At 45.2% G+C, this 71339-nt stretch overlaps 2 protein-coding genes across 2 annotated transcripts; one reads left to right on the forward strand and one right to left on the reverse strand.

Annotated features, from left to right (window-relative positions):
- Positions 1 to 21535: 21535 nt before the first annotated feature.
- KCNK18 (potassium two pore domain channel subfamily K member 18) lies at positions 21536 to 26815 on the reverse strand. The gene is made up of 3 exons (XM_051616717.1): positions 26599 to 26815; positions 25497 to 25643; positions 21536 to 22347 (listed from the first exon to the last, which is right to left on the reverse strand). The coding sequence occupies exons 1-3, from the start codon at positions 26813 to 26815 to the stop codon at positions 21536 to 21538; spliced, it is 1176 nt and encodes a 391-aa protein (XP_051472677.1).
- Positions 26816 to 62790: 35975 nt separating this feature from the next.
- Positions 62791 to 67282, forward strand: VAX1 (ventral anterior homeobox 1). The gene is made up of 3 exons (XM_051618506.1): positions 62791 to 63028; positions 64919 to 65106; positions 66752 to 67282. The coding sequence occupies exons 1-3, from the start codon at positions 62791 to 62793 to the stop codon at positions 67280 to 67282; spliced, it is 957 nt and encodes a 318-aa protein (XP_051474466.1).
- Positions 67283 to 71339: the final 4057 nt, after the last annotated feature.

Here is a 71339-nt window from a genome sequence, read left to right on the forward strand (position 1 = left end):
AGGCACAAATGTTGGGGTTCTCACACATCCTCCCTTCAGTGTTAACTTCAGGAAACCTAAGCAGGACAAACCATTTTAGTAGTAGTAAGTAGATAGTAAAGATCAGAATAACTTTCGTGTTTAAAAGTGTAATGAGCTGTTCAAGCCTGTGATACTTTTCCTGTTCCTACGCTGAAAAATACTGAATGGAGACAAAAAGAATGAACAGGAATTTTGATTTTCTGAGGTTTTTCAGGAAGAAATCTGCAAGGGATTGAGCAGGAATTTCAGAGGGACTAATTAAGAGAATTGTAAGAGAATAATCTCTGCCAAGCTTAGACTGTGCTGAATTGCACTGTGCTGTTTCACAGACTAATGACCCCCAAAACACTGAGCAAATGATTCTTTCATGATCTGTGCCCAAAACTGATTCCATGCATTCAAATTCAAAATTGCATTTCCCTTACCATAAAGCCTGCTTGGCTTCTTATTCCATTTTGCTTTACAGAACCCCCCCAAAATGAAAAGAGAATAAGACTGTGCTGCTAGTGTATATATTTCCATGAGCTATAGCAGGGTTTGCCCATACTCATGAGATCTGACCTGTGCTGACCCAACTGAAAAACAAAGGCTGCCATTTCATGTCCGAAGCCACTAAACTGGCTGTGCTACTTCCTATTTTCTGTTGGATTCTATGATTCTATGTTGGTGTTTTGACCTTTTGTAAGCCTTGTGCAGCCTTAATGTGATAGGTAAATTTGCATAGTATGGGCAGGGGTCCATGACCATGGATGTATAATGTGTGTGTGGGCACATTATATGTAAATTGTGCCCTCTATTTTTATTTTCAACCCTACTTAAAAAGAAATGTGAAGCCTCACACAACATATGCATTGCAACCTCACATTTATGCTGCAGAATATTTGACTGAGCTTTCCCTGATGTCTTTATTGATATTCTCCATGGGGACACAAAGAGCAAAAGTATTAATGAACTCCCTGGTTGTAATTGAGTAGAAGTGATGTTAAATGCATCCAGTAAAGGAGGAAGTAAATACAAGCCAGGAGGCTCCAAGCAGTCAAGAAATTTCAGGCCATTGGCAAGCTTGCTACACATTTTCATGTGGGATTCCTCTTTTCAGGACCAAGTCTTTCCTAGGGTGTTAGATCTGCTGCCAGTGGCACCTCCTCAGGAGTCCCAAGATGAGCTCTCATGGGCAAGAAGGTTTCCATGGATCTTTCAGAGGAAAGCAGTTCAATAAAATTCTTCCTTACAGTTATACTTTTATGCCCTTGTATTCAAATATTGATACTAATGGAACAGAGGAGTGAACCTTACATGGTGTCAGATGGTTAACAAACCGATAATTAACAGTAATAATGGCAAGAAATCTTAATTAGTTGTGTCTGGCAGGTAGGAAAGGGGGTGGGGGGTGTAGGTGTGAAGCAGGTGGTATCAGTGAGCAAAATGCTATCAGCCTCAAGGCAGGTGAGAAAAGAGCTGAGCAAGGGCACTCAGAGCTTTCTCTCAGGGAGTCTGCAGCATCTCAGATGAGAATCCACTAGGTCATTGGAAGCCAATGAGCAGTATCCAGCTTCTTCACAGATCCAGGGAAAGGAACAATTCAGCCCCTTCGTGTTGGAAAGAAAAGTATATATCATGAAGCTTTGGCTGAGTCAAAAGATGCATTTGTTCAAACTGAGAAGCCATGAACTGTAAAAACTCAGCTGAGCCCAGAGCTTTCCCTGAAACCCTGAAGAGGGCTTAGTTTGGCAACTGGAGCTTTTTTCTTTAATGTAGCAGAATGCAACATGATGGGTAAGAGTACAGAAGCCATAAAATGGAAAAATATTAATTACTGAACACTGTATTTAATAACCTGCAGTACATCCACCTTTTTCCAGGGATAAGCCTGTGAGTAGGACACTGCTTCTACAAAGAGAATGAAGGGATTCCTCTGTGCATGACATCAAGGGTATTAAACTTCTACTATATAGCATTTCTAGACTTCTGGAAAGGAAAGAGAGAAGTTCTGTACAATCAGGATTCTTCATCATACAATCCTGGCTTTATATAACTTTATGTAACCTACATAGTTTTATATAGTTTCCCCTTCAGTTTTCTGTGTGAACAAAGCCAATCACCAAGGAAGTATTTGGGACCAGCTCTTTCATGGTCATACATCATTGTAGTTCCTCTGCTTTCCATGGCATCTCACCACAATTGCAGTTTTGTGCCAATGCAGATTAGTTAATCACCAGAAAGTTGAAGTTTGGTGGTTCTTTTCTGGGGGAAAACTCCACAGTTTGATATTTAGGTCTGACAAATGTTTAGCATCCTGATACATGAGATGTGAGTAGAGATGACACACCTTCCCACCTCTGAGCACCATAGGAGGTCCCACCTGCTTCAGTGCCTGCCTGCTGCACGTTTCTAGAGGCATGGGGCAGCATCGTGGTCCCTCTTCTCTTCCAGATCTCACGTGCCAGGTACTGCAGGTCAACCTGCAGCCCCTCTGTGGCTGACCTGGGGGTGCTGGGGCACAACCCAGGCAGCAGCAGCTTTCTGCAGAGGTGTGGGACACAGGCACCGTGGCTCCATCTCGCACCTGGCACATGACGCTGGCTGGGCTGTGTATTAAATTAAGCATCCAGATTTTCCAGTCACCAGATTTTCCCTGCAGGAAGAGTCAGTCATTGTCAATATTTATAAAGCCTGATGAAACCTTCTCACTGAAAGGCAGAAGGAGAGAAGAGTGTTTCATCATTATGAGTGTCCAGCTCTTCAGTGACATTTGATGAAATCATATTAAGCATAATTATATTTGAGAGGAGCACGTCTAAGTTCTAATGAGCCTTTATAGTTATTCATTATCTGATTTCCTCATTTTCATTTTCCAAAGGTTTGTTTGCTTCATCTGGTTAAATTAAAGGAGAGGCATTTTCATAACCTCTTCCTTTCAACTTTCAGGTTCTTTCCTGAGCTTTATGGCTCTGTGCCAGGGAATATTAGCACACACTTGTGTGATTTTTAGCTGCTAGGGGGGTCCCATCATTTCCTTGAAGTTATGGACAAGAATAGCTTTATGGATAAACACTTGCAGGTTTACAGGCTACATTGGTTTGGTTTGGTGGTTTTTTTTAATCAAAGGAAATTTGTGGGTTCTGCATTTTCAGAAATGACTACAGATAGTGGGATGAGATCCAGGCTATACAGGTGCTTCCCACAATAACTATGTGCAGATTTAAAACATAAATCCCATTTTGTCCATTTTGAGGGAATACTGTGGATGTAAATGGAAGTGGACAGAGCAGCACACTGGCTTGTACTAAAGATTAGTATCTTCTCTGCCAGTCTGGTTTAGTTCAGTACTTAAGTCCCTGACATGGGGAAAAAGGGTTCTGGACTTTAACAGGAGTTAATATTTTTGTGTTTTTGTTCTCTTTCTGTGCCATTTTAATGAGAAATCCAGGTTAGCTATATCCACTGAAAGCTGCAAAGTACATCTACAACTGTAATTACAATGAACTATCTAGTTCACCTACAGTACAGAAGGTGAAAAACTGATGAAGGTGCTAATTGACTTCTGTGTAATGATGTGTTTTTTCCTGGTAGTTTCTTGAACATCCTCATTTTGAACAATCATGGGAAGAAAAAGCTTCTGGTAAAAATATGAAGCAACACAATATTAACATAATGCGGTTGTTAAATAGTGTATAAATGTAACTGATACATTTCAAATCTACACATTGATTTTTAGAATGTGGCTTACGTTTTGCCCCCATCTTTGTTTACACCTCCAGAATACTCCTATCCATTTTTCTACCTACTGGACATCACTGATTGTCTACTACAGACCTACAGCAGATGAAAGCTGAGGTAGCATCATTTCCAAGGAGGCTTTCCGATCTTCCTAGAGGACCATAGATCAGGCCCAGGGTGAACAGTGGAATTTGCTTCTCTCTTTGTAACTGCAAGAGCCCTCACATCCTTCTGTTATATTTTGTGTTAAATATTAAAGAAGACACTGTCAGCCACCTGGCTATAGGGAAATAATATTTTGTTTGGGTTGCAGTCATTCAAATGCAGGCCTGGAAAAATTATCTCATGGATCACTGCATCTTCTATTAACCTGCCAACTAACCTCTGTTATTCTAGAAACTTTCTTTTCTTTCTGAATCATCTCCGATTGTCAGAGGAGAACTAAGCCAAGAATCTGAGAACCAAGCTCCTGTAAACTTCAGGAGTGCTGGAAATTCAAAGCTCACATCTAGCTATTTGAAAATATCCCTTGTTTTTGTTATGAGTTGGACATCTTCTGTTCCCAGTCCCACTCTGAATCCAAATGTATCTTGAACATCTAACTTCATCTGTGTTTAAAGACTATATGTTTTGCTTCCCATGTGCTTTCTCTTTGTCAAAAATAATCAGGTACTTCAGCTTCCACTTTCTGCAAAAAAATTACTGATAATTTTATATTATTTAAAAAAATAATTTTGTTCTTCTGGAGCCTACATGAAAGGAGCTTTCAATAGGCTGCCTCTATCACCTATATTTTCAAATCACAGTATTTGCATAGCCCCTCTCTTCAGAAGAATAAAACAAAAAGAGAGAAAATAAAGTAATAAAGGGGGAAACCAAGGATAAAAGAAAGAATTTGCAATTATGGTTAAGGCAAAGCATCATGCTTCATCTTTGTTTTTCAGATAACCCAAAACAACTTCAAAGTTAGACTCTGAAGGCAGGCTCTATATCCATAGCAACTAATTGCATTCACTGCACCTGCTGGAAAGGGCAATGGCTGTGTCCATGACTAGCAAAGTAAACCAGGCTGCTAGAAACAGTCCCAGAGCCTGGCTGAAGGTGTGTCCTTGGGCACTTCTGTGCTGCCAGGATGCTTCCACTCTGCTGTTGGTGCCAAGGCCTTGTTATGTTTTTAAGAAACATCTTGTGCTTTCTCTCCTGCTACTCTCGACACCAACAGAATTCTCCAAAGAAGGATTAAAGAAACTTTGTTGTCCTCCTTCAGCCCATGATGGGTACAAAATTCTTGGCAAGCAGATGGACAGCTGGCAGGTAGAAATTGCTGCCTGCTTGAGCTCTAGATGATGCCATTTTCCTCTTGTGCTCCTTAATGCAGCTTTCCCTGCTTCTCTTCTAAAGGGTGTGGATTACAGGCTGCTCCAGGCAGGCATTACCTTTGTATTATTTAGTAATGCAGTGCAGAGCATAAAGGGCTTCTACTCCTGGGCTGGGACTACAAGCTACCTTCATACAGGTACTAGTACATCAATAGGGTTTTATCATCACTGTTAGCAAGACCCCTCTGCCAGACAGCACCCGACTGAGCAGTTTGTTCCATCACAGACTGAATGTGACAACTTAAGTCCAAACAGCACTTCTATTAAGCATTTAGTAGGGCTGTATTTAAAATGTGTACCAAAGTAATGTTCTGTAGTTGGAACATGCACTTGTGGATGTTGCCTAAGCAGAGCACACCTTCTTGGTATTTAACAAATATTAGAATTAATTTGAATTTCTTTTTAAGCCAACCAGCCATTCAGTGTAAATGGCTGATAATATTAGGAACTCTTTTCTATGTGATGTAGTTCTATTTGATTACACAGATAACATGCTTCTGTTTCTATTTGTTAGCTCTATATACAGAACTTGTAGAGAACCAGGTCCGAAGTCTATTGGGAAAAATCAATAAACAGAAGTGAAGTAATTTTTTAAATATTAAACTTTTCCCTTCTGGATCATGTAAGCCTTGCCAGGAATTGTCTATGATACTATTGATACTATTTAAAGCACGATGCTTTGAAAACAGGTGTTCAGAAGGGACCTTTATGGAACAGATCTTGCTCTTTTTAAAATCCGTGTGTGTCCAAAACAAAGTCGTTGACAAATGTTAACGAATACTCACGTAAATAATTTGCTTGCTCCGGTAATAACTCTTGGGCGTTTTGTTATTCCATTTCCAGAAATTTCTTTCTAATAAAAGAAGCAGCATTCACTGGGCAGATAACAAAATTAATAGTTGGGCTCCTTTGCTGTACACGTACAGCCACCATCTCCCTCTACGTATGAGCTGCGCTTCTGTTTTCTCTTACTCTTATCTGACAGCAGCCACCGCTGGGGAAAACACGGCCTGCTGCAGCTCCAAGTCACGGAGTCACAGACACAGCTTGTGCAAACCTCCGTGAGGACGTTGATGAAGCCCAGAGCCATAGATCTGTGTCAAAGGGGTGAATTTGGGTCAGTGTTCACCCTCCTGTGCAGCCCCGCGCAGGCCTGGATCTGCACGGCAGGCTGGTGGGCACACTGCTCTGATGCCTCCGTCTCCATCTCTCCCTTTCTCTCTCCAAAGCCTCCTTTGGCAGGTTCAGGCTGCTCTCAGCAACGTTAATTTCCGCCTGAATTTCTGTCTGAGCTCAGGGGGAGGTGGGGGCAGGGCAGGGTGGCTGCTGTGTTTGCTCTGCACACTCAGCACCTGCCCCGGCCCCCCCTTCCAAAGCAAACACAGAGAAACCCCTAGAAACGTGCAGGGCTGCGGGGAAGGCAGAGGAGGTAGCGTGGGGCCATCGGCAGGGATCTGCCCCTATTCCCCCCTGCCACCTCCTAGCAAAGTACCCCAAGGTCACACGCTGCACTCCATGGCCCGGGAATGACACTTGGAAACACGTCACCCCTGGTCAGCATCTCCTTTCCCTTCCCAACTACAGCGGAGTCACCCACAGTATATTCGTTGTCATTGCTGGCAGCCCTCGTACTTCCCCGTGCATTATGTTTTCTCCTGCACTCAGGGCAGGGAAAGTTCAGTGGTTGGAGGAGCATTGAAAGGGGTGGTGAGGTCAGAGGTACGGGGCTGTGGTGCAGGAGCTGACATTTCAGGTATTTACATCAGGTCTGCCTCCTGCCGTTATCATCAGCCCCGCTGTCAGGACCGTAAGCTGGAATGATCCAGGCCCCGTGGCCTCTACCACTGCAACTTAAATTTCACTAAAAAGAGTAATAATAAGAGAAACTGGCGACATTTAAGCAGAAGTCGGGGCTGAGTATGAGCAAGGTTGGAAGAGAACAAACAAAAGATTATCTGTCCTTTGAAACACCCACCTTCTCACCAATTCAAATATTGACCAGCTACAGAACAGGAAAATCGCTGCTTGCAGTGGGATGGAAATGGCTGAGTTTGCTTCAGAGAGAACCTGTGAAGCAAAAAAGGATGTTTGGAGGCTTCCAACAAAGGCCAGGACTCCAAAGCAGAAAAAAAAAGGCATTATGTGCATAGAGGGGGCTACTTCAAGGAAGCTATTTGGGTGTGAAGTCTGAGTGGAGCTGTAGATTTCACCCCCAGGCTGCTAAGTGACATCTAGAAGTTCTCATTGGTGACACCAGTTTAAGGGGTTGTTGTGAGAACATCCTCCCTTTGCAGCTGTTTTCATGGGCGTGGTGTGAAACGGGGTTGGGGAATTTTTCTGCCAAAACAGGAGACTTCCTCATTCAGGGCATTGTTCAACTGGCTTTGGTCACTAACCTGGCTCCCAGTTTGGCTGTGCAAGCAGAAGTGCTGTGACAAGGGGTAGAGTTGGGCATGGATAGGCTGGAAGGGCCGTGGGATGGGAGGAAAAGGGAGAAAAAGGCAAGGCAGGGGCAAGACCTTAGGTGCCGTGGTACCAGTGCTTACCCCTGCACAACATCAAATCATGGTCTTAGCAGAGCTGGTTGCTGGAATGCAACAGAAATGTCTCAGGTGGTTTCATCCCTGAAGAAGGAAGACATCTGGGCTTCATCCCCCACCAGTGCTGATAGGTGGCTTGGAAATGCCTGTTGCTCCCCTCTGCCCACAGAGGAGGTCTTGACACAACTCTGCATGCCTCTCTCTTCCTCCAGTCACTCCAGTTAGGTAGGGTGCACCATTTATAATCATCTCCAGAGGACAGTTTCCTGGACTTTGCCTCCAACAGTACTGAATGATTTATTTCTTCTTTCTGGCTCTGCTCCTGATCCTGAAATTATTACAAACACCTTTCATTGAGCTCCTAAGTGATTACCCATCTTCCACCACCAGTTGTACACAGGGTATGCGTGTTGACATGACTTCCAAGAGTTCCCTTCTCTTCCTGTAGTCAGCCTGTAGTCAACATCCTTCTGACTGTGTGAGGGTTTATTCTGACCACTGTTTTAATTTTTGTGTAATGAGTGTGGTTTGGTTTGCCTTTTTTTTTTTCTTCTCAGTTAAGACAGAAAAACATCAAAATAAGTCTTTCTGATACGTTTTGTACATTCATTTTATAATTCTAGGAAGGCCTGTAGAGATCAATTCTGAGAGTATTTCTCTTCCTCAATTCACTCATTCATATGGCCATGGTTAAGAAATTGGAGATGTTTTGATACAACTTCTATATTTTTTGTCTAAAAGAAAGGTTAAAATAAGGACAGATTGGGGAGCATTCTAAAAGATCTTTTCTCTCTATGTAGGTAAATGTCTTCCACTAAAATGCTTTACACAAAATTTTCTTTGTGGTCCCACTTTAAAACTAATAACACATGGACTTTTCTATGTAAAGTTTAAGTATTTTGCAGTTCTTTCCTTCCTAAACTTCATTCACCTGCTACTCCTTCTGAAGTCTCCACCTACAAATGCCACTTATTCCGACTCAAAGAAACTCATTCCAAACATTGCATAATATTATTGAAGTCATTGTCTGGTTCCCCAAGCAGATGAACATCAGCAGTGCAGGATCAGGTCCTAGGGAGGTGTCGAGGGGCTGTCAGTACCAGATTAAATGCAAAGAATGACTGAAGCCACCTTCCTGCAGCTCCTGAGCCCTCAACCGTGCCATCTGGTGGTGGCTGGCCTCCCGAAGGAAGGAGGTCTGGTGTCACCATCTAGTGGCTTCAAGTAATCGAGCTCAAGGGATTTTCTGTTAGCAGCCCAAACAACCAACAAGCCTGAATAATAAAAATGGAGACAAGGCATTTGCAACTACAGGTGGCTCTAAGAGGACGTGGAAAATACAAGAAGCAAACTTATCTACAGGAATACAATGAGAATTTTAAAATGACAATTTTAAAATAATAAATTCCTTTCCCCCCCAGTTTTAATTTCATATGCTCACTATTAAAAGGACAAAAAGCAGAATCCAAAATAAATACAATTAGATGGAATGTTCTTCCACAATAATACCGAAAAAGGCATCAGTCCAACCTCACTTCCCAGTGCCAAGATTATGGAAGTCAAACTGTAATTGTTATAACACATCCTTCATTTTGCAGTTGCTGTAAGAACAGCTTTGCTTTCCCCCTGAGAGAAACAGAGCTGAGAAAGGGATGCTAGAGAGGGAATATCCCATCACTCTTACTGAGTGAAGAACAAAAAGGAAGGGACATTTCTAGGCAGAAATGTTAAAGAAAAAGATCATTTCCCATAAATATATTTCTACTACTTTCCAGTGGCAACAATAATGCTGAAAAGCACAGTCCAAAACCAGGATGAATTCTGTTGGGATCAAATAACTTTTTTTTCTTTTCTTTTCTTTTTTTTTTTTCTAAGTATTCCCAGGATTAAATACCTCCAGGACTTTGACTTTTATTTCTGCAAGCTCCATAGGACAGGGTCTAGATCTTCAACTGTGTTCAGATCAGGAGAGCATGACCTGGCACGTGGCAAAGCATCACAATGCCACAATGTTCAGCAGCTCCTGGACCAGCCCGACGCCAGTGAGAGGAGCCTTTGTGTGGTGGGAAGAAGCACCCCATGCACCCCTTCAGTGTTTAACCCCCACCATGCATTTGGCTGAAAATCTGACCAGTAGGAGAGATGCTCTGGCTGGCGAAGCTCTTTCCATGGGCTCCTCAAGGCATTCTAGAAATTCCCCTCTCTGCTCCTTTAAAGTCTGTTGCTGTGTTGGGAGCCTGAGCAGTGCTCCTTTGTGTCAGCTCAGCTTGTCTTGTAGCACCACATAAAAAGCAAGTCCCTTAGCACAATGCTGGGGCATTTGCTAATCCCAAGTGTGCTGTCACAGTGTGAAAATTCCTGTATTTACTGATGTCAGTGCTTGCTGCACCCTCTGCTTCTGCCAGTGCTACCAAAGAGAAGCAGTGAAGAGGTAGATTTGGTAATGGCACAAGCCCTGAGAGATGCAGACAGCCAAAGCCAAAAATATCAAAACCAGTCTTGGGCAGCAAGAGACAACTTAGTCTCTGACCCAAAGTTGCAGAGTAAACTTTGGTATGGATAACTCTGCTCTGTTTCTCCTCTCACTTTCCTTTGAATCATCCCTGTTGCCCAGAGAGGACCAGCCAGGGAGCAAGCTGTCCTGCTCATGGTGGGTGGCTCTGTGACACCCAAACCCAGACACAAGTGTGCTCAGGTCTTCTCTTTTGAAGACGAGGAAGAAAGTCTGGAGCAGTGCTCTCATCTCAGGAGACCAGCCTAATTCTCAACATCCCACAACTCTCTAGGTTGTTCTTAAGTCAACTCAATGAGTGATGACTTCTTATTCCCCTACTTTCTTCTAACATTGCCTAGGGCAGGAACAGAAATTTTATCTAAGACCATATATTATATATAATTATTTGTATACTCTGTGTTAAATACCTAGTATTGTTGTTACATGTTATTTTCCAGTTAATGACTTTCCATATTAATGTTGTAGTGGACACTGAGGCATATATGGGGAGTGCCCACAGCTGGGAATCACCAGGAATCTTCTGCACACACCATTACAGAGAAGAGGCAATTAAAGGCCTTGACTCCATAGGCTTTACTGAGTCAATATCTCCCTTGGCTTGGATGACAGTATTGTCTTTGAAATGCACTGAGCCATCTCCAGCAGCTAAAGTGTCAGGAGCTGCATTACTCAGGGATAGGGTCACATACAAGGTCTTTGTTTTTCCTTTAAAAGAAATAAGAGTTTTGCAACTGGTGTCAGTCACCTGACTCTGAGAGTTTCCCTGAGCTATGCAAGCAGAGCCTTGTCCTCTCACCCTGGAGATCCATCTGAATCATTCCAGAGGATATAAAGCATCCAGGAAACATTGAGAGAAGTGTTTGACTGTGAAGTTTCAGGTTATATTTTATGGATGCTTATAGACTTCCTTAAATACAAATGATTGATTCACCAAGAGAATATGGTATACAAAGTAGAGCTTCACCCATTAGGGAACAACTGATGTCCCTCAGGACAATTAGAAATGTAAAACTTTTCATTTTTGGGGGGGGGAGGGGGCAGATATAATAGTTGAGATTTGCATCTTGATGATGACCACATGTAGATGGGTTTCTAAGAACCAGCCATCAAAGCAGAAGGGCTGTCTGTAAACACCAGCACACCAGTGTTTATAGTCAGTGTGTCAGGGTCCCTGGAACCCCAAAGAGCCTTGCTGCCCATCCTAGTTGACTACTTCCACCACAGCCCTCTGGTTCCAGGAAAAAAAAACAAACCTCAAAAAAATGCTTCCTAGCACAGAGTAGCTGCGTGAGGACTTGGGATACTTATTAATATTTATGACTCCATTTTTTTTGCAAGCCAAGCACGTGGCCTGGTAAACCACCTGGGCTGAGTGCTTTGCAAATTATATCCTTCACTTGTAACAGCCTTTGATCATTTTGGAGCATGAGTGCTCATGACTCAAAGCCTTTCTAGGAACATAAGCACTTGCTATTTGCCACAACCTATTTGTTTTGACTGTCCTTCTGAAGTTTTTCCTACACCCAGCAGAGGCAGCAGGTTGTATGTGTGTTAAGAATTCTCCACTGAAAGAATAATGAATGTGACATTGCTGAAATGTTTTTGGTAGATCAACAGCACATTATGTCACCTCAGCTTTTATTGCTGTGGGACAAGCAGCTAAACTCTGCCTGTCCAGATGCAGGAGGAGTCACAGAGTACATGGAGATGAGCCTGGGGGCAAAGCATGGTAGCAATTCACCTGCAGGGCCAGTAGCATCCTCCTGTAATCAAAGGCTCCAGCTCCAGAAGCAGATACTTGTGTGAGGTTTTTACCCATGTAGGTTTCTCTTCTCAGAAGAAGGACATCACAAGGAAAAAGCCCACAATTAGGTTCCAACCACAAGCAAGATCATTTAGTCTCTCCACTCCTCTGCTTCCTCTCTGTGGAACAGTGACAGGGGCTCCTGCAGCCATTGGGACAGTGTGCTGATAAATACCTGGAGGACACTTCCAATATTATAGTGACTGAAACTCTACACGAGTGTAGAATTCATGCTTAATAGGTTGATACAGAAATTGCTGAGATTGTGAGCACTTGAGGCCAGGCTGGGATGTCAGTCTGTGAGTGAGCCCAGCTCAACAGGTCCATGGTTGGACAGAGCAGAGTGTGGGGAGCTGGAGACCAGCATCATAGGCCACCACTGTGGCAGGGACTGCTGGCCGCTGGCCCTGGGCTGGTCCCGGGCAGGGTGGGGGGAGCCCCAGGGGGCTGGGCAGGAATGTTATGGCCTGTTAGTGCTCTCAGGACCCAGACAGATGGAGACTGTGACCAGCTGCTCTGCATTGTTCTTCTGTTGGCATTTTGGCTTCTCCTTTACCTTGCACAAGTAGGAGGCAGTGAGGAGCTTATTTGATTTAAAAGGCTCTGGGGCTTCCTGTGAAGGTCTCCCCCATTTAAGCATTTTCCTGCCCAATTTTGACCTATGTACCAGAGAATGAGCCAGGTGGGCTTCAAATTGAAATATATCTTCTCCCCTGAGGATCTGTCAGTCTCTCTGAAGCTCTTTGCACCAACTAACAAGAGTTCAAGTGTGGTTGCTCTCCTGACTGGTCTCTTTTCTGCACTGGTTTCACCTTGGTTCGAAGGCAAACCTTGTCTGTGCACAAATGATGCTCATGGACTCTTGATCCTCTTATAATAAAACACATAAGCTTAATTATATAATAACACAGCTATAAACACTTCTATATAAGAACTTCTCATATATATGCCTGCTAGCCCAGTTTTGTAAAAGGTACTTGAAGATTTGGGATTTTGCAAGTTTATCATGTTTCTCTTTTCCAACTCTGGACAGAGATGTGCTTTACTTGCTCTGTGCTTGTCAAATTTGTGCTGTTGGATCACCCCTCTGTTCCAGTTTTCCAGGCAGCTGCAAGCACCTTAAACAAGAGCCATCCAGGTTATTGGGGATTGCTGAGTTAACAACTGAAGGCTGACAAACTCATGCTCTGCCCAGAGGAGTGATCCAAGAGGTTTATGCAGAGATCACAACAGGTATTTATAAATAATAGCACCTCAAACTAATGCATTGGTCAGGCATTTATTGGTGGATTGGTTGGGTCAAGTGCCCATGAGCTGGAGTGAGGTGACACAGCTGGAACAGGATAACCAGGCACTGCACATACTCTCCTTGTCATGAGATTTCTTTGTGGTGCATGAGGCTTCTGTGCTCACGGCTCCTATTTCACTAGGTTTCCTCCTTTTTGAAATATACTGCAGCTGCTTCACAGACCTACTCAATCACCCAGTGACACATATTTGTGCACTTGCCATAAAGATTTCTTCTTTCTTGCTTAGCCAGCACAGGCAGGAAGCGATAAGGTCTGCTCTGGTTCCAAGGAGAGCTGCGTGCTGCAGCAGGCATGTGGCTAGAGACTCTCCAATAAAGGATGGTTACTTGAGGTCCTTGTCTGAGATGCTCCAAGGAACTGCCATAATAAAAATAATAAACACCAGCAATAGTAATTAATAACAGAATTCAAAGAGTCTGACCCTAATCCCATGCTGGGTTGATAATTTAATGATTTTCCTGGCTTTGACAGAGCAGTTTCCCTCTGAAACTGCTGAAAATTAAAAAAGAATCTTATTTGTAACTTAGCCACTCTGAAAGGTTGTATAGCTCCTCAGTGAAGCTATTCAGACTGAAAAACAGGTGAGATTTTTAGATCAAAGAAGCTTTTACCAACATCAACCACTTCAAATCTTTCTGTCTGAAGTGGTAGGCTGGAGAGTTTTACAGGAACAGACTCCCTAATGTTTTTATTGCCCCTTTTTCCAAACAGCAGAAATACTGAGAACACTCTCTTACTTGGTTTCCTGTTTTCATCAGTCAAATCTTATAAATGAAAAAATAAAATGCCTGATTTTAAAAGCAGCGGGCTTTGATCAAGCTCAAGGGTTGGTCAAGGTGTTTATTTGTACATCAACCCTAAAATCTATTTTAAACTTATCTGGAGACTCAGTTACATTACTTTTTTTGGCTGTTGTGTTTGAAGCATTGTTAATATAGGTGTTTCCATTTCCCTGTTCCATTTTAAGAGAAAACAAGGTCAACAGAGGAAATCTTTGTGTTTCTCCAAGGAAGCCCACCATGGAGTGAGCCTTGGTCTCCCAGGGAGTACGTCACACATCTCAGGTTCTGTCTGAGGACCCAAGGACTTGCTGTTAATGGCAACTGAGATGGGGACCTCTGCCCAAAAACAATGACAAGCCATGGCCACAGGAAAAATAATTAATAACCACAAGAGTGCTTGATGTAGATATAAGACACATGGTAATGTTTTTCTATTCTTGACCAAGAAAAACTAGGGTTTGTTTAATTGAGAAGCTTCTGTGGCTCCAGAGTCTGCATCAGTGCTGAGAGCAAAAAAATAGACACCCCTTGAATGAGAAAAAGGCAGGACATGCAACAACCATCAGGAATGTAGCCAGTTTGTGTGTAGAAAAAACCTTTCCATGAGATGGCAGTTTAGGAATGAAACAGCCCTTCTAAAACCAGGATCAAAGGGATTAATGGCAACACATAGTCTATGTGTAACTGGTTTCCAAAGCTGATTTTGCTAAAGGCACTCTGAGTTTTGCCATGGATTTCACGAAGATCAGAATTAGACCCTCTGCTTCTTAGCATTTAGAAGTGTTTTTTCTATCAAGTGAAAACAGCTATCCATGCCAGTCCTTCATCTTTTTGGGTACAAAACCTATCTGTCTCATTGGCTTGGCAAATTGCTGTAAAAATCGTTTGGCAGCATAACTTCCCTTGCAGAGCAGATAGGAAAGCAGTGCTGCTGGCTGTCAAATGCTACCCCGAGCATGCACTTCTTATTTACAGACCCAGACTGTAAATCTTCATGCAGCAAATCATGTCCTGCTCTTAAACTCCAAGCAACGTTCATGAGACTTCGTTTGCATTTCTTTTTTTCTTCCCAGTAACTACACAGCTATCTGAACACAAGGCCATTTAAACTGTTTGAGAAACATCTTTTAACAGGAACACCACATATTGCTTTGTCTGAAGTAGATCATACCAGAGTTTGCTCTTCTCCTGGAACATATGGAAAAACTTGGAACCAACCAGTGCTCTTTCATCAGCAGCATGAGCTGACACATTACCATCTCTGTGTGAGGAGCTGGAGCTATAGAAGCAGCATGGGGGGATCACAAAGAGATTTATCTTTCAGGTTCTTCCCTTCTTACGTGAATGGTTTCACTCAGGGAGATAAAATTGCTAACATTTTTTTACAAGTCCTCTTTGACCATGAACTTACTACAGTTCAATTAAAAATCCTCCCAAAAATTCAGGTTTGCTTGTGAAAACCTCTTGTGAAAATGATGCTATGATATATTCAGAGCTTCTGTTTTCTTCAATCTCTCTTTAAGTGTCATCAGAAGTTTTCTCCCAGACACCAGCCAGCTCTGTTGTCCAGGAAGCACAGCAGCCCTGTGCTTTTGACTGCCAAGTGTATGTGGAAAACCATCCATTAAGCACGGGTGAAATGTAGGCAGCCAATATTCTCCTGAGACTTAGGCTGGTGTGAGAGAAAAACAGCTTAAACCCCAGTGTAACACCAAGCTGGTGAGCAGAAGGCTTCATCTACACAATGAATTCCCCAAATTCCTTTAACAGCAACAACTTCTATTACTTTCTGTAAGAAAAGTGGAAAGTGGGGAAATCATAGGATGTATCTTACACCCACAGCCAGAGCCCCAACCTCCAACTCTGACATTGCTCCTCAAACCTTTTTGTCACATGTGACAAAAAACAAAAGACAGTAAAGGGGTGGCCTTCCCCTGCAGGGCACTGATCAGAGTGTGATGACAATCTGCATCCCAGGGCAGATCAAATAGCTCCCTTCCAGCAGAGCATCAAGTACATTGGCAACTTTATATGCTGATTTTGTGGTGTCCTCTCTCGCAGTTTTCCTATTCACTCAGGACTTTGTGGAAGCAGATAATGCAATCAGTGACTGATAGCACTTTGATGGCCTTTATGCTTTCTCAGCTGTGACTGACAACACTGTTACTCTGATTTCTCACCAGTAGATGTTTAAAAGAGCAATTCATTTTTCAGTCAGATCTCTACTCTTTTTTTCTTTCTTTGCTTTCCCTTCTTGCCCATTTCCTTCCACTTCCTCTGGATTTTGGTACATCCTGAAAACACAGAGACATAGAGTCCTATGCACAAATTCAGTGCCAGGAGGATTCTGGCAGTGCCAAGGCATTGAGAGCTTCAACAGCTTGAAAAAGTCTGAACTAACCTCAAAAGAACTAGATTTTATCTCCTGAGAGACTGAATTTTTAACTCAGAGAACAAAAAATAAAATAAAAAATAAAGCTCAGCTTCACGTGCAAAACCATGAGCACACAAACCAACAAACATTCATCCAAGCACTTCCTAAAACTCTTTAACGAGCACCACATGCAGACAACCAGCTTTTGGCACGCACAGGGGTGCTTTCATGGACTTCGTTGACCCTTAAACTTTGCACTTAGACCTCGGGCTGCTTTCCTAAAACTATTGGCCTCATATATGAGAGATCTGCTGTCTTCATGCAGCTCTTACTTGCTGTGAATGATGAAGCAAATTCCGAGTATTTCTGTCACCATCTGTACTTCAACAAAGATAATTGAAATTTATCCTGAGCTACTTGATCTCCCTTGCTCTGTGTGTAATGCAGGATATTGTTTTGGATGGCTTGAGAAATCTTTTTTCTACCATACTTGTGGAGCATGGATAAGGGAGAAAGGGAAAGGCAGCCTAACTTCATATTTTAGGTTGCTCTTAGGATATAATGTATCCTGGTAGAACAGCTGAGTACAACCTGTGAGGATGCTTTTTAATAATTATTAATTATTATTATAAGAGAGAATAATTATTAAGAATAATGAGTAAGAATCATAAATGACAATAAAAGTGTTCTGTTTGTGACAGGGAAAATAATAAGACACAACATTCTGGGCTCACAAAACACTCATGTTGCATGCAACAGCCACACATCCTACATTTGATGCACCCTGTGGTCTGGAAATTAGGACCACAAGGTATGCTGGGAACCTGGAAGCAAAGGGGACTGCAGGGACTGCTCTCAGCTGGAGTCTCAGCCTTTGCTGACCCTGCCACCACCCCTGCTATTAGCATTCATTATATGAGCGTGTTTTTGTGATGTGGGTGCGTCTCCACCTGGAACGAGTTGAGAAAGCATAAAGGCCATCAAAGTGCTATCAGATGTTATTAGTGTTGAGCCTGCTAAAATCTGGACTACATCTGAACTACTGGCACGCAGATGACAAGTCCTACATCCCAGTAAGAATTTCCTGAGTCCTCAGATATACTACTCGTGTAAAAGATACTCCTGCACGGGTTGTCATTCTTTAAATGACAAAGCAGGAAATATTTCTGGAGTAAGAGGAATATTTCTGATGGTTTCATTAATGGCTTTTCAGTCCAGTCCCTGTATCTTCTTCTGTCACTTTCATTTCTCAAGAGGCTTCCTTGCACAGATTCTTCTGTCCTCCCCAAGGCTGCTGATGAGACCTACTCTGGAGTGCACCGACCATGACCACCATGCTAAAGGGCTCTTCAACCATGGACTGGCTGCACAAACCCTCCCTGGGCCAGAAGTACCAACCCTCACCATATTTTTTATTATATCTCATCCATCTCTTCACCGTATTTATGTCTATACGTAGAACAGCTTCTTCCTCTACCATTGCAGCCATTTTCTCCCTCTAACCTTTTTTGCCCAGAGATTATTTTCTGCCCCTTCCATTCTCTATCCCTCCCTCTGTAATTCCCACACCAGGAATTCCCTCAGTGCTCGTGACAGCTGCCATCTTGGCCCAATCAGGAGTGATTGATCCAGCATCCTTCAGCGCCAAGTGCATTTGATCTGTAAAGCTCTCCAGCTGGGTCTGTAATAACTCATATCCTTTGTGGGTTACACATCAAGCAACTCTTTCCCCATCAGCCACATCTTTCCTGATAGAGAAGTTCTTCCAGAGAGCCCTTGATGGCTAATCCACCATCTCATGCAGCATGTGATGGAAAAAGTTATGAAAAGCAGTATTTTGTACTGCTTTCATGCAAACAAAGCTCATTTCCATGGTAATTGTGTTGAATAAAAACTTCTGGGGGCAGAGGCTGTGAATTCTTCTAGGATTTAGACCATTATAAGAGCAGTCAACTCATAAATATTTATGCCTGAGGCTCACAAAATGATCGCTGCTCACTACTTTGTTTCATTGTCATTAAGTCTGTTGCTGTATTTACTGAGCTATGGTCAGATCCTGCCACACAGACCCACTGCTGCCTCCTTCTCTGTCACCTGGGAAACTGATAGTTCCAACTTTGATAATAAGAAAATGAGGGCCAGATATTCCTGGTTGGCTGGGAGCAATGTTTCAGTGCACTTGAGAAAACACAAATACCTTTTTATAGCTGACACTTGGAGGCATGTCCAGCTCTCCACCCACCTTCAGGTCCACAACACAGGACAAATGACCACGTTATATTTGCTGCAGGTTGGTTGTGTTGCCTATAGCACTGTTTTTGTCTGTGTGACTGTGATAAATTCTGCAGAATCAGAGTGGGATGGTTTATCCACCTAGGATGCAAATATGAAACTAAATATGACTTTAGAAATCAGACTTGCTGAATATTTTGTTAGCTATACACCAGTCTGTTTCAATGCATTATAGACACTGAAACCAGGTCAGAACAAAACCTTGCAGACCAATGTTCTGTCTCAGAGATATTGGTTTGCAAAGGAAGAACACAAGGACAGGAAAGTCTGTAGAGATGCTGCCTCCTCATCTGCCAACTTGGAACTCAGTGAGTATTGAGCCAGAAGTGCTGTCTTTGTATTTAATTGTTTTTCTCATTTTTCTTTCATGATTTTGTCCAATCTCCCATTGATCTAATGTGAACATTTGATCGTCACATCCTCCCATGCCAAGGAGTATCTACAGCATAATTATATGTTGTGTGAAGTACCATTTTCTCTTCTTTTTGTTTCTTAAACATGCCACATTCTAGTTTCATTCGACAGCCCCAGCTCTCGTAACAAAAGACTTTTAACAATCATTCCATCATTCCCTGTCTCCCTCCTCCATGCCCTCACAATGTTATTCATCTCTCATCTTTCACCTCTTTCCAGATGCAAGAGCTACTCTATGTCTCATGTGGAAGCTGTTCCCTATCTTTGTTCATCCTTTTCTCTGGCCTATACAAATTTTCCAATTTTACAAATCCTTTTGAGGTGAAGGGCCAGAGCTGTGCACTATGTTCCAGAGGCAGGTGCACTGCCACTGTATGGAGGGTCATAGTGATATGATTTGTTCTGTCTCCTTCTATAAAATACATTTTTATCCCCCTTAACTGACCCATTCTATAAGAAGGAAGGCTGTTCACTGACATCCCTTGGCCACAACTAGAATGATTTGGTGCAGAATCCTTACTGCAAGTCCAGCCAAAATTCCCTAAGTCTGTAAAGTAAATGTGAAGATATCAAGGGACCACATCAATGGGACATCTATAGGGGATGAATTCAGGATCAATCCCTCAGCACAAAGGAGATCCCACTGATATGAGATAAAGTAGTCTAATTATATAAAGACCGGGTCTTACAAACGCTGGCAGAGTTGGACATATCATAAGGAAAAATCCTGAGGAGCAGGAAGTGCTGTTCTCTGATCCAAAGCCCGTTAAACCGTTCAAGTCTTTTCACTGATTTCTGAGAACTTTAGCATGGCTTCAAACCTCTACAGTGATTTTAATTCAAAGACATAAAAAAAAGTAACATGAGAGCAGCCTGAGCAGAGGGAATTTGTATGTGAAGGCAAAGGCACGGCAAACATGAAGAAGTTAACCAGAGCTCCTTCCAATTGCTGTATTTTTTATTGTTACTCTTATAAAGCACCTGTCTATATGTCATCATTCATTATCTGTTTTGCATATCATCGGTGCCTAATAGCAACTAATTATTAATAAGGACTGAATACACATTACCATGTACATTGCGTGGAAGAGAGATAAGATGCCATGTAAATACTCTGAAAATTTCAGCTTCAAAAGGCAAATTTACTATGGAGAACAAAGTACTTTTTGCCATTATCAAGCACTCTTTAATATCTAGAGATGTCATTCACATTCCACAGGCATGCATGTAATTTGCAAAGTTAAGAGGTGATTAATTAAAGTCACTGGTTTCTCTTCTATAGTGGGTATTATTTTTTAATTTTTTTTACCAAAAAAAAAATAAAATCTATCATGGATAGTTTGATCCAGGTTATAAATAATAAAAGCAAAATATTGAAGAAACTGCACTATTCACACATGAATGTGTTCCACAGCTACAGAACTACAGGATCCTCACCACATCCCAGTAAAACAGGTAGGCTTTTCTTTCTATGAGTGGGTTGAGGAAGTCCCAGAAGTCAAGCAGCCTGTGCAGAGCAAAACCTGGATGAAGAGTGAGGACTGACTTCTAGCATTGGTGTTGCCAGCCCATCATGCGTCTTCAACAGCAAAGAGATGGAGCTCCGTTCCACAGATGTAGTCACCTCCAGGTTGTCTGCATGCCCTCCCCCCCTCTCAAGAGCAGCACTTCTGTAGCTGGCCACCATGGGACACATATCAACTCTGGACTGAGTACACATGCCATAAATCATAGAGGAAAAGGAGTGGTTTCAGCCCTGAACAGACCATCAGTGTTCTGATTGATTTCTGGACAGGGGATAATGTGAAAATTTGGTGTCCTTCCTTTCATGTTACAGTTCTTCTGGCCTGCATAAAGGTGCAGCATATGCAGGCATGACAGAAAAGCAGCTGGGTTCATGCTTCTTCTGCCCAGGTCTCTGCTGATGGGTCATATCACAGCAGCCTGCTGTCACAGTTCAGTACTGACAGCCACAACCAAGCTGTCCCTGGCTGCAGACAAGGATGAGACAGTGACCTGGGCCTTGCTTGGACAAGTGCTGAAAAACAATATTCTAAACTGGCTCAGTGGAGGAAAGGACAGAAAAGCTGCTGACAGTCAGAGCTTTGCAAAAGGTGCTCAGGAGCAGTGGCAGGGAGAGCCTTCTGCCTTTTCATCATGTGTCACCTCCTTTTATTATTTAGGAGGTGGGACCCTGTTGGGAAGTACTCCCTGGAGATGCCTTCACCAAGTGTCTCCTGAGGTGTTCAGCCATTTTACAGCAGCTTCTCAGAGGAAATCAGAATAAAATATGTCTCCTGGCCAGCCCAGGGCAGAAATGCCCAGGGACAATTTCATCTCATTGCAGTGGCCAATGTTCACAAGTGAAGGAGAAGCTACTGCTCTTATTTTGGATATACTTTCTTTGATGGCTTCTTTTTCTCCCCACAAAATGAAATCACCTTTTTATACAAACCAATTAAACGGTCCTGGCCTAGCTTAAACGCAATGAAGACAATTTCCATGCCAATAATAAGATAGAGGGAAAAAAACAAGAAAAATTTGGGGTGTTCCAGTTGTGTATCTCCAAATCCAATAGTTGTCAAGGTGATAAAGCAGAAATAAAAGGCTTCCTGAAAATCCATCCTGGTTTCCCACTTTGGAAGAATAGCAGCTGCACAGGAGATGTACACAAAGATAACCAGCACCATTAATACAATGGGCACATCCAATTTTTCTAACTCTTTCCCAATTTTGTCAAAATTCTCAATGACCCTGGACATTGTCTTTCCCCTGGTTAGCTCAGGACACGAGCTCCATCTCTCAATGCTTTTATTTCTTGCCAGTCTTGTGTGTTCATTTTCTCTGGCAATTAACATTTCAAAAATTTCAGCATTGCGGTATTTGATTGGTTTCCCTTTAACACTTGTCTGACTTTTCAGCACCTCCATAATAGTCAAGGGCTCGTTGATGACTACTTTAGACTGTGCTCTGGATTTCAGTTCATCCCCTTTTTTACATGTGAATCCAGAGCAGAGTTTAGAGGCTAGAATTTTAGACTGTAGTTTTCTGAATTCATTGTAAGACTTGGATAAGACAGTCGCCAGGATGTCTCCCATGTCAGTCAGGACTAGGAACATCAGAGGGATGCCAAATAAAGCATACAGCATACAGAGGTATTTTCCAATCCGTGTCACAGGATAGGTATTACCATAACCTTGAACAAAAAACAAAGAGAAGGGAAAGGGAGAGAGAGAAAATTGTGATTTATCAGGTATTCATATCCTCTGAGCTTTTCCTTGTTGTCAATTTTAAAAATCAAGTTTTAGTTCATACCATACCATTCTTTTTGGATCTATTTGAAGCTGTTCATATTTCTGACCCTGGTTACTAATGCAGACATTCTGCTTCTTCAAGCACTTGGAGATTTGAACTTTACCAGTTCTGTTGAATTAACTCTGCCTACCTTACCCACACTTTATTGGCTGTTTAATTTGACTGCCTGACAACAGGAGGCCATTTAGGGAGGAGAAGCAAAAGGTTTGGGTCAGTCCAAGACCTGTGTGCAGCTTCTGTCCTGCTGGAAACCATTACCAGGAAGATTTCCTGACCTGGGCATCTGGGTTAAGAAGGATCCAGAAGACAAGACAGTAAGAAAGGTCTCAGTCCCATGGGTCCCCCTACAGGGAAGCCGAGCTGAGGGTTGAGCTCAGAGAGACAACAGCTGACTTTGGAGATGCTGGGGGATTTCTCACTGGCCTCCAGGGTCTCACAGGATGACTGAGTGACTTCTGGGGATGAAACTTCCTCAGCACTGAGAAGATTCAAATCTGGATAATGGTCTGAATGTTGGAACTGGGACAGCACTATGGATCAGATTGGAACAACGAGACCCTTACTTCAAACTTCGTTTCTTGGCCAAAACTACTTGTGACAAATGGTAAGTCAATAGAAGACTTTGAAATTGTCCCTAGTCCATCAGCTCTATCTCTAATGGCATGTGTTGTATTGACATTGTCTTGGTACTGGCTTCATAGTTGTCACAGTCTCTTCAATGTACTCAGAAAAACAAAGGACCAGGTGAGGAAGCCTACTTTCATCACATGAGGAAATGCATGTTTATCTAGAGCACTAAAGCTGACAAATATCAATTACAGCAAATAGGGAAGAACTACCAGACACACAGACTTTATGGTACATTAAATGGTAGCAGAAGATGTGTCCTTTCCCTAAATTCAATTTGCGTGCTTATATTTCCTTCCTCTAAAATACTGGATGTGAAACTTAAATTGTAGACTAGTGCTTTTCCATTACAGGGGGAGAAAACATCAGCATTATAGTAATTGTATTACATTTTAACTGCAATTTTTCTTCTCATTCTTCCAGAAGACATAAAGCATTTATTCTCTGCCTTCAAAAATATTATTCTCTTCTAGATGACCTTCCAAGGCAGGTATTTAGCCTGTAGGAATATTGGTTCATTTGCTGAGATTTCCTTCATGTTCTTCAGCCATTCATGTTTGCTTTCACTAATGGCTGCCATAGCCTTTGGTCTGATTCCAGCCATGGTTCCTCATTTGCTGTGAGACACTGAAAAACAATTTATTCCCACTGGCTAACTGGGAATGCTCATCCTTACTACTGAAGGACTTGAGGAAGATTAACTATTTATTGTAGTTATTGCACAATTTTTCTTTTTTTCCCCCCTCATTTTCCAAGCATTAAAAATACCTTGTGTGGTTTCAAGAGTTAAAACTTATCTTGAGCTTAAATCTAGCTATCCAGAAATCCAGCCTAGCTGAGACCCATTAGACAACTTCCCTGGGCAGTGCAGAGGTGGCTGTTCAGACCATCAGTCTTCAGACTAGATGCCTTGTTTCTCCTAAATAATTACAGGAAGCTGAGTTGACTCTCACCTGAAGTGATTTGTCAGTCCCTGATACTTCAAATAACAAATCCACCACAATGGGAATAGCCACCTATTGGCAACAAATATTCCAGGCTTCCTACTGATCCCAAACCTCACCTCAAAGCCTGAGGATGCTGTGTTAATGTTCAGTGCCATGAAGGCCAAAAATAATAGCAGTTTAGAAATAACTGTGCTGGATCAGTGTGTGGGGGGACATTTCCAAATTCCCATATCAATGAAATTGGGTAAGTATACCCAGGCAAGAAGGTTTCAACAAGATAGTTTTCCATCAGTTTGCTGAAGTCACAGCTTTCGGTTGAAGTTACCACTTTGAAACCTTCCTAGCTGTTGTGTTCGTAATAAGAAATACTTGCTGGGTTGAGGATTTCAGTCTGCATCTCCAAGATGAGTTTCTGATGACCTAGATGACAGTCTTCAAGCTCAAGAGCTGCAAGGAGCTGCGTTTAAACAGTCGTTTGAGACATCAGAGCTGAGGTTCAAGCCTCTGCTGTGACTTACACACCTGCAAGAGTCTCCGACGTGCTGCAAGTGAACAAATTAACTCTCACACTCCCCTTTGTATAAGCTAAACTCTTTGTCAAGGTTCATTTTTTCTTTGGCATTAAGATGCACACCCTGGCTGGGTTCTTGAGTATATCCTACTGCCATGGAAAGAATGCCTTTGCAATTTGATATAACGCTGTCAGAATCAAAGCTGGGTGGGAAATAATCCCATAGCAGTGCCTGTACCACCAGCATTTGAGAGACAGCAGCAAAGGGATAAAAGTAACTTTGGGAACAAGCATGAGGAGTTGTATTTAGCAGTGCAGAGGGAGTCAAAACCAGAGCAGATGTTTCTATTTGATCTAGGTCCTCCTTTGAAATATGAAGTCAGAATGAAAAATTTCAGGGGTGTCACTTAAACATCTCCGTGTGCTGTTAAGCCAGAGAAGTGTGAACAGCAACAGCATGGCTGAGTACAGACCCAGAGCCTGACAAAGCTGTGTTAAACCTAAATAACAATTAAATAGCAATTAAAAAGCAATATATGCATAATAAATTACCTCTTCCAGTGAAGAAAACATTACTCAGTACAATACATGATAGCAGGAAGAATAAAGTCTGATTGGAAAATGGAGCTTTCTTTTTACTTTGATATAATGTCTGTGTACATGTCACATGTGAGTATGTGTAATAGCATGCATGTAATGATGCAAATAATTAGCATGTGCCATCACTAGTAACTAAATTCGGACTAGTCACTGGGAGTCAGCCACATCTCTGCAATCAGTGTTTGTAGAACCCCCCTCAAACTCATTGTCAATGCTCAGAAGAAAAATTGAAGTTTTGAGGGGTTTGGTTGGTTTCTTGCTTCTTTAATGCCCTGTAAGAAATACATTTGAGAAAGCAGCAATAGCAATTAATTCTGCAGAGGGTTACTTTGCCTCTGAACTTACCCACAGTTGTGAATACTGTGCAGCAGAAAAAGAGTGACCCAAAGAAAGTCCATATATCTTTTGGATTGACAAACCAGTCTCTTTCAGCTGTGTTGAGCAGTACACGGATTTTTTCCTTAAATACCTCCTCATTTTCTGTCATGTTATCTGTTACAGCAACAACAAGAGACACACTGAGCGTTTGCAGACCACGACTCAGGGAGCAGCCAGCCTGTTATTCCAGTGAAGTTTACTCCAGCTGAGGATTTGCACATATTCTTTTAGAAGAAAAAAGCATTAACCTCACTGTCCCCTTCCCCTTGCCCCCCAAAAAATCAGGTGGGTCCAGTGGCTTTGATGAACAAAGAAACAAGGAATAAACGCTCTCTGCTCCAACGAAGTCAAAATATTAAAAAAAATAGGCATAAAGAAGCACTAAAGATAGAAAATTCAACTTCCAGCCTAAATATTCTATTTCATTTTGATTCCCCAGGAGTTTTGTCTTCTTCTGACCCACAGATACTTAGACATATGGGATCAACCGTAGGTGACTGATACAAACTACAGAGGTGGCACTGCCCAGTGCCCTGCAGTGAATCCCCACATCCCTTGTTCCTCCCCCCATACACAAGCTCTGCCTGAAAGGATATTATCTACAGGGAAGCTTGTCCCAAGCACATCATCGTGTCAGCAGAGCTTCTGAAAAAAGTCCAAGCCCATGTATGATCCACAACACAAATCCAGAAGAATTTTTACCCCTTCTCCTCCCATCTGTCCCCTCCATCAGCACCACTGGGTCCGGGGCACACCACCTGCCTCAATCCACGCATCCCATCACCAGAAGGAAGGTAGAGAGGCTCAGAGCTAGGAAAAGGGAGCTGCAAGAGGTTTCCTCTTTTCAGGCAGAAAGAGAGGGACCAGGGCATCTTGCAGTCAAAAAGCACAGCTGAGGAAGACCAGTTATCAGCAGCAGTCAATAATCAGGCAGAGGGAAAATCCCATTTGCAGGTTCAGGTGTTAGTATTTTGAAGGATGGCTCCAAAAGCAAACACATCTCATTCAGAAAGCAAGAGAATTAGTAATTCCGGGTACAGTTAAGTAATTGTGAAATTCCAGTACATACCTGATAAATTTCTGGAGATGTACCACAGACTCTGCAGAAATGTTCTATACTCTTCACTTAAATTGACCTTCCGGTTACCTTCAATGTGGGAAAACATGAGAGCCCCAAGAAAAGCATAGATCACAAGAGACAGAATGAAGCAGGCATGAGGAAACACTGCCCAAAATATTTTTTTACATGCCCTTTTACCTCGCAGAGGCTGTGATGTTGATGCCATCCTAAGGTTGCTTTGTTTGTTTTCCTTTTTAATTTTGTGGAGAAGACACAGCTTTCAGAAACACAGATGAGGACGTAAAAGCTGCATCCTAGAAAAGCTTCTTCTGTGAAAATTAGGATTGTTCTGCCTCAGGCTTCCAGATCACTTGTCTTTATAAGTGAAAACACTACAGTCCCAATGGAAAAGGAGCACAACTAATCAAGGCTTGAAATATTTCTCAGTGGATGATACGCCACCCTATCCCTGAATTACTATTGATCAGCCAGTGCTGTAATGCACACAGATGACCAGGGTTGGAGCCAACTGATGTTGAAAATTTCTTGTTCTGAACTACAGTTTCCCATTGATACAGTGGAAACATTTGCAGCTTCCAGGAGGTAAAGTGCACACTGAAAGGGATGGGTTTCTTTAAAGAGCTCTCTCAGAAATTAACAGGGAAATTTGAACTTAACCAAAAGAAGGGGTTGGCACTAATTGTTTTCACCTCTGGGCAGGCTGTACAACAATTAATTTCTTCTTCAGATGGCTTGAAACATCACTCTGTATGTACCATGTAATCTTTGTAGGGGATTCTTTTGAATTTTAAAGGATTTTTCCCAAAAAAAGAGTCAAGAATGTTTGTCCAGTTTTCACCCAATTGAAATCTTGCTATTAATTAGAACTCCCACTCACCTTAGTAAGCAAGAACTACAGGATCCAGTTCAAGGTTAGGGGTCTTTACCCAACTTTAAAAAGAAAACCTTTCTTTTCAACCATCAATCTAAAGCATCAGAGCAATGAGCAGTATTGCTGCCCTTTACCATGTTAGTCATGGTAGTAAGGGGAGTTGGACTTTACAGAAAGAGGTGTTAAATATTTCATCTCTAGGAGTCTTTCATTAATAATTGAAACAGCCTTGTGTGGCCGTGACCTTCTGAGCTGTATACGAGCGACATGTCCATACTGCAAAGAAATCCTTCGTGGTTACAGTGATTTCTTCTGAGTCAAACTCTCAGTGAATTGGATCACAAGATATCACATGCTCATCAATAGGGAAGCCTGCAGTGCATAAAAAGGGCTTTCAGGGTTAAGGCAGAAATCAGCCTGTTTGCTTGATACTTTTCTGGTTATCTGCCTCATTGACTAAGTGTTGCTTTTTGACAATAGATATATAAATCCTCTTATTGCAGTCAATCTTCTTTTTTTTCCCCCCCCCCATTGACCTGAATCACAGGGTTGGAAACTGCTAATGGTCATGACTAAAGAAAAGCAACAGAACTTCCTGAGAGGTTGTACTTAGAGATAATATTCTTAGGCTTGGTGTCCTTACCAGAGAAGCAAGAGACAGAAGTCAGAGGTACAGCCGGGACACCGACGTGGCTGTAGGCAGTGGGATGGTCCCTGTTGGAAGCACAATGCTGCTTCTCTTGGAGAGTTTTGTAGAGAGTGGGTACCAGTAATATATATCAATTGACAGTTTATTTGGATTTCTAAAGAAGTTGCGACAAAGTGCCTCTCCAAATGTTTTTAAGGGAATTAAGTAGCTATGACATAAAAGAGGAAGTCTTCACAGGAAGAAATAAATTATTAACAGAGATGAACAGAGGGCAAGAGGAAAAGGCAGAGGGAGATTGAAGGTGGAGTTTTGTGGGGTTCTGTGCTGGAGCTCTGCTGTTCTACATGTTTGTAAATTACTGGGAAAGAGGATAAACTGGGAGGTGGCAATGTTTGCTGATGGCATGAAAGGTTTAAGAGCTGTAAGGCTGAGGGCAGGTTGGAACTGTAGAAGGACCTGAAGATGCCGAGCAATCAAATGGCAGATAAAAGCAATGTAGACACACATGAAGTGGAATAAGCAATCCTAACTTCACACACAAAGTGGTGGGCTCTGGGCTGACCATCACCACTCAGCAGCAAGGTCTGGGAGTACAATGTACCAGTACCACAAACACATCAGCCCAACAACTGATCGTGCTGAAAAGGCAAAGCATATATTGGGAATTATGAGTTAAAAATAGACACTAAAACACTGGGCATCTAAATGCTACTGTACAAATGCATGGTTTGCCCATACCTGGAGTAGCCAATGCAATTCCCATGCCCTGGCCTCAGACAGCACATATTAAAACTAGGAAAATTTCAAACAGCAAAGAGGATGACTGAATGAATGGACAGCTTTCACATTAAGAATGATCAAGTAGTGTCCTTGGCCAGGAAATAAAAAACAGTAACTGAGGGAGTATATAACAGCAGTCTTCAAACTCATGGGAGGTCTGGAGACCACAGGTGAGGGGTCAATTCTTCATAACCTCTTTGGGGACCAGAACTGGGAAACATCAAGTGAAACAAGTAGAAATCAGGTTCAAAACAAATAAAACCGGATGGTTACTCATATAGAGGGAAAATTCCTTGCCAAAGGATGCTGGATTCACATGCCTTAAAGAAGAAGATGGAGAGATGTTTAGAATAATGATCATTAAGACCACACTGGGTTCAGTCACCCCTGAAAATAGTTGGCAACTGGAAAAGTGAAGCAGAGCACTCGGCCAAATGGGTCCTGTGTGTAAGGCACTATACTCAAATTTATGCTCTTCTTAAAAAAGTTTTCACTGCCCAGTATGGTAATTCTGACCAAATTTGTCCTGCAATTTTTTTCATCTGCATCTCAGATCTAAACTTCTTTCCTCCACAGCACTTTAAAATCTTCTCTGTCTCCTCCTATACATGGTAGGTCTGCAAAGTATTTCTCAATTCCCAGGAGCTTCTCAGTCATTTGCAGCATCAGGCTCCAAGCTTGAGACAATGAGAAAATTTAATAAAAATATATCCAGAAATGATTTTTACATTATTTGCTTAATCTAACCCATTTCCCGCTATTGCTGTATGACATATTTGAACTTAGTTGCTTAAAAGCAAATCCCACTAACCACAAGTTATTCCAAATTGAGTTACTGGTACTTGTATTTAGAGAGATTTTTGCAATACACTTTTCCTATTTGTGTTAATGGACAGTAAACTTGCACTTTTCCTAACTTCCATTTCTTTGATTAAGGCAAATGTGAGTGCTCTGAAGGTACTTGCTTGAAAGGCAATTTTGTGCCCACAGCTGCAAGGTTTAAGTATTCCACTACAGATATACGCCTGTTAGAATTCTTATTTTATCTGATGTTCCTGGGTTGCAAAGGGTAAACCAAGAAGGTCAAACCAAGAAGGTCATTGTTTGTGCAATGAGAAGGTTTTCAATAATCAGTAAAAATTTTCCTGCATCAAATTGTCTCCCATGTTGTCAAAGACCTGCTGTGTTTACCTCTCTCCTGTGACACACCATTAGATTCACTCTATTGTACTGACAAATATTCAATAGTGTAACACCTTCTCCTTTTTTGAACAAAACCAAAGTGACTTGAAGGATGGCAAATGCCTTATAAAAATAAATAAATAAATAAAATTGCAACAGACTAGTCTGTTTGTTTTTATTTGCATCTGGCATTGATTCTGATGGTAATATCATTTGATAAAGGACTAAGACCTCAGCCTGGCAGTGCTCAGTGACAGTGAATATTAAAAACATCCCATTCAAGATTAGATGTTAACCAGGATCATGGAGGATTTGATCTATTCCTCTATTATATACACCCTGCAAAGTATTTCCAGAATGCACTAACATACCTAAGGTCCCCAAGAAAATGGGTGTCTGTGTAAAGGTGGTATCAGCCCCAAGAGAAAAAGAAAACCACCCCAAACCAACAAAGAAAAAGTAGCAGCAGTAGCTGCACTAAAAAAAGCAATCTCAAGGCTGAGTACACATGAGATTTGATCCCTAGACAAAGACACTCCACCTGGGGATGAAGGCAAGGGGGATGCCAGTGATGTTTCATTGGTATCCGTGAGTATTTTCAAAAGACTCTCTCCACTGCCATCCACCACTCTCACCCATCTGGCTCCTGAGATCAGTCCCTGTGGGATTTCAGCCCAGAGTGGAGCCCAGAAGCAGTGCTGGTCTAAGCCCAGCCCCAAGAAGATACATGACACTTCTGTAGAGCATTTGTGTCCTGCCAAATGAGAGACAGATGCTTCTCAGGCATTCTGCAATTATTTCTCTCCTCCTGACCCCAATCATATTCCCTTGGAGTATGAGTGCCCAATACCTCCTGTTCTTCCCACACTGTCCTTTACACCTTATACTGCTGGAATGGAGAGAGAAATCCACTAATTAGCTGCATAGGGTCTATTGGATACCCCAGAAGAAGGTTTAGATTGCTTTGTATCCATCTTTAAAAGTCTCAGCTTTCACTCGAGTCAAGTGCTTGAGCTTTTAACCTCTGGGAATATTTGAGAGCACTCAGGACTAGCATCTTGACACTATATATAAAGCCAAGTGTATTCAAAGATGCCCAGGACTCTCACCCTGAATAGGAGCATTTCCTATTTCATTCTTTGTTCACACCAAAGCCAAGTAAGTGGCCCCATCATTTCATTTATGAGAGGCAAACACTCTTCATATGCTGCAGGAACAGCCAAGGCTTGGGTAGCCGTCTCTGTTCCCCTTTTTTTTTTCTTTTTTTAGCATGGATGAAGTCACACAGCCAGAAAACACCTTTGATGGGAGTCTTTTTTTGCATAGTGACTAAACTGGACCAGTCTTCTCTCACTCAAAAGCTAACCAGCCACTTCATCCTCTCTCCCTCACTCCCAAACCGTTGTCTGGGGAAAGACTCCACTTGCCCCTCTTCTTTCACCCCTTCCACAAAATCAAGAAACCATCACAGTTGCTCCCAAAATAGGGGAAATATTACCCCTCCTTCCTTAGGGAGCTTGTAACCTCAGCGTTTCCTGTCTCCCAGGGCTTCCTGGGCAGTTGCCCACAGGAGCCAAGGATGCAAGGACGACTGGAGGGCTTGGTTGCAGCAAAGCTTGGGATTCCAACACAGCAGAGCCCCATGGCAGGTACTTTTCCTTCCTTCCATGCACACATCCTGCCATCTGAACCATATGCTAAGTGCAAATACTTTTGGGACTGGGAGGGAAACCTGCTTCTGGACAAGCATCACTCCTCCAGTCCCTTTCTAAAGGGCCAAGGAGAAATCAAAGTGAAACACTGACAGATGCAGTGCAATGACTGTTAATCAGCGTGGGGAAAGCTTTGCAAACAAAGCCTGGGCACCATCACCTCACAGCAATGTGTACACTGCTCTTTTATTTTCGTGACTCCTTTGATTGCTGTGATAACACTTGGGGGGGTTATAACAAATGGAAAGGTTAATATCACAGTGAGTCACCAGTGTAAAAACTCACCGCGAATGAGACCCAGTGCAGGAGCCCTGGGTTTCCAGATAAGCAGAGGGGATTACTGAGGTTCAGCTACATGTCTTATGCCAGAATCTTTACTGAGTTAATGTAGTGAACGTAATGCTAATATAGTGGAGACTATCTCAGCCCAGTAGTTACATTTTAAGGCAAACAAGCTCCCTGTGGTGAGATCAGAAAACTGCTTCTTTGGAATTTAATTAACATTAGAGTATGGAAGATTATATGCTGCATAAAAGCTAAGCATCAAGATTCATGTCAATACAGCAATTTTACACTATTGGAACTGGCAAAAAAAAAAACTTAGATTCAAGATGACAAGTCTACTGTGAGCTTTAAAAAAAAAAAAGTGTTTATCCTTTATTATTATTAATGTGGCACCATATGTATATAAGCAGTTTAAAAGAGGGAAATGTAAAACCTCAAACACAGGAACAAGCTCTTAGCTGTAAATATCCACCAGCACGCAGCTGAGACTGTCTCTGTGAGTGGCACAGACCCTCTCAATTCTCAGCATGTGAAATGCTAATGGAAAAACTATCTACTGATCTTATTTCCAAAGTCGTACAAGTGTTGAGGTAAACAGAACACAGATAAGCAGTCATCCTTTGCAGGCTGTAGTATTGGCCAAGCTTTACTGATAACATTGAGGTCAAACCTGCATTTGGAACAGCTCCAAGGTTATTAAGGACTATTAATCCTCAAAGTACTCTGCTTAGAGTATTTTCTGCCCTCAGCCACCCACGGCACTTTATGAACCACAGGCAGGAGCCTGAAGGATGCTGACAGCCAGACACCTCTTTCTGCTTCCCAGTGCTGGCAGTCGGACTGGACATTGGTTTATGTCAGTGGCTCAGAGTTTCTTGAACCTCAGGCTAAATTTTCCATCACATATTTTCATCCCAGTTTTCCTAATGACACTCTAAGTAATTTCTCTTCCCCTTCTTATGTGTGGAATACTCTTACAATACTTTTAACTCCATTATCCTACCCCTCATTAGTCATTGCGGATTCAAGGGATGGAAGATACTTTCACAGATGGATGTGCCTTGGGACATCACTGAGTTGACACTTGTCTTCATATTTCTTTCAGTTCTGCTAATTTCCTTTAGCTCTGAGCAAGCATACATGAACTTTTCAAACTTTGTCCCACCCATTTTAGCTAATACACCATTAATTAGCTTCTCCTTTGCAATGCTGGCCCTTCAAATGTTTAGAATAGTCATGGGAATAGCTCTTAAGTGCTTTTTAGTGATTCAGTAAACAGCACTTTGCCAGCTTAGCAAAGAACTATCTTTCACTCTTCAAGTGTAATTTCATGTGTTAAATTAGCTTAAGCCACAATTCCTTGGAGATGAGACCCTGCCTGGGTTGATGAGTAAGGCTGCATTATGAAAGTGCCTTCTCAAAATGTTTTGGGTCAGAAAGGAACATAGCTTTGAGATCTGCATGCAAGTTTTTCTTCCACTCTTCTCAAGAAGACAGAAAAACCTTGTAGCACTTCTGAGTGAGTCATCTGGGCCAAAGGTCCTGTGTGTAATGAACCCAGCAGATTAAGAAGACCACATTTCACCCAGGGATAGGCACTTCCCCAGACTGCCTGGCACCCAGGACTGCCCAGCACCAGTGGCACTCGCTACTGCTGCCTGACGCTCAGACTGCCTGCAAAAAGCCATCTAAATGGCATTGACCTTCTCCACCTCTTGGGACCTCTTGGGAATTTGAGATACATGAGCGAAGTAGCTCAACTGCAGGATGAGTATAAATTCAGGGAGGGTTATAGCTTGAGTCCTGCCAGGCAGGCAAAGCCCAGTGGTTACATTACATCCTAAGAGATGGGGCTTTAAGGCAGAGTGAGAGCTGGATGCAAGTTTGGGCTGGAAAGTGGGGACTTGATCTTTTATCTAGATTAAAAGACAAGAGAAACACAGAAAGGAAAGGCTGGATAGTTGACAGAAGCATTTGTATAGATGCTATAAAGGGGTTTCAGACAAACCCTGAAGGTCCTGCACACACAAAGGAAGGAGAAGACAGGACTGGAAGTGACTGCATGTCCCCAAGCAGCAATGTGTGTAGCAGTGCTGGCCACGAGGAGAAGCACAGCCTCCTGAATTCTACAGTACTGGACACCTTTGATCCCCACTGCCCTCCTCATGCTACATGAGAGAAGGTGGAGTGGAGAACAACAGCCATATACCACCTGAGGGGTATGTCCAAGTCCAGGAGTCTGGCTGGAAAGCAAGTGTCCCCATCTCAACGGAGCTGCCAGCAGTCCTCGGCACAGAGCAAGGCCAAGGCTCTTGGCAGGCTGCCTTGTGGATGCTGCTGCCTTTCCCTCAATTTTCTGGCTAACTGCTAATGAAAGGAGAGCTGCAGTGATAGCCCTTCACATGCTGCCCTCCTATGTGCTCTTCAAGAGGTTGTTGCTCAGACTCTCACTTCTAATGCATTGGCTCACTTTAGCTGTTGAGCAGCACATCACTCTTGCCAGCATTTCTCCATCTTTATGCCAGGAATCTCTTCCAGAGTATAGAAGACCTCTCCCTGTGGAGGCATACGCAGAGGCACCAAATATCAGTAGCATGCAGAACAGTGTATGCTCTCCCTGGATCATAGTGTCCTTAAGGAGAAGTTAAAGGAATCTTTTCCCTCACTGAGCCTCTTCACTTCCTGAAGGTTTCTGGTGCCCAGTATGCCCTGAGAAAGAAATATCTGGTCACAGCAATAAAGAAGGAAGGTTAAGAAGCCATCCCTAGCAGCTGGCTGAAATGCTTGCCCCAAAACAGACCCTCATCACATTACACCTGTAGATCAGCTTCTCTGGATGATGAACCACACCTTAAATAGCTCAGAGGCACAGTAGACAGCAAGAGCCCAGAGCTCAGCATCTTGTTTCAACATGTCATGGGTTCCAGTTGCATATAAAGCTTGGAAACACAAGGTTGCTGCTTCTGTCAACTCTGCCAGACCAAAGTCCCCTCAACAAATGTTGTTGCCATAACAATATTGACAGATGTGTCCATAACAAAATTCATGCTCTTTGCCAGAAAAAACACTGCTGTAGAGCTCACCAAGCCAATGGATTGGCTTCAGTACTGTTGGTCAGGCTAATGTCCAATTATGCTTTCAGGAAATCTTGCTGGCATGTAGCACACCACCTCCAAAGGACACAACCATCCTACCAAAGCTACGAAGCCACAGACTCCTCTGCTGTACACAACAGCTAGGCCTAATGAGACCATATTGCCCAAGAAGGGGAGCTGACACCAGGTAACGGGGAGATTTTAATGCCTGGCCCCTCTGTAGTATTGTTTATCCCTTGACAAGGCAGGTGTGGGAACTGCACTCCTGGATCCTGCTGCTCCTGGTGTGGGGTTACAGAGGGTCACAGCTGCTTCACTTCCAAAGCCCAGCTCCTCACTGGATGTCACACACAGGTAAAGGTAGAGAGCCATAGTCCTTGATTTTCACAAGAATGTTTAGTTAGAAGTATTAATATTTAAATTATTTCTGGACATCTAAGCAACTATTTCTTGAGAAAGATGTAGTTCACACTACCTGGGAGCTAACATCTCACTACTTGTGCTCTTGAGAGAGAAAACCCTCTACCAGGATTTTCTTGGACCATATCTGGGAATATTTCTGTTTCATCCATTTCTTCTACACACAGCTGCAGGAAATACTGTATTTTTGGGTGAGATACAATTTCTTACTCTTTTTTTTTTTTTTTCTAGTTAGTCTTCAGGTGCTTTACCTGTTGATGAGCAGTTACTGTCCAGCTTCTCACTTCAGCTGTTCATAATTTAATTTCCAAAAAGTGTCAGTCCAACTATGGGCTAGTCCTTAAGAACAGGATGTAGGGGAAAAAATAATAATTACAATGTGTCTGTTTGTTGCAACTTATTAAATTGAGATACATGTAATATCCTGTCAACAACGTGGGGAGAGTCCAGTGGAGTTCTGCTAAGATGTTTAGGTGTCTGGAGCATATGACAAATAAAGATTCCCTGGAGAAACCTGGCGGGGGGGGGGTGGTGCAGAGAAAATAAGTTTTATGGGTCAACTAATTGCTGCCTTTAAACATCTGAAGAGGGTGACAGAGAAGACCGAGTTTTTTTCTCAGAGTTGCACAGAAAAAGAACAAAAGGAAATTAAAAGAATTAGATACCAAAGGGGAAAAGCACATTAAAAAGTCACTCATTTAAGACCAGAAGAGGGGTCCAGAAAGGCTGTAAAATCTCAGTCCTTAGAGACTTTTAACATTTGCCTGGTTAGAGCCATGAGAAGCCTGATCTAGCTTTGCAGTTAGGACCATAGAGCACCAGAGAGCCCTTCCAATATAAATTCTTCTATAACTCCATGTATTCAAGCACCATGGTATGTTTTGCTGCTTGCTCAGGTTGTCATTAGATCAAATATTCCACAGCAGAGTGGCCACAAGGCCTGCAGCATTATAGCAGCTGTCCTTTAAAACTCCAGCAAGAAGCTGGGTTGAAAAGATCAAAGAGATTCTAGCAGGAACCCTAAAATCCAAAGAGGAAGGATTTGAATTTTTTTTTTGGACCTGCCTCCTGTGGCTGCAAGCCCATATGATGGGCACTTGTAGTTAGAATGGCTGCACAAAAGTGGAAAACACAGGGAAGGAGCATCTCAACCCACATTCAGACCCCAAAAGCATAGGAGGGAGCTCTTCACCCTCACCCATGGCTCTGCATGGCCTGAGCCCTGGTTTCCCAGACAGGGCAGTGCTGGCTCCGTGCACCAAGGCCACCACTGGGCAGCACTGAGTGGCACTGGGCACCAAGGCAACACCAGTGATCACAGGGGCCGGGACCACCAGACACTTGCTTTTGCTTTCTTTGCATATTTATTTCGTATATAAAGTTATTTGACCCAAACCACGGCTTTCCCTCATTTTACCCACAAATTACTACTTCGACTACCTACCCAGCTGTAGGTGGTATCTCCTAACAGCCCTTGGCTAACTCTCATTTGCTAACAAACCTCAAAGATGGAGAAGGATCTCTGGACACATTGAGTCTGGCTGCCAGCAAATGTGATCCCTGTGTCCCATCCAGAGGATGTGGGAAGACAGGAGCATCCCTGTCCCTGCACCCCTCTGCCCAAGGAGGGAACCCATGGCATGGCTGGGGTGCCTGCTGGCAGCAATGATCAAAAAAGGCCAGTCCACACTGGTCACAGATCACAGCAGCACTGAGGGCCAGGCTGGAGTGTCTGCCCCCTCTCCTCTGCTGTCACCCATGCAGAGCATGTCAGCTGTGTGGATATTCCACCTGAACTTCACACTGCATCTGGAGGGGAGGAGAAGATCCCCTTCCATAATCTTCAGCTCTGTTGCTGGGGTCAGGACCCTAGATCCTACTGTTCGACCCAAGCTGCTGCAACACAGCAAACCCATCGTCCAAACTGCTAAAACCTGAGCTGCTCAAAACCCTCTTTCATCCAGAGAGGACCAGACCCTCTCCTAAGTGCTCAGATGGTATACAGTAATTTCTGGTGTGTTAGTTGATGATGTGGTTCTCTGACTACTGCTCTCAGGGGAATAACTGATTTCTTTTCCTTTACTGATTCCTCTATCAGTTGCCTTGGACAGGCACTAGAGACCTGCCAGGGTTTGCTACAGGTCAGTGTTTTAAATCCTGATTCCAAACTGAACGAGGGATTTGCTAAAACCTGCCCAACATTGCAGGCTGGGTGAGGCATCTTAAAACCAGGGGCTTTGCACATAACTGAGCTTTGTTTCCAAACACAGAGGAAGAGGGTTAGCAAAGGACAAACTGAAATTTTCTTCCTGAAATTTTCTTCCAGCAGTACAGAGAACTCTTTCCTTGTGGACAAATATTTACATATGTAAAAGTAAATTATCTGAGGAAGTGCCCTTCACAGTTTGGGACTTTTTTTTGTCCTTTTTGAAATGATCATAATTTCTGTTCATTAATTCGAGACTGAGGGTTTTTGCAGTCCAACACTAATAGCAGAAATATGCCATTTATGCCAATTAAGCATTCAACTTAATGCTTTTATATAGCTGTTTTGTAGCCGAATTTGGTCTCGCTCTGCTTCATTTAAACTCATATAACCCAGTTTAATGGATATGAAAGCAGAATTAGCTTTTTTTCTTTAATAAGGCATTACAGATATTCTAGCTGGACACTCATCACTTCAGTTTCTTGCTTGGCTTCTCTCTTACTTTCCCTGCCCCAGAACTTGCTGCTCTCTGCTGTCTGGTAGGAGGAATGTGCAACACATACAACCTACAACATTACAGTGGGAAATCCCAGACCCGGGCAGAATTATGCTCTATTTTAAATATTTGTTCAAGATGGCTAAGTTGAATACCCAAAAGTATAAAGGCTGCCTCAAGGCTACCACCTAGACACATTCCTTTATGCATTTGCATGGACTCAGTGTCTTTCATTTACATGAAGACATGCTGTACCTGCTTCAGGACCACGGCCTCATTCAGTACCTAAAATGGGCACAGTTCAATTTCTTAACAACTATGCAATATTTATTTTACCTTTAGGTCTGTTTGTCAGAGGCATGTTCTGCAGCAGATCCATGTAGTTCTGCAGCTGTGCTAGGGCAGGAGTCAGATCCACCAAGCCTGGCATCTCCTCCCATCCCGTTTCCAGCACCAGTTGCTTAGGGTGATGGGTGCAAGCACAGGGCAAGAGTGGAGTGATATTTTCCTAGCACAGACTTTTAGCCTCAAGCAATTTGCAGTTCATGAACTTCCTGAGCCAAAGATGGTATCTGTGTGACAAGGAAATAATGCCAAGCATTTCCAAGCCCTTGAAAGAGAGTTCACCGAGAGGAGGCATCTCCTGGGAATACCTCCCTCCAGACCGTGATTGGCTCGTGTGCGTTTTCTCCACCTTCAAAACTGATTTACAGAAGAAATTCTTGGGACACCTGCTCCCAGTCCCCGGCTCCGCCTTCCAGTCCCCGGCCCCCAGTTCCCGGCAGCGGGCAGGGTGCGGGGCGAGGCGGGACCCGCAGCTCCCGGCCGCGGGAGCCGAGGCGGGTCCCAAATGCCGGCGCGTTGCCACAAGAGGGGGCTCGAAGCCCACGGCCGGAGCCCGGCGGGGGCGGGGACGGGGACCCACCGCCCCCCCAGGGCAGAGCAGCGGGAGCCTCCCCGGCCGCAGCCCCCGAGGATGCTGCGCATCTCCCACCCAAATTGTTTCATCTGCTCTGAAACAGAGAGTTTGGGGAGGGGTGGGAAGCCAGGCTGGGGTGGGGGCGAGCCAGCGTCTTTGCAGGGGAGGTTGGGCAGCTGGGACACAGCTCGCTCAGGTGCTGTTGCGTGTTCAGCTGTTGCGACTTGATGGAAAAGTCCTTCTTTGGAAAGCAAGTCAGTAAACGCAGCAGGGACACTAGCACTGGGCTCCTACGAACTTGCCTGGGAATTCCTGACACCAAATAGACACAAAACATATGCGCAGTCGTGTGTTACCTCCCCTTACATCTTGCCTTATGCATTAATAATTAAAGGAGTGACAATGCTGGGTCGGCTGGCCAGACACATGCTCTGAAAGACTTGATCTTCAGCTGCTGTGAAGAGTAGCAAGAGGACAACACAGCAGCTTGAAATGGCTATCAGGTCCACTGCAGGCACTGTGCCATGTGTCTGCTTGCATTTGCTCTCCTGGACATCTCTTTTGGCTTCTTTTTGAGAGCTCTTCTTTATAGCACACAACACTAAAGGGGCAGCCCTTGCTTCTGCAAGCTAGGGAGAGAGAGCAAGAAAGGAAATCTCCAGAGAAATTACATTTTGCAGGTGTAACTATGGCAAACACTTGTCTCTCCCCTAGTCAGGCTGCAGCCATCCAGCTAGTTTGAGGAGTCTCATTTTAACCAGGAAAAAAACTGAGAACCTGATATAATATTAATCTTTCCCCTGAATTTCATCTCTGTCTCCCTCCCTCCTGTCTGATCTCTAGGCTAGTACAGGACAGAGACATCATGCTAGCCTAGACAAACTTTGCCTCGCCTTGCCTAGCTGAAGAGCATCTGCTCTCATGTCCTCCTCACCAGCTCTCCCCTCCATCATGCAGAACACTACCCTGAGCTGCCCCTCTGTCACGCAGAGCTGTGTAGACCCTGTGTTAGTGCCAGTGATGGGGAATCTCTTCATTTCTCCTGCTTCTTTTTCAGTGGGGAAAGGAGCTGGCAGCTGCTGTGACATGCTGCTATGGCATGTCCTGCCCAGGTACCCCAGCTGTGACCCCAGGACATCTCTGAGGGGCAGGGCTTCATGGACATGCAATGATGATGAGCTCTAAGGGTTCTCCACTGGAAGGTACCTGAGTGGGACCACGGCCATCTCCCAAAAGCCACATGAGAACTGGCTCACCCCTGGCTGCCCCAGTAGGCAGGAGCTAAACAGACTCAGCTGGGTCCCTCAAACTCACACTCCCAGAGAAAAAAAAAATCAGCTCCCAGACCTGCTGGGCTAAGCAACACACCTGAATTTCTTCTGAAACACCCTCAACAGGGAAATTGGCTTTTTTCACCTCAGCTGATGTTTAAATGCCTTTCAGCCAGCTCAGTGAGCAGATACCAGCACCCAGGAACAGTACATGTGATTCTGACACACTTTAAGGGCTCAGAGCCCTACCAATGGGTGACATTCAACTCTGTGCAGTGCCTGGGTTAGTCAACTCTGGCTAATTCAATGACCATAGGCTTCTACCTTGCTGTCTGTAAATACTCGCCTATGTCACTAATTTCTTGGCAGCCTCCCAGCACTTCAAGAAGCCAAAGATTAGTCAGTACACATAAAGAAATCAAGTTACAATTTTAAAATAGGCTGGAGAATATACACTTTCTGTCTAGGCTTCATTAAAGATTAGCCAATCACATCCTCTCAGCTGAATTTTTGACTCGAGGTATCCCTGCCAACTACCTTCTGGCCAGGCCAGATGCTGCACCAGATTATTCCTGTCCTAGTAGTGCACAGTTTATTTTCAGGCAGACGTAATACCTTCAGAACTATTCTTTGGATTCTCGCATGAGTTTTAAAATGGGAAAATATATCTATTACTGTGGCAGAAAATAGGAAGGAGGAAAACTTCTAAGAAGTACTGTCCTTTCTGTAGTCCCTCAGCCTGGGATCAGAGCCTCTGAGCCACTATTTCATTCATTTAAAAGAGATCCCAGATGCACTCGGGAAACCCCCAGATGTCACAGATGGCAACACCACAGCATCTGTGTCGGGAAGTGGGACTGCCTCCTTCCCACTTGGCCAATGGCTGGAAAGACGTCCTGCCTCAAGCCGGATGGGTAATCTCTTTTGACATGTGTTCAGCAAACAGAATGAGAGGGAAGGTCTCCTTTTTATATCTGGGACTGGAAACTGGCCTGAGCTGCAATGTTCAGTGGTCTGTCCATGGCAGGAGCTTTGCCAGGGTTCTGCTTTGTGCCCACATCCTGCCTGTTGTGACACCAACATATCCCAGGGACCAAATCCATTTTGGCACGTGTGTGTCAAGGTCTTATGTTGAATCCCTTGGATTAATTTTTTGTTTAATTACACACCTCATACTAAATACTCTGACCATATTGTGAAAGGAATCTAGTTTTCACTGATCTCTTTTCCCTTTTCAACAATTCTGCTGAGTCCCACTGCTGACTCAAGGGCACTTTAGAAATAAATCCAAGACTGAATCTGATAGTCAGTGATGCATCTGACAGGATTGCCTTGAACATGTTTGCCAGCCTTCAAGTCTTTTCAAAAGTACTTCAAATATAGCATTTTCTTGCATATTTTTCCCAACAAACATGTTAATTGTTTGTCCCAGTTGTGCAGATTGCACTGGGGCAGGAGGTGTTCCGATTATTCCTGTTGTTTATGGTATTAGACTTAGACTATTGTTGATGTTATTGTTCTTACTTGTAACATGTTTGTCTCACTAGGACAGTAATTGTGTCAAGCAAGTTGGAGTCCAATCTGCAGAGCTGAATGTTCAGAACTGCAAAAGAAAGGCTCCAATTTTTGAAGCAGTGGGTGTATTACTTCTCCACTTGGATTATTAAATTCTAATTATAGCCTGTTGATCCAGTTACAATGTTGTTTGTAAATCTAAATACAGTTCTCTAAAGCCTGCACTGATATGCATTTTATTTCTTAACCTGTTGATGCTTGGTAAAAAAAGGCCGCTTTGCCTAACAGAGCAGGTGGAGGTTAGCTTGCTGCTGATCAACCTTTCTTTTCCTCAATTGTACTCCTTTGGATATGTTTAGGAATGAGAGTTTAATGGCATGGGTAACACCAAGAATAACCGTGACCAATGTGTTTCACATACTGCCTTGGTACCTGCTGACCCATCAGAGCTGGGGTCAGGAAAAATTTCTCCCTTAGGTAAGACTGCCAGGACTTGTGGGCTTTTTGGGAGGAAGGGAAAGGGTTTGGTTTCCATTCTTTGCTTACCTAGATTACCTCCTACACTGGTAATTCCTTTAGTCCCTTCTCTTCTTTTCCTGAAATGTTTTCTGTGTTTTGGCCTCTTTGACAAGAGACTTCTGGATTGTCACCCCATGTGAGAAGGTGTTCTGTGGGGTGCACTGTGTGTACAGTAGGGTTGATTGAATCCACATACAGTGACTTCGTATCAACTAAGTATCAAAGAGGCAGTCACCTGTGATGGCCGTGATGGAACTCCGTGCCCTTCCAAGCTATTTTATTTCCTCTGTCTTTATAAACATTAAATGCAAGAAAAGCAGAGGAGCCTGAGACAAGCTGGTGTGAACAGACATTTCCCAGGCAATGCTTAGTTTCCAATGGCTGAAATCTCTGCAGCTCTGTGCTGTTGCTGTACCTGCAGCATCCCCCCTCACCTTCAAAAGCAGCGGGGTTCACAGTAAGAAATTACCAAGGTGGATGGTTGCTTGAGTCCAGTCACAACTTTCTATTTTCTTTCAAGCCTTCTTGTGTGCTCAGGCTGCTCACAAACACGTGACAAGGCCTTACCTATGGCACCAGCTGAGTTTCACATGTCCTCAGTGAGGCAACCTGTGGTGGCTTAACTGCTGGTCACGGGAATTACCAGGCACACACTCGGGATTTCCATGAAATCACATAGGGCTCCTCCTGGAGCCAGACACAGCTCCAGACAATGAAGCATCACAATATGTCACAGTAGTGGGAAGGGCTAGAAAGGGTTGTGGGTGTTTTGATGTGGGGGTGGGCAGAATTAACCCAATTCCTCCTTTCATTCTTGTCAGTCAGAGGAAGGAAGGGAGGGAGCTGCCCCTCCTGGTAGGGAATAAAGTGAAGATCTCTGAGAGATTTTCCACTGAGATCCCTGTCCAAGAGTGCTCTGACAGGCACTTGAGATACAGAGGTCTGAGCAATGGGCAGCCACAGCAGGTACTACCCTTCCCCATTACTGCTTTACCATGGACACAACAAGGAAAGTCACTGGGGGTAAAGCCTGTCTCCTCCCCTTCAAATAGCACCTGAGCTTGTAGGCTTGTCCGGGCAAACGTGGAGCAAGGAGTAAAAAAAAGGTTTGAAAGGACATCCCAAGGTCTGGGATGAGGGGGAGAATGTGCTGTTACTTGGAGGGCTGAACTCTTCCATGGACATGTATCCATGTCGAGACGTGCAAGGCAGGGTGGTGCTCCTTCCTGGGAGGAAAACTACTGTTTTCCTGCAAAGCCCAGTGGATTGGCTGGGAAGGCACAGCCGCCGAGTCGTGGGAAAGGCATGCCCGTGGTTGTGCTTGAATCTCTGTGTCCTCTTGAAGGGGACGAGAGGGCTCCATCTCCTTCAAGCTGTCACTGAATCTCGCCAGTGCCCCCACAGAGGTATGAAAGAAACTTCCAACTTGTCAGGTGGCTGCGACTTTAACAAGAGCAAAGCTACGGAGCCTAGGGTCTATGTTAGGGCAGCACCGAGCCTGGATGGAGGGCGAGGGGGTTGCTTCCACTGCAAAGAGTGAGGCAGCAAACCCACCGCCCCGGCTCGGGCAGAGAGCAGGGTGGTACCCTGACTGCTGGGGGTGAGGTCTGACTGGGGCAAAAAGGCTCCTCTTTACCCAGGGGACTGACCGCTGGATCCCTGGGCTCCGTAATCTTCATCCCTCCTGGAAGAGCCTCCTTCCCCCAAGCCCAGTGCACGTTTAATGGGGATAAAGACGCTCTTTTCACTTTTAGGTATTCCCAGCAACTAGAACCTGCAGAGCTGAGGGAAGGTCCCTTTCTCTGCCCCAAGGAGAGGTACTTGCGCTGCTCAAATAAAACCCTACCGCTTTGCCCGGGCAAGCAGATCTCAAAGGAACCCTGAAATTCAACTGGAAAAAAACTGAACCCCGGGGGAGCTCCACTCCCTGCTGTTGGCGCTGGGTTAGGGGAGAAGGTGCCGGTGCCGTCCCCAGCCCGCAGCCGCCGCTGCGGGGCTCAGCGCCAGCCCGGCTGGAGGTTGCCCCTCCGCTGGCCCCGGGCGAGCGGCCACCGGCGGGGACGAGCAGGGCTCGAAGGGAAGTCGAGGGAAGCAGAGAGGCTGCCATCAGGTAGCAGCAGCAAGGCTGTCACCCCTTAAGGCTGGGGTGATGGAAACGTGGAAACGGAAAACGAGGAAGGTGCCGGCTCGGCAGCTCTGGGCCGGCAGCCCCGCCGAGACGGGGCTCCCTGGATGGAGCCACTGCCTCGTCTGAGCCCACCCTGAGAGGGAGAGACCCCTGAACCAGCGGACATCCCCCGGGGGGGTAGCAGCCCCTTGGGGTGCTCCGTGCCCCGGCGATGGTGCGTCTCCAGGACAGAGCTGCCGCCTCGCATAGGCCGGGGTTCCCCAGTTTGGGTCCTCTAATTTGAGTTTTCCAGCTCAGAGGGCTGGGAAAAGGGGCAAGGGAGGGTCAGCTGCTTCTCGGCGCTGCTGCTGGTTTTACCCAGGCATGTCCGAGTAGAAGAGAGGAGCCGCGGGCGGCCCCGGTGACATGGGCACCGGGGGATGCTCACCCCCTGCACCGAGGGCACCCGCGGGCCGTCCCCGACGTGCCGTGCCTGCAAACCTGAGGGATGCCTGTCCGAGACTGGGGAGAAAATAAAGACAATAAATCTAAGTCTGGCCGTGTCGCCCCTCCCCTGGGAAGCGGCGGCTGCACCGGCGGCGTGGAGAAGAGGGAAAGGCAGCACCGGGCCGGGTGCTGCGGGGGCGGGGGGAGGACGTGGATGTCCGCTTCCAGGGTCTCCTGGTTGTAACGACAAGGACTGACCGCTTCGTGGAAGGAGTCACGAAGCCGGGTTTGGGGAGAGGCCGCCGTCCAGCGCCTCTCGGGAGCGGGATGAACGCTGTGATCTGGGTTTTCAAACCACCCGTCAAATAACAAATCAGGTCGGTGAAGCTCTGCTCTGAAATCCTGGAAGAAAAGGCCGTTTCCAGGCATCAGCTGGTGCCGGGGACCTGCCAGCCCAGCCGCAGGGGCAGCGCCCGGGCTGTGTGGCCGCGCTCCCGGCAGCGCAGCATCCCCGCCGCGCCCTTCCGCCAGCTGCCGCGGCCCTCGGGGCCGACCGATCGATCCCTTCCATTGGCACAAACAGAATAGCTGCAGCATCCGATGGCGCGATTCGATTTACTGCATTCGAGCTTTCCTTCCTTTACCCGAAAGCTACTCTGTTGCTTCGTTCGCTTGTCCCCGGCCGCGCTCCCTGCGCTGCTGTGGTACCGTCGACGACAGAGAAAAAAACCCCACAATTGTAAGAACGAATCAGAAAAAAAAAATATTAAAATAATACATTTGCTTTTCAGGAACAAGCCCTAACACAGTCTGTGAGGAAAAGAAATAACAATAACAATAATAATAACAATAGCAATAATAAAATCTGGCAAAATCATCTCTCAATGAAGTTAAAATTCGACCGTCCGCTGCGGGGACTGATTCTAAAGCAACTAGTGACCTGTCAACACTCACATATTGTTTTTAAAATAAAAATCCTTCCGTTAAATTGCTCATTGCTTCTAAGGTGTGTAATATCAAAGTGCGGTTTTAGATGCGAAGCAATACTCGGGAAGAACAGGCTGCCGGCAGTTTAAAACGATTTTATTTGCGCTTCTACGTGCGAAGCACATCGAGTCAGTAAAATGTGTTGGGGAGATTTGCCAATCTCTCAAAAAACGTGTTTACTCAAGATAAATTAACTCGTTTCAAACGTCAAAGAGTATGTTAAATCAGTAGTTCTCGGTTTCTGCATTTGCCTCCTGTCTCGCGCTATTTTTTCCCTTGTTTCCCTGTTGTAAAAAACATGATTTTTGTTCTTACTCTAAAACGGGATAAAGGTAAAATTACAAACTGAGCTGACGTTTGTCTTTTCGTTCCTAGTCTGCCTTCCGCTGAGCAAAATCCGAGCCCACGCAGCTCGCAAGGTGCTGTGAGTGCCTCACTATCCTCGGTCGCTTCTGCCTGCTCCGCGGGCCAGTGAGGGACCCGGCTGCGGGGCCGGGGAGAGGCAGGAGCCCATCACCGTGTTTGCTGGGGGCGAGCCTGGCCGGGGAGAGGCAGGAGCCCATCACCGTGTTTGCTGGGGGTGAGCCTGGCCGGGGAGAGGCAGGAGCCCATCACCGTGTGTGCTGGGGCCGAGCCTGGCCGGGGAGAGGCAGGAACCCATCATCGCGTGTCTGCGGGGGACTCGCAACCCCAATCTCGCTCCATCGTGGGAGGTGGCACGCACGAAAAAGGGAAAGAAACGGGGTTTTTGTCCCCATTGTGTCTGTGTCCTGAATAGAAACCTCTGCGGCTCCTCGCCCGCCCCGGGAGCATCTGGGCCGGGGGAGACGGGGGGGCCTGGCCGGGTGCCTGGCGGAACCGGCGGGTGGGGGACGGGAGCGGGGCCGGGACCAGGAAATCCCCGCAGCAGCTTCCTATGCCCGCGCCGGGGGGCACCCCGTGATTTCTTCTTTAGAGGGGCGAGAGCACGGAGCGTCCCCATCCCTGTCGGCAGAGGGACGGTGGGACCACGCTTGGAGCGATCGCGCGTGGTGTGGGGCAGATGGGAGCTGGGGGGGCGGAGCAGCCCTTTTAGGGAGGGGCTGGCGGGGCCCCCTTCCTCCCTTTCACCCCCCTGCCCCCGCGCTGCCGCCCCCCCGCAGGGTCCCCGGCACCGATCCCGCAAGGGCGCCGTCGGGGCTGCCCGGGCTTGGGCCTCTTCCCGGGAAGCGCTCCGGACCGCAGAGCGGGAGATGCTGCCTCGCGGGGCCGCAGCCGGTCCCGAGAGGGTCCGCAGGGTATCGCCTGCCCCTGCCCGCTCCCTTCTCTCCCGGGAAGGCCGGTGAGAGGGGCTTCTATCGGTGGGCCCGGGCTCGGCTCCCGCCGGCAGCCTCCGCGCCCCGGCGTCTTAGGCCTGTAGCCGGCCAAGGCATCGCATCGACGGCTGTGCCAGCCGGGGCTCCGGTGCCCTGCGCCCACCCACCCGTCCTGGCAGGTAAATGGCAGCCCTGGGGAGGGCGGCTCGGAGGGTCCTGGGGCCCCGCGGCCCTTCCCGGGGTATTCCCGGCCTGGGTGCTCCGTGGAGCCAGGAGTAGGACGAGGGGGCCTCGGAGATGCACCCCGGGCGGGGGGCGCGGGGAGCCCCTGCCCCTCAGATCCCTGAAAGTCTGAAAGTGTTATCTTAAAAAATAAATAAATACAAGAAAGAAAGGGGGAAATAAATAAATAAGAGGTTATTTGAGCGCACTGCCTCTTCTCATCTTCCCGAGACTGTTGATTTATTTTTTTTCCACCTGTGATCTATTGTAACACACCGACACTATCTTTTGGGCTTGATTTTGGCTCGCTCCAACCCACGGCCGAGTTGTTCTGTACTAGTTGTGGCATGCTAGTTCTAGCACACAAGTTACGATTCCCCAGACTGGAATGAGTAACTGAACCGAGCCCTGGCAATTCTGTTTTCCCCGCTGTAGAGGAAGTGATTTATTTTTGTGTCTGTGTGTGTGTAGTTCATTCTAAAATGCCTGGCAGCTTGCCCGTCAAACCTTGAGGGCAGAAAAAATGCAAACAAATTCTCTATTTAATAGTCCCTGGACAGTGCAACTAATCCATTCTAAACTGGTAATGGATATCGATGTCAACAGGTATGCAACGAGAGCCAAATACTCTGCACTCAATGGAAGACACTTTCCTTCTGAATGAGGATTATGTGCAAAAATGTAATTTGGCAGAAGGATCCAAATTAAATTCATGCTTCAGTTAATTCAGATTAATTTTCCTGATTGCCCTTGCACACCCGATAACCAAATCCCTGTTTATAACTGCTCCTTTTCTTTTAAACAGTTGATACAAATCTTTTCTCCCGGGAAGTGCTGCAAGATGTAGACGTGAAAGATTGTGATTCACTCAGGTGTTAATTAGAGTTCTATAAATACCTGAGATGGATTTTTATATCACTGTTATTGCGACAAACATTATTTTGAGATATTGAATCCACTATACCACTGTGTTTCTAGTGGGTTTTTTCACTAATAATGCTGCAAGCAACATTCCAACTAATAACCTTAATGGAAATTAGACAGGAAAATGGTCTATTAGGCTATCTAATCTGTCCCCACTCGGGAGTATTTTCTTACATTTTTCAGTCCTGCTTTACATTTAAAAACAACCCACGTGAATTACTTTACAGTCTTAAGAGGTTGTTGTACCAGCAGGTAACTCAGAAAAGAGAGAGAATATATTTTAAAAGGCTTGCTAGAAAACATTTTCTGATGGTCAACTGTATTTTCCTTCTTTAGGTTTTATTTTATCCCATAAGTCACACATCCCTCTGACAACTTAAATATGTGTTCTCTTGTCTTCATCTGTACACCCATCACCTTGACCCTACCATGTTTTTAATGCTTTTTTTAATTTTTATTTTTTTCCCCCTACAGAAGGTTAATAAAAGAGTATGGGTTCAACTCAGACCTCATTCCAGACAGGAACTTAACTACTTAATTATATCCAAATTCTTGCTCTTTTTTCTCCCCTATTTGGCACATTGATGGCAAGAAACATAATCTTTCTTGCAGATTATTTCCCTGAAGTGACAGGAGAAGTTGACATTTTCTCAGATTTGGCCCCAGTCTGCATTCACTGCTGTTTTCTCTATGAAATACACAGGACTGGTACAGGCAACACGTGTGGCGTGGCAGCATTTGGGGATTCTCTGTGTCGGGGTAGTGCATTTTATGTCACTGTCTCGATATCATTTTACCCTCTGACTAAGGGTGTGGTCCCACTTCCCCCATCCTTGGCAGGACTCTTCCTGACATAGCAGTTTCCTATCCCCATTTCACAGCAACCTCCAGCACACTCCCCCTCTGTGCAGCTGGTGCAACAGAGGCAGAGGACTTTAACTGGGACAAACCAGCCATCTTCTGAGGGTTGTTTTATTCCGTCTGCTTCCTCCTGTAGATACTTCATGCTATAGCTGGCACTGCTGGGAGAGGCAGCCACAGCATGCTGATGTGCAGGGGTGGGGAAGCTGCCTCACTAGTCTCTGCCACTAAAATGATGTCACCACTCTGCAGCACATCTTTCTGTCGTCATGTGAAGACATTTACATCATACACCCGTGTGATAAAGCCTGGCTTATCACTTTTGGTGGTGGTGAGAAGCCTATGCAGATTTAGAAACAGGCATGTCTCCTCCTGGCCTACTTGCCCCATAAACTGTGCTCCGATCAGATCAGCTGACGTGCAATTCCCTCCCCCAGACTAAACCAAATACAGGCTGGTAATTGCCTGAGAAACAATAAAACATACACGAGACAAAGCATTCATTTACACCACTTTATTTCTATAACAATGAGAGAAACTGGAATGGACCATTGTTAAAGATCACCATTTCCTGCACTGTAATAAATGTCTCCTCTTCCCTGATGCTTGTTTATTTTATAAATATCTCTGCTTTGGCTTTCATTTTTAGCTGCCAGCAGGACACTGTTATTCCCTGGCAGCATTCTGTTCCTCCTCCATTGTCATTGCTGCTGAAGTGATGTTATATTGCTGTGCTTGGCCTAGATGGTGGGGCTTTCTTAGCTTGCACTTCCCATTGCTTTTCTGACCCAGGCTCCCACCAGTGCACAGAGCAGAGACATGTCAGTGCCTAAAAAGATGTGTTTTCATGAAGTATCAACTATTCTGGTTTTTACTTACCGAAAAAACCCAACACCCAGCACTCACAACTGCTCTTTCATATTATGATTTCAAGCACTATTGGGAAGGAATTAAGCTGAAGTGCATGGGGCTATGCTTGCAGTGCAGCCCTGAGACCCCCAGCAGCAGTGGCACATGGGCACTGTGGGAGGTGGTGGAGAGGCAGGAGGCTCTTGCTGTCCTGCTTGTGAAAACCACACCGGCATGGCAGAGTCCCCATGGCCTGCAGTGGACTGGGAAGAAGTGAAAACATACAAAGGGGCTGAGATACATTTTTTTTCTCAAGTGCAGGGGAGTGTATGTCAAGGGCAGGAGTAAGATCCCAACCTCTATGTAGCTTCCAAAGGGATGCACAGTGCTGATCCTGCTGGAGCCACACATCTGAACAGACCTGGGTGCCTGTGTAACTTGGCAAGGTGAGTGGTGCAGGGGCTGAGGCAAAGCTCCTCGAAGTCAATGAGAGCATTTCCACTTATTTCAAGGATTTTGGATTAGACAAACATCCACAAATGAAAGATACTGCATTAGAGCCAGCTGTTATTTTTTAGTGCCACATTGTCCTGCTGCCCATCTGTTTTGTTGGTCTCAGAGCATCACCAGCAAAACAGCAAAACCAACAGCAGACAACCTGTCAAAGACCTATTATGCACCACACTGTTTCTCCTTTCGAGTGCTGAAACCTAATAATCCACCTAACTCTCCTGCCCTTCAGACCTGCACACTGCATTCCCTCTAACACATCTATGTCCCTCTTCTCCTTTTTTTCTTTTAAACGAAATTCCCACGCGGAGGTATCAAGGTTTTCCTACAGCTCCATTTCATTAAAAAAATAATTGGATCATTATTTTCTTTAAGAATCAAACTTCAGCAGTAGGTAATTTCCAGAGATGTGTCAAGTGGCTCAGCATAAAAGTTAATCTTGATCTATTGGTTTGTTAGGTGTGTTTACATCCAACCAGTTAGCTCTCCTTAAACAAAAGTGATTTAAAGCCCTTTCTGGAGAGCATGAAAATGATTCCCCCAGCACTTACATCCTCAGGGCCATAATCCAACAAAAGCAGGCTTATCTTTAAGCATATGAGTAGTCCCTTCAAAGTCAATGGGGCTCCAGATGTGTTTAAAGATAAACACATACTTAAGTGCTTTTCTAGGTTGGAGTCTTTGGATGTTTTATTTGCATTTCATTTCAATAATAGATTTTAATTTTTGTGTATAGCAGAAAACAATTCTTGCCGGATGTTACATTAAAGTATTATTTGAAAAGAGGGTAGAAAGGGAAATTCAAACATTTAACAAATACTTTTTTAATTATTCACATTAGTTATCTCAAATCCTTCTTGTCTGTGTTGCTTGACTTGTTTTACTTAGGGCTTCAGGACAGAAGTGCTTCAAACGTGACCCTGAGCAGCAAAGCCCTTCCAGGCTCCACTCCAGCACTGCTACAAGGTCAATATCCCACTTCAGGAAAGTCATTTCACCTGACCATGATCCACTACACTTCTGCAAAAATGAAGACCACAAACATTTAATTTACCTCACTGCAATTGCATAGTAAATGATTGGACAGGAATTTGGTAATAGAAAACAGAAGCTGCTTCTATGGAAAAAAAATAAAGCTGGAAGAGACTATTGATTGCAAATCTACTTGGGCAAAATACTTTTCTCTAAGTTTTCTGCATGCCCTAGGCGTCGAATTAATCAAACAGCAACTTTGCTCAAACATTTCTTAGCATTTCTGAGAATGAGCCCTGCTATTCTGGATGACTGATGAAGGTGCAGCAGCAAAACCATCCCGGTGAATTAAACCAAGCAAGCTGACACAGTGCGATGTGAGGGAGGGGCTTGAGACAATCGTCTGTGTGGCCCTTTCTGTGAAATGCTGTGGGGTTGGATTGTTTTGTTGGGACACTTCATCTGCTCTGAGAATTCCTTTGGCAGGCTCTGCACTGCCTGCTGTGCATGGCCCACCTGCCCTGCTGCAGGCAGGATTTCAAACAGCCAGAAAACATCCTCCAAAGGAAAAGTATCAGCACCCAGCCATGCAGAGCAGCTCGGAAGTGCCTGGGAGGCAGCGGGGTGGAAGGCAAGGAGGGAGATGCAGCACTTGCTGTGTTTCCAGATCCTCTGGAGACTTCTTCCTAGAGGAAGAGACAGCCTTTGGGCTTATCTATATTTCAGCTACTTCAGCAACTGCAGCTTATGTAGACCCATTGCAGAAAGTGAGTTAGGAAAGTTAGGAGTCAGAAAGGAGCAAACTCAGCACCACTGTGGCTTTTCCCTGCAGCTCCCAAGGCCTCTGACCCCAGGCTGAGCAGGGTGCTGTGTCTGCCCCGTTGCTGGCAGGATTAGAGCTGCCTGGAAATGGGCTCGTGTTCCTCTGTACGGGCTGCGGGCACGGCTGTGGCTGCAACACAAGCACATGCCCCTTTTATTCCTGTCAGATTGCAGGCAACTGGATGGATGCCGTGGAAAAGGAAGTGGATGGGAGGGAGGCACACAAAGGTTAGGAACATAATGGAATGAAAAGGAATCCAGATGTGGCATTCATTTGCCTGAAAGCACCATTGCTTGTGCCTTCCCATGAAGTACAACTGACACTCCACCTGGTAAGGAAGCAGCTCTTCCCATGGAGCAGCCTTCCCACAGCATGGCATGTTGTGCTCAGGCGTCCAGCCTTTCTCAAAAGCTACCTGATGATAAGACATCACCAACAAATTTGGGCACGTGGTGCTGCTCTTATTCTAACTAGTAAGACTGTGCTGGAACAAAGGGGACAGCATGGCTCTGCCTGCCCATCCTGACCTGCCTCCTGCTCTTCCTCTGATTCTCCTCTTTCTGTGATTCTGTGATTCCCCACAGCCAGTGCCACCCCTGGGGGTGGCTGCATCGTGCAGCATCTCCCCAGTGCATCTCATGACTTGAGGTGACTCAAGTAGGTGGACTTATAAGATAACCAGGAGAAAATATGTTCCATGTTAGTGAACACTGGCCTGTGGTGCTTGGTTGAGGGCTGAGCACTGGCTTGTGCTTGGCAGAAGGAGGACTGAGGAGCTTACTCCAGCCCCCAGTTCTACAACATTTTTACATTTTTGCCCAGTTGCCATTAAGATCTTTTCAGTAGCTCATCTTTCTGTTTCCCCTTTGCCATGTCTGTTCTGTCAGGAAACTTGCTGGCTGCTTTATTATCTTGAAGGTCCAGGTTTTCTTCTATTCTCTTCACGTCTATGCAGTCATTTGTCCTTTTCCTCCTGAATCAGAGCACCACTCCAAACAACCCTGTGAAGTACAGTCTATTATCCCTTTTCTCTGCAAAGCGGTTTTGACTCTTCATATGTAATGCTCTATATAAAAATAAAACACATTGTGCTGTCTTAATAGCATAATTCTTAAACAGTTATGGCCTCATTCTCCTGCATTCAAAGTACATAATTCCCATTGACAGTAGTAGGAGTGCTGCCAACACAGTGGTGAATTAGTTCCCAAGATAAAAGGAGGCAGACACTGAAAGGTCCAATTCTGCTCTTCATTAGGAGGAAATGAAGGTGTAACAGACAAAAAAAGATAAAACTAAGATAATAAGTTGCATGGAACAGTTTCATACTAACCAGGCAGTAGGTTGCTAACTGAGCAGCGATAAGAGTTGACAGTAATCTGGCAGGAGCCTAAATGAAGAGCAGTTTTGGTAACATCAGTAGCACCGTGTCACCTTGGAAGAGCTTAGATTTGGTCCTCGGAGCTGTGCATCCTCCTGAACTGGAAAAGGTTGCTGTGACTAGAGCACTGCTTCTATTACCTGGTACGTGGGGATCTGAGGAAGCATTTCAAAACCATGCCCTTGAAAACAGGCCAAACCTTTGTCCTTCCCAGCTAGATATCACATGGATGTTGTATGTGCCATATTAAAAGGCAGGGAGTGGACAGCATCATTGCTACACCTTAGAACTCTATGGTAGGGTTTTAAGATTTTTTTCAACTTCTATGCTGAGTAACCATACTATTATTTGAGACTTGTAACTCTCTGTTATATAAATTAATAAGCAGAACAATACCAACGTCTAGACCCTTTTATATCCATTCATAGGAAACTGAGTGGTATGGTAAAAAGACTAGCATTGCCATATTTCTGCCCAAATTATTTCTTCCTGACAGCGCAGTTCCAGACTGGGTTTCAGAACATCACTTCCTAAGCTGTTCTCCATGTTTGGGGTAATGTACCAGCAGAAGATTAGATGCAGAACTTAGATATGGTATGTCTTGTACCTTTCTACCTCCAAAGTCCCAGCCTTGCACAAAACTGGTGACAAAGTGTCCATCTGCTTGGTAGAAGCATATTTTGGAGCCAGTGATCCTTATGTCTTTGTCTTTCCTACTAGTGCTGGAGCTTGAGCTAGAGTGTGCTTTCCCACAGAAGCGATACCTAAGGTCAAATTGTTTCCTGATACTTCAGGAATAGGCAGAACAAACTAAGCCCCAAACTACTGTGCTTCTACATCCCTTCTTTTTGTGATCGCTGTTCAGCCCTGGGTGCAAGATTCAATCACACTGATTACTGTTTTCAACCTTCTGTAACAAGGAAACCCTAACAACGTCCAGTTCACTTCAAAATCTAGCCAAGATATTTGCCTCAGTAACCTCCTGCAACAGCAGCTCCCATAGGTGAAGAGCCAAGTGTCTGGGCATTTACCTTTCATTCTAAATTTGGTGCTTCTTAATTGGACCCGGTTTGTTCTCTTGTGATGAAATAAAAACCAAGTCCAATGCTACGTGATTGAGAATTTTGACTTCCACAATTAGCTCCACTTTCATATTTTCCTTCCCAGCAAAATAATTCTAGACTTTGCCATCTCTCATGTTTTACTCCTAGCAGCTTGTAATTATTTTTATTCTCAGATCTTGAACATTTTTGGACCCCGCTATATACCTCATGAGAGGAGAGGATAAAAAGAATGAACACAGAGTTAATGTGGATTTATGGCATAATCCTGTGTTACCCTGATGGTTTTTTGGCATTCTGTTCTGTCTCTATTTAATAAATCCAAACCATCTTTTCTTTTTTTTCTTTTTTTTTTAAAGCTGCTGCTATGGAGGTAAATCAGGCACTGATGACTCCTGGTGTAGGTTCTTTTTCCTTAGAGGTTCCTGGAAATTCAGAGCTTTGGAGATTTTTTGAGCTATACAGCTAATCACTAATGATTTGCATTACCTTGCATTTAGCCATGTTCAGGGTTGTCTGCCATCGTGACGCTCAGCCTCCCAATGTGTTTAAATCCATCAGGTAAAGTATTCACCAGAAAGTGAAGTAATCCCTAAACCAGCCTACAATCTTCAGCAGGTTTGACAAACCAAATTCCATGGGTATTTTTTGCCTACCTTTTCCATAATTTTTCCTGGTGAAGTGGCAGGAAGTATATTAAGTATATTATAATATATATTAAGTGTTAGGAAGTATGTTTAATGGCACCAAGTTACAACACAGGAAGTTCCACCTCAATGTGGGGAAAAACTTCTTCACTGTGTGGGTTACAGAGCACTGGGACAGGTTGCCTAGAGAGGTTGTGGAGTCTCCTTCTCTGGAGACTTTCAAGACCCATCTAGATGCATTTCTGTGTGACCTGCCCTGGGTGTTCTTGCTGCAGCAGCAGGGTTGGACTTGATGATCTTCAGAGGACCCTTCCAACTCCTGATTCTATATTGAACCAGTACTTCAGGTGATCATCTGCACCACTACTATATTTCAGGTAACAAAATCCTGCCAGTATTCAAGCTACACATTCAGTCAAAAAAATTCCTGTAAATGTGGCCACAATTCTCTTTATGGTATGAGTTAACCTTCAAGAACTACAGTTCAATAAATTCCTATTTAACCTCTGGTTTATGGGACATAAGTAAAGCACCCAGGTAGATAAGCCTTTCCAAAACAGATTTGATTTTGTTTATGGTTTACACTTGTGGCTTCTGTTGACATTTCCCATTTTCACATGGGAGAAGTACTTGGTAGTAAGGTAAAACCAGCAATAAAAAAAAAATTAAAAATATATCATTTCAATTTTTTATTTTTTTCATTTGATGCACGGGTCTTCAAAGTTAAAACTCTCAACTATTAAAAAGAGCATGGGTCACACCTACTATCCTGAACACCTGACCTGTGCAAACTTCTCTTGTGTTGTTTAAACCTTCAAGCTTGTTTTTATTGACTATGGGAGTGAATAGGACTGCAAGAACTTTACTAAAGGCTCATGGGCCAACATCTTTGAGGATGGCAAAAACTTAGGAGTGCTCCAGCACAGCTGGTAAAGGTAATAGCCCTGTCAGGAGAGGGTGAGATGAAAGCAGAGGGAGTTTGAGTGTTCAGGTGCTGGTGGTTATGGAGGGAGTCAAATGACACAGCTGGGGTGAAACCAAAGGCTCTCAACCTGCTGCCAAAGAACAAGCAGAATTTCCTCTTAATTCAGAGTTTTCCCTCATGAAAAGAATCCCGTCTGGCCATTGTTGAGATGGCTCACAGATGCCATGGGCATGATACAGGCAATGAGGCTTTGTATTAATCTGCTGTCCAGATTGATAACTGTAAGGGGCAGCTCGTAATGACCACAACGTGATTAATCATGATCCACATGTGATACCCATGCTCATTATTACTGGCCTCCAGAACAGCACTGCTGAGTCCTGCCAATATGCTCAGCTTAGTATCTGGAAGAGACAGTACTGCAATTACTGGCAAAGTATGCAGGAAAATTAAGCAGCAGCTAGTTCTGCATTCTGCATCAAGCTAGTAAGGAGGATTATAGCAAAGCAAGGGAATTTAGCAGCTACAAGGAATAACATCTGTTATCTTGATCTGATACTTTATTTCAAATAGATGTCTGGATATACTGATTTATTATGAACAGTTGTCTTGTAGAATGCTTACTGGCCACTGGCATGAGGTACACAACACTGCATAAGAGCTGATGGAGCCTGTTTGGAAACTTACATCCCTGTTTCATAGCAGTGTATGATGGTGTTGCCCACTTGTAAAATGAAGAGAAAATGTCTTTGTCTTGCTGTTGTATCTATTAGAGGCAAATTAAATGTACTTGTAACATTTAATTTCACATTGAACACACCGTGTGATGTTCTTTATATCATTATGCAGGGCCCCATATGCCCTTGAACAACACAAATGTACCTGGGCATTAGTCCTTAGGCCAGTGAAATTGATACTGTGTCTAACTATGTAGACTACCACAGACATAGCAGCCTTAGCTTCTGCTTCACACAGAAAGCTGAACTGAATCAAAGAATTCAATCCTTTTCTTCAAAGACAGTATAAAGCTTCCAGATAAAGACATGGTCCTGTTCTTCAAGGATGCTGCTCACCTGTGTGGGACAATGAGCATTTCCTAGGTTCACTTGCAGGACATGGAGCAAATTCCCACTTCAAACTGCATCTTCAACTAAGGGCTCAGCATACACCTCTTCAATGTCTTCTGAATACACAGGAGTATGTATATGCTGAAATTTCCAGAGTTCATCTTAAATTGTATGGCAATTTTCTCCCTAGCAGTGAAAAATTGCAAGAGCAACAGAGTTGTTAATTATGCTGTGCACTTCTTGTCAAGAAGGTGCTCTGTTCCTGATGATTAGTGAAGCTCTGAGACCTGTATGAAAGAAGAACCTTCTGATGAACCTTCTGTCTTTGTGAAGATCATCTACTTCACTCCGAGTGTCCCCCACAACGGTCAGAAATGTCCTGTCCAGGAGAAATGTAGCACCTGTGCATCCAAGATGCACATAGCATCTAATGAGGTTTTCTGTTTCTCCTTCATTTGTATTTATCAGTGACCAAGCATGCTGGATGTGTGGTGGAACCTCTTTGTAGCAACTCCTGACATTGCCATATATAATGTACCCTTATTAGTCACTACTGTATTCTCTCTTATTTGGAAATAACCATGAAAATGCTCAGCCCCAATGTACCAGTTCATACCCCCTGTGCTAAACAAGGATCCAGAAATGTGCCTAGCAGCTGCTTGCCAATTACATCTATAAAATCAAAAGCAAAGAATCTGAATAAAATAGTCAGGCATATTAATAGAAGACAGATCTACTCAGGGCTCTTAAACACAGAGATAAGTATTTGGATTCAGAAGATCTTTGAGCCATGCCTGTTTAGCTCAGGGCTGGGAGGGGGCTGGGAAAGCCTTCACTCCTCTTCTTATATTTGCCCCAGCTGGGCAGTGATGAGTGCTGATGGCAGAAAGCAGGGCAGGTGGTGGAATATTTAGATTAACCCACCTGTCTGTGAGTGCTGGGCTGGCTCTGTTCTCTTCAGCTGTGACTCGATACCAACTAGCAAAGACAAAGTGTATTAGGATGACTCTGCAATGCAGAGAGAGCCAAGGAAGGTATTAGCCAACCCTCCAAGTGGACAAAATCTTGTATTCATATATATATATATATAGTAAATTAAGTTAAATAATCACAGGATCCCTTTGATCAATCTTTCAATTTCAAACATTTGCACGGAAGTTAAAGAACAATTTAGCACCGTGCTCAGATTGGAGAACCAGCTTGGCATGTAAGCCTTAAAGAGAATTTACTACAGTAATATTTCTTTGACAAAGAATAGTTTAGGAAGTAGTAGCAATAATGGGTATCTTTCCTACCCATCAAATAGAAATAAAAATAATATGAATAATGGCAGCCAATGAGAAGCAATTTTTTTTCAGTCTCCTACATGTTAATACAAACTAATAAAGCTGTATTTGAAAAGCCACAAGATAGTCTGCACAGCAAAGTACAGACAGGGAGTAACTATGTGGTGTGCTAAGTCATTTTTAAGCAGTAATTGAAGGGAAGGGAGGTAGCCCCTAATCTGCTTACCCAGAGGCAGATGAGTGCAGATGCAAGCATGCTGAAGGCACTGTTGTGAAAGTTAGAAGGGGACATATTACTTCCCAAAAGAACACAGTATTCAAGAATTCCTTATTTAAAGTCTATTGGGGAAAAAAATAAATGAGAAGATGTGAAAGGAAGTTTAGTGACTGCTAGACTAATGAAAATGTTGACTTTATAAATGGTAAAAATCTGAATTTCTCAGTGCTGTTCTGGACTTGTTGCAGATGAGGGGACCTCAGTTAAACTGAGCTGTGTGTGAATAGATCTGACTGCTCACTACAAGTTTGCTGCAGGCCTAGATTCATTATTTGAATTTCCAGATGTTCAACAGTACTATGTTCATTATGTGTGAAAACAAATGTAACTAATTTAACAGGGGAAAGCCTTTTTATAACACTGACTTCTGTGGACAAAAGGGGGTCTGCAATGCATATGTTTTGATATTACACATCTAGAACAAAATTCCCCTGGCCTTTACTGAGATTTGAGCCAGGTCCTGGTTGCCAAACAAACAAACAAACAAAAAGACATACTATCACAGCAATAAAATGTGTAATCTCCAGATATTTTGCTGCAAACAGTGCAACTGAGTTCAATAGCTCCATGTTTATTATTATGGCCTATGCCTAAACATTAGCATAATGAAAAACATGGGGAGAAATGTCATATATACTCCCACACAATATGCAAATATAATTCTAATTGCTCTCTATATTTCACAGTAGACCTTTTATGGGAATCATTATGCCTATTCTGTCTAAAAAATATCTATTATGTTAAAAATGATTGAATTAGAGCTTTGTTTTATTTAACATTAAACAAACATGTCCAACCAGGACTGTTGATACTGCCTGACTTGTGCATTCATACACATGTTTAAGCTTATGTACATCACACCACAATGCTTACCTGTTAAACCCTATACTTTAGGTATATGAATAATGTTCTCATTCATCAGCATCCACTTGTTGCACCTTCCCTGAAAGGACCAAAATCTCCCTTCAATGTCCTGTTTCACGAGCATCCCTTCACACAACAGGCCTTGGCACAGCACTGCAAATTCATGGAGGAAATGAACTCATTCCATCCTCTCTATATATCTGTATGAAGCCTTGCACAATGGGGCTGGGATTCATGTGGGGCTCCTGGTTATGACTGCCATACAAGTAGGAACAACAACAGCACGCTGGAGATTTGCTGAGATAAATTGGCTGCAAGGAAAAGTAAAACCTGGTCCATAATAAGGATGTTCTATGTCCAGTTGTATGTATAAATATAGTTGAATTGATAGGGCTTGGGGAAAATCTTAGAGGTACCTCCACCATCTCAATCTGACTCTTCAGAAAATGGTAATTAAAAAAAACTATTCTGTGATTTGTGGAAAAATTACCAAGATTTAAGATTTCCACTGAAGACTACTCATTGAAATATGTCTATGAACTGCCATCTTCCCTTTTAATTTCCTTTCTTTTCTCTCTCTCTTCTTCTCTTCTCTTCTCTTCTCTTCTCTTCTCTTCTCTTCTCTTCTCTTCTCTTCTCTTCTCTTCTCTTCTCTTCTCTTCTTCCCTTTCCTTCTCTTTTTCTTTCTTTTCCTTTATTTTTTCCCCTTTTATTTTCCTTTACTTTCTTTCCCTTTCTCTTTCTTCTCTCTTTCATTTTCCCTCCCTTTTTTTCCCCTTCCTTTCTGTTCTTTCCCTCTCACTTCTTTCCTTATCTCCTCTGAATTTCCCATTCCTGATGATTAGGCCTCTGGATCCTTCACCCCATTACACTGCCTTGGACAAAGCCTGGATCCCGTGGGGATGCTTTTCCTGCCACGGGAGCTGGATGAGACCCGTGGGGCTGAGCAGCCCTGGCAAGGGCGCCGTGTTCTGCTTTTCCCCGCTGATACCAGGGGCAGTATAACACATGGCTCACCCAGCCTGCTGCAGGTGGGTGAAATTCCCAGGCAGCAGCCCGGGCAGGAGGAGCCCGCCTGATGGATACTCGGGCGGTTGTGTGAAAAATTCTCAGGGAAAATTCTTTCTCTCTCTCTCAGGCCCCTAAACTCTTTGTGAATGGGGCCAGTGCAACATGTGGCCTTTCACCTCACCCAAGAGCCACTGCCAGACAGCCACACTCAGAGAATTGTTTGTTAATAGTCCAATTAGATAATTGCCATCTTTCACTCCTTTTGCTCTACATTTCCCATAAAGGAATGAATAAGGAGAGCAGCATGAAGAGGGCTTCTGCCCTGCAAGGTGACAAGAAGGACTGGAGCATGCTCTTTGCACAAGGCCATTTGCTTGAATTGAATCATTGTAGCCTAATCAATGGTCTTATTGGATTACTGGCTGTTGCGGTTCTCAAAGATATTGTAGCAGAGACAATGAAATAGCTAGAGTAAAACTTTTTTTCTCCGTTAGTGGATCACGCAGTTGAGATTTTCACGGGCTATCTCTCTCTCTCTCCCTCCCTTCCTTCCTTCCTCCCTCCCTCTCTCCCTTTTTCTCCCCCACTCCCTTTCTCCCCCCTCCTGGATCCACTGCACACAAAGCTGGCTTTTTTTTTTTTTTTTTTTTTTCCCTTCCCAATGAGCAGGCTCTGCGAATAGGTTCAGTGTTTGCGAAGGTGCAGAATTAGCACACACACATGCACGCACACATGCACACACACACACACAGAGGGAGAAGCACAAAAAGCAAGTATCGGGACTGAAATAAGGAGAGGTAGGAGTTTAAGATGGCTGTCTGTGGGGAGATGTGCTAAGGACGATTTCTGCTGCCCAAGATAACCTGCTTCCTTGGAGAGATCTGCCTGAAGGAAGAACTTTTCGTGTGTATGCGTGCTGGGGATCTGTTTGTTTGTTTAGAATTCAGGGGGCTTTTTTATTTTTTCCCACCCCCCTACAACTGCATTTTTTCCAGCCCTTCCAGCAGCTTTATTCAGATTTATTTGGCGTGCTTTGGAGAAAGCCACTATATAATCGGGAGGTCAAAGGCATACTGAAGAAAGTTAATAATGGCTGCTAATGGTGCTAACAATTCAGGGTGAATCTTGTCAAAAGTTTTTTGGGTTTTTTTCCCCTCGCCCCCCCCCCCCCCCTTTTTTTTTTTTTTCCTTTTTTTTTCCCCCTTTTTCTTTTTTCCTTTTTTTTTTTTTTTTTTTTCTGGAAGTCTCAGTCTTTTGATTGTGTGTTTCCTGAAAGCAAGACCAATCATTTCAGTTTATTCACTGGCTAAACTCTACTTGATTGGGGACAAGCACACAAACCATCCATTACGATCTGATATATTATCCAAACAATTTAGTGTATTCATGAGGTAACCTAAATGTGGAGGCTGCAAAATTACCCGTAATCAATTGAAACAGCGAGTGCGCGTCCCTCTGTGTGTCTAACAACTACATGTCTCTGTAATAAGGCAGACATTAAATCATTTTAGAGTTGTACTGTTGAGTACCTGATCACTGGGCGCTCTGGGAAGCTGGACAGTCACATTAGGACGCTGGGACTGAGGAAGCCGCTGCTTTTCCAGAGGGATAAAACCCAACCTTCCTTACTCAAGGTGCTTTACAGATCCCCACCGATCTGACCCTAAGCCGTGCAATATCCAGCATAGACTTCGCCTTCTTCTTCTACTCTTCTGTTTTTATTTTTTTGTTGATTTGATTGCACTACATGTTTGGGAAACAAGACAAAATGGACGTTAGATGCAGTTCAGAGACTGAAGCTAACCGGGTCTCGAAGAACGGACATAAGGAGGGCAAGGAAAGCAAAGGGTCTGAAGGAAATATTTCTACTTCTTTTTTGAAGGACCAGCAAGGGACTTTTTCTGCCTCTGCAGCTACGGAAGATTGTAATAAAAGTAAATCTAGTTCGGCTGATCCGGACTATTGCAGGAGGATCCTAGTTAGAGGTATGAGTTTGAGGTATTTCGCGAGGGTGGGGGAAGGTGAGCTCCGTTCACGCCCGGGAGATTTGTTGATCTTGTTGCTTTCCCTTTGGTCCTTCCTGCGGCTCCGGGGGATGGAGCCTCCCGCCCGGCGGGGCTCTGCCCTGCAGCCCCGTTCCGGCCCGGCTTGATTGCCGTGGTTTTCCGCCAGCGGCTCGAGGGAAAGTTAAGCCGCGGTGGTTCCTCCCCGGCTTTGCCCCGTACCGGGCCAGCCCCGCTCCGGTTGCTTTTTTTCTTTCCCTTTTTTTTTTTTTTTTTTTTTTTTTTAAGGTTAACCTTTTTTTGTTTGTTTTTTTTTCTTTCTTTCTTCCCCCTGTTTTGCAGCTTTCTGGGGGTCCCCGTAGGAAAAGCCACCGGGGCCTGCGGCTCGGCCCCTCCGGCCGGGCGCGCTCCTTCCGCACCCGCGCATCCCGCCCGCCACCGGCCGCGGACAATGGCGCGGGGCTGCTCTTCCCGCCCGGCTCTCGCAGCTCCTTTCCGCAGGGCTGTCCCCTCTCTCCCCGAGCCCAGCATCCCAGCAGAAAGAGATATTTTTCAAATAACCGCCAGCCTTAAAATCCACGGAGGAATGACGAAGGGCTTTTTAATTATTTATTTATTTATTTTTAACGCTAAGACGTTTCATTTTCCTCTACCTTCGTCTCTCTCCCAGGCTAAACTATTAAAATAATTCTATTCCTAACCCCGAAAAAATAATAAAAAATAAATATATGTATTACCTGAAGATATTTCAGTTTTATTCGAGGGAGGAAGGAGAGAACAGAATCGGAACAAAATGAGTGCGAAGCAGGCCTTGTAAACAATAATTAATCCTTGCGCGACCGATTGACCCAGAGAGGGGTCAGATTAAAATGATGTGGTTGTCTCCGATTTAAAAGGTACCGGAGAGGTAAAACTACGGAGAGCCAAGTTGGGAAGGCTTTCATGTAACATGAATCTCTCTCTAGCTCGACAGTCGTGTTAATAAGATTTGTCCCGCTTTTCTTTCGGTCGGGGCTACCAGAAAAGTGGGGTTTCTGCGGGCTGCTTGGTGCCTTGTTTGGGTTTTGGTTTTGGTTTGTTTGTTGTGTGGGGATTTTTTGTTTGTTTGTTTTTGGTTGGGTTGGGTGTTTTTCCCTCCTTCTTCTCCTCGTTGCCAAAACTCCAGAGCGGCGAAGGCGGCGATGCTTTCCCCGGGATGCTGGGTGGGCTGGAGGTGTCCCCAGATTCGCGGTGGGCACTCGGCCAGCTCGGGGGCAGCCCTGCCTGTGCCCTGGAAGTCCCTGCCTGCTTTTTTCTTGCATGTGAAACTTGTTCTTAAAAAAAAAAATAAAATACATAAAATAAAATCATAATTATAAGAAGCAGGTTTTATATTCGGGCGGTTGCTGTGTGTCTGTGGCAGCTTCCAGCAAGCCCTAACCCGGAGCCCAGGGGGAACAAAGAGTAGCCCTGCACTCCAGGCACAAAGCCCGGCCTGGAGAATCTCTCCCCGGCCTCCCAGAAGGGCCGCGGGTGATGCTGCACTGTCGTACTCTCCGTGCAACATATTCAAGACAATTTTTTAAATGGTCTGAGGGGATTATTTATAGCGCCCCGGGACCCCACCGCCCTCTCCTTCGCTGTTGCTTTTTGTCTGGTTGGGTTTGGGTTTGGTTCTGGTTTTGTCCCTTCCCTGGGTGTAGTGGTCAGGTGCACTGTCGCAAGCTCGGAGACCCTGCTCCATCCTGACTCGGGTCTCGGTCTTGAGGGAGCTGGCGGTGACTCTTTCCCCCTGAAAAATTAAAAGAAAGGAGGGGAAAAAAATAAAAAGAGGAAAAATACAATCAAGGAGCGTTGCTTGGGTGTAAACTTGACTGCGCCTTTCTTTGCCAGATGCCAAAGGTTCAATCAGAGAGATTATCCTGCCTAAGGGGCTTGATCTGGACCGTCCCAAGCGGACCCGCACTTCTTTCACGGCCGAGCAGCTCTACCGCCTGGAGATGGAATTCCAGCGCTGCCAGTACGTCGTGGGGCGGGAGCGCACTGAGCTCGCCAGACAGCTCAATCTCTCCGAGACTCAGGTAGCCCCAGAAGGACGGGGAACCCCGGCTGCCCTGCCCCGAACCCCTCGCGGGACACCGCCCTCACCCCCCGCCCGCTCCGGGCATCTCCGCTGCGCTCCGGGCCCCCACGGGTGGGCCAGCACTGCGCGCCTCTTGCGCGCCCCCGTGCAGAGCTCGGGAGCTGTCGGGCAGGGAGAGGCTGAGGCCGCCCCCGAGGTGCCCACGCGTGTCCGGTTAGGGGGGAGGCTCTGCCCGCCCGCGGGATGGAGACGGGGGCTGCGTGGCTGAGGCGTCCCGGCCAGGCACCAATAACTATGCGTGGGCAGGGAAAGGGAGCCCGGGGGGGGGACGCGGCTGGCGGGGGCAGAGTGTTCCGAGGCCATGCGTGTCCCCGCACACAGCCCCACGGGCCCTCCCGCTGCCGCGGAGCTCCGCGCACGGTGCTGGGACCGGCTCGAAGAGTCCGCGGGAGCCTGGCTAAGAAGCCAAACCCCTCCCCGGGCCGGGGCTTGGTGTCCCCGGCTCTGCGGTGCTGGTGCCGGCTGTCCCGGGCATGGAGATGTATGTTACTGTGGCCGGAGAGAAGCGAGGAGAGGCCGAGCCGCTTCCAGCAGAAAATAGCTGGGAAAAAAAAAAGGAGGTGGGGGGTAGGGGTGAGGGTTGGCACCTTCCTCTGGGGGCTGCTGGGTTAGAGACATTTGGTCTGAGCGCTCCTGAAGTTTGGGGCGTATTTTGGGGTCTTGTGTTTCCGAGGGGGGAAGTCACCCCTCCGTCCTGCAGAGCAGAGCGGCCGCGGGCGGTCAGGAGGCTGAAAACTACGCGAGAGTGAGGGGAAGCATCTGAAAAAAAATTCCAAACTTCTAAAAGTCGTTTTCATATTTCTGCAAAATATCACACAACAATAAATTCCCCTGACAAGCTAATTAGCTTTTTTCTTTTCCCTGCCAGATAGGAATGACAAGTTCAGTAGCTCGTAGGTTACAGAAACCGCCATGGGTGCTTTTTGTTTTGGGGTTTGGTTGTTGGGGTTTTTTTTCCGGTTTTGTTTTCGGAGGGGCTTCCAGGAGTTCTTGTTAAAGTTAAATATTGTTTAGAAGAGGTGAGGAGGGGAGAGAGGTTGTCCAGGCCGGGAGACTGGGGGGAAAATAAGGCAGAACTTGTTGATAGACCCGGGAAGGGCAGCTTGCGGGATCCCTGGAGCGGGGGGGAAGCAGGGGGGCGGCTGCCGCTGCCGGGACACCGTGCATGGAGTGCCGGAGCTCCGGCTGAGCTGGCTTAGAATAAAGCGGTGGGTAAAGGGCTGGATCCGGCTCTCACACAACTACTGGCTTTCGGTCAAACAGGATAAAGTGAGACGGGTCAGGTTAAAGATCCAGCGCGATAAAAAGAGCGAAGGGCTGACGGATTCCCCTCTGCTCACCCCCGGGGGCTGCCGAAACGAGGAGCAGCCAGGTTGGGGCGGGGAAGACTGTAACTTTGAGCGTTTTTTAAAAGCTGCCCGTTAACAAGTGCCTGCCGGAGCCACCCCCCGCTCCCCCCCGCAGCCTTCTTCCTGCCCTGCGCTGCCCTGCCGGGCTCCGGGGGCACCTGGCGGGGTGCGCCCGTCCCGTTCCCCCGTCCCGCCCCCCGCTCCGCTGACCCTGCCTCTCTCCCCGGCCTGCAGGTCAAGGTCTGGTTCCAGAACCGACGCACCAAGCAGAAAAAGGACCAGGGCAAAGACTCCGAGCTGCGGTCGGTGGTGTCGGAGACCGCCGCCACCTGCAGCGTCCTGCGGTTGCTGGAGCAAGGCCGGCTGCTCTCCCCGCCGGGGCTGCCGGGCCTCCTGCCGCCCTGCACTACCGGAGCCCTGGGCTCGGCGCTGCGGGGACCGGGCCTGGCCACGGGCAGCGGCAGCGCGGCGGCGGCCCCGGCCGGGGGTTCCCCGCACCCTCCGGCGGCCAGCGGCGCGGCCGGGCACCCCCCGCCGGCCCCGCTGCACGGAGCGGCCGCCGCCGGGCACGGGCTGTTCGGGCTGCCGGTGCCCGCGCTGCTGGGCTCGGTGGCCGGGCGGCTTTCCTCCGCTCCCCTGGCCGTGGCCGGCTCGCTGGCGGGCAACTTGCAGGAACTGTCGGCCCGCTACCTGAGCTCGTCCGCCTTCGAGCCCTACTCCCGGACCAACAATAAAGAAACCGCTGAGAAAAAAGCACTGGACTGACTCTAAGTAACTTCCCCGTATTTATATTTATAGTCTCTATTTGTGGCGGTATTTATGGGACGGGCGGCGCGGCGGCCTGCCGGCAACCCCCCCCTCCCTGGCCACCGCCTCCCAGCCCCGCGGGCGCGGTCCCCTCCGCGGGCCGGGGCGGAGCGGAGCGGGAGCCGGGGCGGAGCGGGGTCCCGGTGCCCGCGGGGCTCCGGGCGAGGGGCTGCGGGAGCCTCCCCGGAGCCCGGAGGCAGCAGGGGGAGGCCCCCGCGGCTCTCCCTGCCCCGCCGGTCCGTCTGTCGTCCGTTCGGGGGATGGTTGTTTGTCTGTCTGTTCGTTTGCTTTGACACCGCTGAGAAAGGGACGGAGAGGGAGAGCGGCGGGGTGCGGTTTGGCCGGGCTCCCTCGGATTGTTTAGCCAGTGCCAAGCGAGGGAGAAGGATTTGGGAGAGAAGAAGACGGAGCTGCCAGGTGATGCCCGGGTTTTAACCCCCCCTCCCCAGCCCCCGGCTTCAGTGACTCCTAAGCACAAAAGTTCGGGGGCTGCACCTGCTGCCCCCGTTTCACCCACCCACACTCACTGCACTGCACCCCCCGGGCACGTCCTTGCCGTTTGGCCCTAAAATCAGCCAGGGAAACGTCCAGCAACTTGGCTTTTTTTCGCGAGAAATCTTGAATGCGGGAAGGGCCGGAACGGACTGCCTCGAAAATACGCGCACGAAACGGGGAGAGAGACACCAGTGGCTGGGGAGATTTTTAATTAAACTGTCTCTTCCTTCGAGATAACACAACGCCCCCCCCTTTTTTTTTTTTCCCCTTTTTTTCTTCTTTCTTCTTTTTTTTTTTTTTTATTTTTTTGCATTTTCACGGGCCAGTCCTGCGGACCCCACCTGCAAAATCAAACCTACAGATGAATCATGGAAGTCGCGACTTGATTTGCATCCAGATCTGTTGCGATGGCAATTCCTCCCCCCTCCATTTATTTTTTATCCTATTTGATTTTTTTTCCAATAATTTCAATGCGCATCTAAATAAAAAAAAATCTTTAGCCTTTCTTCCTCCTAAAATAGCTCTCTCGCATATCGCTCACAATTCATTTAAGACCAATATAAAGATATAAAAAGCGGATCTTTTATTGTTATTTTTGTACTTTAAAATACATCTGTGTAACAACCTTTTTTTTTTTTTAATTTTTATTTTTTCTTCATCAATTCTTACTGCTATTTTCTCCACCAACGGATGTATTTCACCCTCCAGTATTCCGGATTGAATATTTCTTGTTCAATTTCAGTACTTGAATTTGCCAGAAAAGGGATGTTGTACTTAGCTAGTTCATCGGGGAAAAAAACAAAACAAAACAAAACAAAACCAACAAACAAACAACAAACCAACAAACAACACGATTTCCTTAATTTTGGTTTTAAGTTTCTTTTCTTTCTTTAAACTTTAACACATGGCGTTTACAAACTGTATAAATACGTGCCACCAAACTGTAACCAAAAAAAGAAAAGAAAAAAAAAATAATTACAAAAAAGTGGAATGGTTGCTGTAGTTTATAGAATTAATTCTAGACCAGAACTGGACAGAAGGAGCTGGACAGAAAGAAAATAGTAATTTTATTGTAAATTATTTACGTCTGAAGTTTCTAGGCAACTAGTCGAAAAGAAATAATGAATGACTTGAGCGCTGAGCCCTTGCTACTAACTTTTGTTCTGAATGTTTTGGATATTTGGATGTTTTGTATTTATGTGGTGAGAGTGAAATATATTATATCTATATGATGACGGAATTAGGTGTATTTTCGTCTTATATTCGTGGCACCCAAATTGCCTTCATCTAGTTCTGTGCGCTGGCAAGAGAAAGAAATCCTCCTATGCCTATGGAACCCTCCCAGTTTTCAATTTTATTCTTAATTTTGAAGTGGAGGGTGGGGAGGGGTTGTGAAGTCCGTGTCATGGAGCAGGATCTCTCCTTCCTGGGGCAGTTTGGGGCATTCCTGGTCCCCTCCCCAGCTCCCATCCAGCCCTTGCAGAGCTCATCGACCCTGCGGGCCCAATCCCCCCTGCTGCCCATGACACATACACATGTCCATATCCATAAGCATATATAAGTATACATACAAATATTTATATTTTTATATATATACATATATATGTTTATGTGCATAAATATGGATATTTAAAAGTATTTTCTAAACAGCTCTTGCTTCCATCCTGTTTAGTAGCCCAGCCCTGAGTGTCCTTGCTGGGAAGTAGCTGTTGGGAAGAACCCACAGGTTTTAGGAGTCCCCCCCTGTGGCTCAGGCTCCTCCAGGGCCTCAGCAAGGTGTCAAACTATGGGTCCACAGGCCAAGCCCCCCCCAGCACCATGGCACCTGCCCACCTTGCAGTTCCCCGCCCTGTCCCAGCCACAGGTCCCTGATGTGGCCTGTGCTGGGCTTTGCCGTGAGGCCAACCCCACCAGGGCAGATGCTCAAGATTAAGAGGGAAGGATGTGGTGGCAATGGTGATTTGTTGTGGTTTTGGGGGGTTTTTGTGTGGCTTTTTTTGTTTGTTTGGGGTTTTTTGAAGTGTGTAGAAACTATGTGGGGAAGGGCAAGCTGGGTGGAGGAAGGGATCACAGGTGACATTTGAAGAGGTGACATTGAAACTGCTGGTCAGGACTGAAAAACTTCAAGGGGAGGGGAAGAAATGTTAAAAAGAAAAGAGCTGAGTGTGGCAAAACAAATCTGCCAGCCCAGGGGAGACCCAGAGAGAGCACATAGTTTTTGATTTCTGCCTCGCCTGTGTGGACTGCACAGTATCACCCACAGCCCTGGACAAAGAGAGGAGCCCTGGCCTGGGCTGCCTTTGCCATGGAAGCAATAGCCGCTCTTCCAACCTTCCCCGGGCTCCCCTGCCCCACACAGCCTGTGTGAGGAATTTGCCCTGTCCCCCAGGGACCTCTCTGCTGTTGAAAAAGGACCATTTCATTGACCACTTCTGCTGCTGCACCACGACCTGTGGGGAACAGCAGCACGAATATGTCCTGCCAGAGCAGCCCCTGGTGCCTTCATCTAAAAAGCAGATTTCTCTGCTATCCAATTTTTTTTTAACCAGAGACAGTAGGAGGGTTCCTGCCCCCTCGCAGAGGCACCGGGAGGCCATTTCCCCCTGGTACGTTGGCCTGATCTGCACTCCCAGGGCTGCAGCCATGGTTGGTGTGAGCTCTTTGCTCCACAGATAAGGCAATTTAAAGCAGTGTCAAGCTAAATTGTCCACACTGAAGCAAAATCCTTATTTTACAGCTTTGCAGCCCTTCTGATTTTACACGTGAAGAGCCAGACATTCTTCTTCTTCTTCTTCTTCTTCTTCTTCTTCTTCTTCTTCTTCTTCTTCTTCTTCTTCTTCTTCTTCTTCTTCTTCTTCTTCTTCTTCTTCTTCTTCTTCTTCTTCTTCATAATAATAATAATAATAATAATAATAATAATAATAATAATAATAATAATAATAATAATAATAATAATAATTTCTGAATAGTTACAAATAGGGATGTGCCCTGAGGTGGGAAGGGATCTTGTCTAAGTGTTCAAGTAAAATAAATACTCCAAGAAATTATTAATATTTTTTTTCCCTGTCTCCTTCAAATCCCACTTGTCGCATTTCTGCACCAGAGGCTGCTTCTGGGCTGGGATCAGAGCAGAAGCTGCCAGCTCTCCACTCCCATGCAGGCTTATTTTAGTCCTGGTTCAGTCTCTGCTGGTGACTCAGGTCAAAACCTTGGACCCCAAAAGGGAGGGAAGCAATTGCTTGTTTCCTTTGAAACATCCAGCATCTCAAATGCATGAGGTTCCTGAGTGCCTCACTCTCCTCCATTCTACAGGAGAACAACCAAAAACATGGGGTGGGGAAATATAACTTGCAGCTGTGTCACCGTGTAGAACAAGTAAAAAATCATGTATATCCACACCCATATATAGAGTCAGCCTAAATCAAAAAAATGTTTAGAAATAATAGTCCAGCTTCTTGGGTTTTTTTTTTTTGCCAGCACCACCAAAGCTGTTCAGAAGCTCTGTGCTGCCCAGAGACAC

The sequence above is a fragment of the Apus apus genome, chromosome 4, assembly GCF_020740795.1.
Source record: "Apus apus isolate bApuApu2 chromosome 4, bApuApu2.pri.cur, whole genome shotgun sequence".
Lineage (NCBI taxonomy): Eukaryota > Metazoa > Chordata > Aves > Apodiformes > Apodidae > Apus > Apus apus.

What these genes read in the sequence shown, in the direction of transcription:
- KCNK18 (XM_051616717.1), bottom strand. Translation starts at nt 26,815, where the DNA reads ATGGCATCAACATCACAGCCTCTGCGAGGTAAAAGGGCATGTAAAAAA. An exon ending in CATCTCCAGAAATTTATCAG is followed by an intron (nt 25,644 to 26,598) that starts GTATGTACTGGA and finishes TTGCTGTAACAG; the next exon opens with ATAACATGACAGAAAATGAG. An exon ending in CACAGTATTCACAACTGTGG is followed by an intron (nt 22,348 to 25,496) that starts GTAAGTTCAGAG and finishes TTTTTGTTCAAG; the next exon opens with GTTATGGTAATACCTATCCT.
- VAX1 (XM_051618506.1), top strand. Translation starts at nt 62,791, where the DNA reads ATGTTTGGGAAACAAGACAAAATGGACGTTAGATGCAGTTCAGAGACT. An exon ending in CAGGAGGATCCTAGTTAGAG is followed by an intron (nt 63,029 to 64,918) that starts GTATGAGTTTGA and finishes TTTCTTTGCCAG; the next exon opens with ATGCCAAAGGTTCAATCAGA. An exon ending in TCAATCTCTCCGAGACTCAG is followed by an intron (nt 65,107 to 66,751) that starts GTAGCCCCAGAA and finishes CCCGGCCTGCAG; the next exon opens with GTCAAGGTCTGGTTCCAGAA.